The 72,089-nt window shown below is 36.0% G+C and overlaps 3 protein-coding genes and 1 non-coding gene across 4 annotated transcripts; 2 read left to right on the plus strand and 2 right to left on the minus strand.

Annotated features, from left to right (window-relative positions):
• Nucleotides 1–7,618: 7,618 nt before the first annotated feature.
• LOC113350220 lies at nucleotides 7,619–16,348 on the plus strand. The gene is made up of 13 exons (XM_026594332.1): nucleotides 7,619–8,239; nucleotides 8,883–8,955; nucleotides 9,056–9,189; nucleotides 9,340–9,696; nucleotides 9,792–11,095; nucleotides 11,267–11,622; nucleotides 11,714–13,596; nucleotides 13,720–13,880; nucleotides 14,048–14,208; nucleotides 14,301–14,458; nucleotides 14,686–15,517; nucleotides 15,604–15,781; nucleotides 15,914–16,348. Exons 1-11 carry the CDS (start codon nucleotides 8,141–8,143, stop codon nucleotides 14,866–14,868), a joined length of 4,869 nt encoding a protein of 1,622 aa, XP_026450117.1. The 5' UTR covers nucleotides 7,619–8,140; the 3' UTR covers nucleotides 14,869–15,517; nucleotides 15,604–15,781; nucleotides 15,914–16,348.
• A 1,976-nt stretch (nucleotides 16,349–18,324) lies between these two features.
• Nucleotides 18,325–20,015, plus strand: LOC113350221 (protein SRG1-like). Its single transcript, XM_026594333.1, has 4 exons — nucleotides 18,325–18,682; nucleotides 18,772–19,019; nucleotides 19,110–19,437; nucleotides 19,519–20,015. The coding sequence occupies exons 1-4, from the start codon at nucleotides 18,434–18,436 to the stop codon at nucleotides 19,777–19,779; spliced, it is 1,086 nt and encodes a 361-aa protein (XP_026450118.1). The 5' UTR covers nucleotides 18,325–18,433; the 3' UTR covers nucleotides 19,780–20,015.
• A 13,130-nt stretch (nucleotides 20,016–33,145) lies between these two features.
• Nucleotides 33,146–33,228, minus strand: LOC113354800. Its single transcript, XR_003362015.1, has one exon. It is a non-coding gene; the product is annotated as a small nucleolar RNA R11/Z151 (small nucleolar RNA).
• A 3,794-nt stretch (nucleotides 33,229–37,022) lies between these two features.
• LOC113350222 (cullin-1-like) lies at nucleotides 37,023–42,904 on the minus strand. Its single transcript, XM_026594334.1, has 20 exons — nucleotides 42,739–42,904; nucleotides 42,281–42,453; nucleotides 42,082–42,181; nucleotides 41,794–41,979; nucleotides 41,645–41,692; nucleotides 41,350–41,553; nucleotides 41,178–41,255; nucleotides 39,911–40,000; nucleotides 39,746–39,823; nucleotides 39,589–39,651; nucleotides 39,470–39,505; nucleotides 39,295–39,381; nucleotides 39,060–39,209; nucleotides 38,889–38,944; nucleotides 38,673–38,793; nucleotides 38,313–38,474; nucleotides 38,056–38,199; nucleotides 37,722–37,940; nucleotides 37,453–37,620; nucleotides 37,023–37,352 (listed from the first exon to the last, which is right to left on the minus strand). Exons 2-20 carry the CDS (start codon nucleotides 42,418–42,420, stop codon nucleotides 37,251–37,253), a joined length of 2,232 nt encoding a protein of 743 aa, XP_026450119.1. The 5' UTR covers nucleotides 42,421–42,453; nucleotides 42,739–42,904; the 3' UTR covers nucleotides 37,023–37,250.
• Between the last annotated feature and the right edge of the window lie 29,185 nt (nucleotides 42,905–72,089).

The following is a 72,089-nucleotide window of genomic DNA, read 5'->3' on the forward strand; positions in this document are numbered from 1 at the left end:
TATGTTGAAAATATTCGTAATTATTGTCAATACCATCCTTCCATAATAAACACAATCCACCAGTCAAGCCATTAGGATCATAGAAACAAACATTTGCAGTTGTTGTAATCAGAAACACAAAAAATTTCTAGACATTTTTTTGGTCTTTATGAGAAAAATAATGTCTAGATATTTAGATCTTATAAGTTCTCTAAGTGTGTACTGGTAAGTTTATTACCAAAACCACCAACATGAATAGAAAGAGTTTGCATATTAACAGGGTTCAAGTAATAAGGGCATTGCACAAAAAGTCAGAATTGCATGTGAAGTGAAAATAACCATGAAATATATAGAGGAGTGTTTCAAGAGTGGTAACCCGATCCTCCCATCATTATGCTTAGTTTAAGTTGTACTCATACTTAGTTCCTTCTTTGTCAGATTATTCTAATGGTCTACTTCATTAGTTTGAGAAGTACTTGTTGAGTTTATAAAGATAGCACCAAGTTCATCCTAACAGGTTATACGAGAAGAATTTTATATTGGCTTTTCCCTTAACCTTCCTTTATCAATGGACAACTCCTCATCCACATCATTATTGGTATATCAATTTTCTTATCCTTTGATACCATTAATTAAAAAACCATCAAATGGATTTGTTGGTGGGAAGTTTTTAAGACTTTGCATATGTATTTGAGCCACAATTCATCATTGAGGTATTTGATAGATCTGTTGTAAACTTTATGATATCCCTAAAACGTGAAGTTTCTTATGAGCCATTTCCAAGAATTATTTTTTTGATTTTCATTTTTGCCACTTGTGATTGATTACATAACATTAGTACAAATGTTACGAGGTTGTTTCTCATTACAAAAAAAAAAAAAAACTGACCCACCTAGTTAGTCCATGTTGAAACTGCAGTAATCCTTCTTCTCAAATAGTGCTAATATTGATTTTCACACATACTTTGATGGGTTCATCTGATTTATGATAACTATTTGGAGGATCCAGTTCTTAAACTTTTCCCTATTTCTTTCATAAGAACAACATTCGTAAACTCCGACAACATAAGTTTGAGTTACATCTAAATGCACTGATGTTCCCAATCCAGATCCTGGTAAATCATAGCAGAATGATATTCATGAAAAAAAAATCCATATTTTCTTAAAATTCCAGGGCTTCCATCCAAAATGTTATTCAGAGTAATCCCAATTTCCGAATTTGAAAATTATCACATTATAATCTAGCTCATGCACCAATATTTCCTCCTCCTTAATGAATCTCCAAACAATTTTGACCTGTCTTTCCATATTTTTTTTTAGTCAGTCTTCCTTAATAATGACTTTTACAATTAGACAAATCTCTCAATTGATTAAGATTTTCTTCAGTGGATAGTCAGAGTAATATGCAGTCCAATCAGCAGATTCACCAGGTTCTAGTGTTGTCACTTGTATTTTTATAATACTTCACTGACATCATTTGTGTTTTCAGAGGCCATTATATGATGAACTGAAAGTAGATAGTAAAAAAGCGGGGGTATAACAACCACACCCAAATAATTTGTTCGAAAATCTGTATCGATTAAACTCCAATATAATTATGAGAGGACCAACTTAAAAGCGAGCTCAATCAAGAGATATGTCAAAGATCTTTTATCTCTATTTCTCAATGCAATCAGCAAATCAAACAGATAGAAATACGTGATCCTGATTGATACGATAAATAACTTGGACGGCAGCAAAGATCAATGCCCAACTGTCAATCAAGGTCGACTTTATCAACTGATTGAACTACGCACAACCAGTGATATTTCAATTATATAAACAAATATAATGCGGAAAATAAATAACACATACACCAAAAAATTTGTTAACGAGGAAACCGCAAATGCAGAAAAAACCCGGGACCTAGTCCAGCTTTGAACACCACACTGTGTTAAGCCTCTACAGACACTAGCCTACTACAAGTTAACTTCGGACTGGAATGCAGTTGATACCTAACCAAGTATTACAATGATTAAGGTACAATCGCGTTCCTTACGCCTCTAGAACCACGCCGGATTCTGCGAACTTGATTCCCTTAGCTGATCTCACCCACAACTAAGAGTTGCTATGACCCTAAGTCGAATATTTATAAACAAATCCGTCTCTCACATATATGTCCATTCTTTATTCGGTTTTTATTTCGTCTTTTGATAAATCAAGGTGAACATGAACCAATTGATAATCCGGTCTTATACTTCCAAAGAGCAACCTAGAAATATCAATCACCTCACAATAACCCAACTGATTGACAGAAAAGGTTATTGTCGAATCACGCGAGTCTGAGACGAAAAACTGTTGTTATTACTTTTTATATCTTACATATCAGATATAAATCTCGAGTAAAACTCAATACGATAGAACAAGTAAAATCAGAATGCGCAACTACAGAGAAAATAGTTGGATGTGGATTCACGAATCCCAAATTAAGTCTTCAAGTCGTTAACCTATAATGGTTTTGGAAAAACCTAGGTTAAAGGAAAATCGACTCTAGTATGCAACTAGGACACAAGAAAGTGTCGGGATTAGGTTTTCCAGTTGCTAGAGTTCTCCCTTATATAGCCTTTCAAATCAGGGTTGCTTTCAATCAAACCTAAGATAACTTAGTAACAAATCATTTAATATTCACCGTTAAATGAACTCCTGATTTAAGATTCATGCTAAGTCTGCTTAAAAATAAAGAAATCAATCTCCATCGTTAGATGGTCGTAGCTTGTTGCACACGAATGAAATATACCTTCATTTAGATATGGGTAATCGTACCTAAACGTGTATATTGAGTTGACTCAATAACAGTTAACCGAAGTTAGCCACATTAACACTTTTGTCTTAACCATATTCATCTAACACTTCTAGATCAAATATGATGATCAATCAATCATGAAAGATATTCAAATGAATCTAATTGTGTTTCACATAGAGTTGTTCAATTGTTCACTATATTATATAAATATATATGAAAAAAATTGAAACAAAATCGGATTGATTCGTAATCGTACAAAGTACTTATACAGGAATCAATTCATGAACATTAAGCCACGGTTTGCAAAGATTGCATTCCATAATTCATAAATGTTTTAGTTCATGAGTATGAGAATAATAGATTACCAATTTATAACTTAACCACTGTGTTCGCAAACTAGGTACGCGAATATCTGCTTCGGACCTTGGCCTGTCAAGCCGTTTGCAAACCCGGTTCGCAAACAGCCATCCCGGACCCAACTCAGGTGAAACCGGTTCGCAAACAGCCATCGCGAATACTAGGTACACAAACAAGGTTCTCAGACCTTCTCAGGTAAAACAGTTCGCATACTAGGTACACAAACAAGGTTCTCGGACCTGAATCATTACACAACAGTTCGCATACTAGGTATGCATACCATGTTGCATCCAGACATGGGTAATTGTTCTAAACTATCATTTCAATCATTGAAACATCCTTACAAGACGATAATAGTAATCTCACACATACCAACAAATATTTAGTTTCCAACAAATTTTCACATGATCATCTTTTGACTTAATATTTAGTTTCCAGTAAATTAATTGTCTCCAACTAAACTCATCAAGAATATGATGAACATAGTTAAAGGAAAAAGCTTCCATCACATATTTAGAGAAATAGATAAGCTAGATAAACTCAACTCGAAATATCAAATGTGTATAATATAAAAGTCTATATAGCTATATGACTTAGTCTCTTTAGAAGATAGAATAAAATAGACTTTTCTGAGTGATAGATAAGTTTTAGTCTCCACATACCTTTTGTTGATAAGGTCCCGCCAAGCTCCTCATTAGATCTTCGTCTTCAATTGGTAAACGTCGTGAAGTCTAACGCTCAAGTACACATTATATCCTAATCCGAGACATAGCTATAAGTAGACTAGAAATCAAGTATATAGTTTTGATCAACTAAACTTGACAAACAAGCTTGAGATAACAACACTTGCGAGTTCGGCCGAGCAGTGCTCTAAAAGATAGAGTAGACTAGGTATAAGTAGAGAGGACGACTATTAGAGTTTATGGATTGAATATGGTTTATGAGTTAATAAGGGTTTAAAGTAAATGAAAACTTTTCAAGCTTAAAGATGAAAGAAATTTTGGGGAGAGTAATTGAGTTGATGACTAATTTTTGTGCATGTATTTAGGGAAATTCAATGAGATTCAAAGGCAACACGATTGTAACTGTCCTGAGTCGATAAATATGGAACTATTTTTTAAAATTGGCTCGTATGGAGCACACAAATGGGACATTGGGGAAAACAGATTAATGAACCAGACCTTCAAGAACATTGAAGCTTTACCAAGTATAACTATTGTAAATGCCAAAATCTAATATGAAACAATTGGAAAGACATAAGAGAGCAACCACAAACGTAAAATAAGATTTGGAAAAAAAATAGAAAGATTAGTTCGACATAAAATCAAAAGAGACCAAAAAAAAATTTTAAGAAAACTAAAAAGAAAACAAAAGAAATAAAAATGAAGTTTTAAAGGATTATGTTTCTCTATGAAACTTTTGTATCACGTGGTACCAGTTTTCATCAAAAAAAGTAAGGGTACCTGAAAATGTCAAAATTTTACAATTAACTATATGAGAAAAATAATGCAAATAAATGGAAAATAATACGTTAAAACATAACCAAAAGAATAAATATAAATTTAATTAATTAATACAAAACCGGTATGGATTTAATTCACGTTTTCCCTATAAGAATACTATGTTTTGAGCTTGGACGAACGTATAATATTTTCAAAGACAAACGTTACATCCGACAATCTCAGGATCATCTCAGCTAAAGACATCTAACGGATGTAAGCGTTGCTTCTTTTCATTATGAGTATAGTATATTGTTTGGATTCCCTCATAACTGTGATCATAAAGAAAAAACATTAAATGTGAACAATAATAATCAAGATCATCATTTATACCATTTGCAATTAAAAACATCTATAATTAATATTATTATCTATAACAAATTAGCTATCCTTCATCAACAAAACAATATGGGGTTTTGAGCTTGGACGAATATTTTCCAAGACAAACACTGCATCTGACCATCTCAGTCTCATCACGGCTAAAGACATCTGACATATGTAAGAGTTGTAATTTCTTTTCATTATAAATATATATTGTTTGGATTCCCTCGTAATTAGGATCATAATAAAAAAAACGTTAAATTTGAAAAATAATAATTAAGATCATCGTTTATACTTTTTGCAATTACAAACATCTATAATTGATATTATTATCTATAACAAATTAACTATCCTTCATCAACCTACTATATAAAGAAAGAAAGAACATTAGAACCTTTATCAGCATAAGAAAAATAAAAAAAAATCATTTTTTATTTGGGAACCAACTATATATGATAAGATACAATCAACATAAATTTTGAACAATGATGTCCACGTGTGTTAATCAAAATAGACAGGGGGTTAGTCCACGAGTGAGTTGGAGGGAGTTTAATGTATTTTGAATCTTGGGGATTTTTAGGGAGTGTAAGAGAGTATAGGGAGTTTGAGAGAGTTTGGTGTGTTGAGTGTAGGGAGTTTGAGAGACTCTCCCAAAATCTCTACTTTTTTGAGAGATTTGGAGTGAGGCAAAAATACACTATAAACTCCCTAGAACTCCCCAGAACTCCCAAAAAAAAAACAAACTCCCTATCAATCTAATTTTTACCACTAACAGGGAGTTTAAGAGTTTCTTTAAAACTCCCCCATGACTAACGGGGTTTTTTAGGGAGTTTGGGAGACTCTTCTAAACTCTTCCACGACTAACGGGGATTTTGAGAGACTCCCTCGAACTCCCTCACGACTAACGGGAAAAAACACAACTACACCCAACTCCCCCAACTCCCTTGAGGACTAACACCCTGTTAGAGCATCTCCAACAGAAGGTGCAAAAAATCTTACGTGGCTTTTCTATTTAGTCCTTTTATTTATGGGATCTACACACAGAGTAAATATTGGACCTCATATTTAAAAACCCATCTCCAACAGTAGAGAATTTTAATAAAAAATTAGTGAAAAATATGACATGGAGGTGGGGCCGGAGGTGTAGATAACACTTTCTTGAACACCTTCATAATTAGTAATTGGTCCCTCCTAATTTGTAAGACCCTACTGTTGGAAATGGATTCATGCCAAACGGGGGTCTAAAATTCTATGTGTCACTAAAAAAAATGAAGATTCACCCCCTGTTGGAGATGCTCTTATGTTGAACAATGGTATAAACTAACCGTAAATTTGAAAGTAAAGCGCAAAAAAATGAAAAAGAGATGGTTGAGGAAAACAATATCCACCAGGTCAACTCAGTTTTCGCCCGATTTGCAAGGGAAAGAAGTTATTGTACACATGCTCCTGATTCACACACAGTATTTATTATTTCGTATATTCATTTAGTTCGTAAAGCTTTTTTAGGTCGTTTTGAACTTTTTTTTTAAACATGAACTCTTTCCTTCAGAGAAAGTACAAGAAAAAACTCATGAACAAAAAATAAAATAACAATATCATTTTTCCTTAGAGAAAGTATTGATAAGAAAACATGAATAAAAAACAAATTAAAGGAAGTGATATCTAAAATAAGTTTTAAAACCGGCTCTCACATTTTAATTAATGGCCCTCGTTATGCCCTAGGTTAGTAGTCATTTAATGTCTGTCGGTCTTGGCTTTGTTTTAGATCTCGGTATGTTAAGACTTTTTCTTAAAAAGATAACTCCACCTCAGATGAGCATGAGATCCTTTGATATATGTCGTTAGGACTGTCCTTGGTTCGGTTTTATGCCAGACGCAAGAACCAAACCAATGTCTTTTATGAAAAAGCAAAAACCAAATCAGATCATGCGCGGTTTATAATATTGGAAACCAAAACCTTCCCGCCGTTTTTTTTTCTTCCTTCAGTTTTTTTCTGGTTTTTATTATAGTTTAACTTTAAATTAATTAAAAATTTAATTATAAGTTAAAAATTATTATAAGTTTGTTATTAAGCTAAATTTATTATAAGTAAACAAAATCATCGTATTCAAAATAAACTAAAGCAAATTATATCCAGTGATTTTTTCTTAATATTTTTATAATTGAATATCATCTTTGATTTTAATTGGACTCTTTTTTTATAGGTATATTTATTGAAGGTTAGGTATATTATATTACGATGAAGGTTTATTACATGTAATCCTGGTTTTTATTGGTTTTTTTGGTATTGATTCTTAAATTTTCTTTGTTTATTTATTTTTTTCTGGGTTGTTGGCTTTTTTGTAACGTCAAATCAAAACCAACCATCCAGAATGGTCTTGCGGTTTTTGGATTTTCGGTTTCAGGTCTCTAGTTTCTTGGTTTTTTCTGCTGGACCAAATTCAATACGGATTGAAAACCAAAATATGTGCAGCCCTGGCTTTTTTGTTCAGATTTTTCTATTAAAAAAAAATAGGTCATATTTTTCCTCGAGGGAGAGATGACAAGAAAAAAACATGAATATGCTGTCGTCACTTGATTACTATTCTACCCCTCGTATCCATTCAGAGTCCTTACAAGTGTAATTCGTCAAAATAACAAAATTTCCATTTTTAATCACACCCAAGAGTTTTTGACAACACAGAGAATGTGAGAGTGACCCACAAGTCCAAATAAAAACCCTTTTTATTGTATTTCTTGATCAAAAAGGGAATTTTTGAAACACAGAAGAAAACACAATAATCTCTCATTCTCTGAATCTTCTTCGCTCAATCAAAACCAAGAATTGAATCTAGAGTTTGAAAGTGCGGATTTTGATTCCTTCGTTATAGAAAAAAATCCAAGTTGAAAGAACCCAATTTTGTTTGTTTTTGATATTGAGAAAGAGAGAGTTTTTAGAGAGAGAAAGAGAGGGTTTGGGGTTAGTTTTAAGGATGAGTCTTGATCACGGCTAGGTGATATATGTTGATGGTTGTAATGGTTTTGAAAGGATTTTAGTGTGGCTGAATGCTTTTGTTTCTATTTATTTGTTGATCTTGAGTAGTACATGGAAAAGGACCCAACTTCGTTTGGTTTTTAGGGAGGGAGAGGGATTTTTTAGGGTTTTCTTTTTTATGTTAGGGTTTGTAAGAAAGGGTTTTAGGTTTTGATATTGGGATTGAGATATGGAGGAGAATGAGGTGGAAGAAGGGGAAGCCTATAATTATTACCAAGAGGAGAATGATGAATCCAACATTGACCCTGATGTTCATCTTTCCTACATTGTAAGGAATTTAACTTTGATTGCCATGTTTTAAGTTCTGATTTTGTTTCTTGAAACGAACATTAGGTTGTGTCGGTCGTTAGGTTGAACTATAGTGTTTTGATGGATTTATCTGTGAGTTTAGTGCAATAAGTTTCACAATCATCATCATCATCAAACAAAGTAAACCAATAATGAGAGAAAGTCACTCGTAATTGATTGTGCTATCTATGGACTTAAAATAACTTGGAGATATTTGATTGTGTGATTGTAGTATGAAATTGAACTGATTACAGAATCATGTACAACCGGTTTATAGTCTGACCTAGTTACGAGTGTGTTGATAAGTTTTGTATGTACTGTGTATGTGAAGCCACTTTCAGTAACCTATTAATTTTTGACTGTCTAGTTGTATATTATTATCAGGGATGACATAGTAAAGCTAATTAAGTCGAATATTTGGTGGGAACTAATCTGTGAACTTTAGTTTGAACTCCCGGTGAAAGAAATGATAGCCCAATCTGAACTTAGAGTTGTGCAAACTCTTATATTTAGTTTTTAATTTTGCGGTTCTCGTTCCCTGTGACATCTGATAAATTGTTGCTGGGCAACAACTTAATATATTAAATTCTTCTGTGATATTAACAAAATCCATTTCTGTGAAGGATGAGAAGATTGAAGATTGTTTGGGACATCATAAGGAAGCTTTTGAAAGGGGCATTTCTGCTGATAATTTGGGTAAGTGAGCCTTAGCGGAAACTGTGGATCTTCTTGCTCCCCAACAGAGCCATCACTGATTTTCTTGTATTACGAAAATGATGGTTTTACATTTTCCCAGGACCAAAATTTGGTGGGTATGGTTCATTCTTACCATCCTACCAAAACTCTCCTATTGTCTTATCTCATCCGAGGACTCCACAGAAAATTCAGAACTACAATGCACCAAAGTCGCCTAACAACTTGCAGTCAGAGGTAAAAAATTGGTCAGACTAGACAGTCAATTTACACCCACATAATCTTTCTTCAATCTGTAAAAAGCGGCTTGTTTTGAAAAATAGGTTCCACACGGAAGTACTTAATCACTGACTTGTTTATGTGTTATGGGGTTCTGTTACCATATAGGATGCTCTCGAGAATGCCAAAGTTGCATCAAGTGTGACCCACGTCATGGGGCTTGGACCAGACCGTTCTACAATTTCTGCAGAGCAGCATCCTGTTTATAGAGCTCCAGCATTTGTCGGGGATTTTACTTCGGCACACAAACCAGTGTCGATTAATCCAAATGAGAAGAAAACGCTGAAGGTCCGAATCAAAGTGGGCCCTGGTAGTATGCCGGCTCGGACAAATGCTGAAATTTACAGTGGTCTTGGCCTTGATATCTCTCCTTCCTCATCGTTTGATGACAGTGCCACTGAGAGTGGAGGGTTGTCTCTCGAATCTCATGACGCACCTGATGAATCTCCGACGAGCATGATTCGGGTAAACCTTTCATCTTTATCTGTTTTTAATTTTTTGCCCGATGGATGGATAGTGAGTGACTTAGTATACTTTTGTTTATCTATCCAATGGAACAGATTATGACTTCTTTTCCAGTTCCTGGTGGTGTTCTGTTATCACCTCTGTCGGACAGTCTCTTGCTCCTAATGAAGAAAGAAAAGCTTATGGGTGACAATAAATGTGGCTTATCCTACAAAAGTAGCCAGGAAAGTTCTGCACCTTGTGTAGATGAATCTAGTTTAAGGGGTGATAGAAAAGTTTATGCTGAGAAAAGGAAACTGGTGGATAAAAAGTCAGTCGACGTGAATAACAAAAATGTTAGTGATGCAGGTAAAGGTAGTTCTTTCTTGAAGAAGAAAATAGATGCCGTTAATTCAGTACCTTGTAATGTTAAAGTTTCCCCTATATCTAAGTTGAAAGGTGTAACTGATGACCTATTTCAAAATTTTGGTCGGGAATCTGGGGGATTGAGTATACGTGCCGTAAAAGAAGAGTTTGTGTCTGGCATTTCGAAGAAGGAAATGTTTGAGCCAATTGTTGGGCACAGCGTGGATAGCTCTGGGAAGCAAAATTTAAAGATTAACATGCCCTTTAAGTGTTCGAAAGGTGGAAATGCGACTCTTCTTAAGGGCGATCTGATTGAACCAAGAAATTTCCGGAGGAGGAAAGATGGCGAAATCCAGGACCTATCTATGAATAAGATTGATGCATCTAAGGGAAGGGAACTTCTGGATGTTGGTGGACTTGTTGATCCTTCAACACGTAAAACATCCGCTGCTAAACATGGAATAAAAGTGACTCTCGCGAGGAGAAAATCATCAGATGGGGGAAATTTGAAACTTAATGGGATTGTAGGGAAAGATGTTCCAGCCAAAGAGTTTCCTAAAAGAATCTCAAAGGTTGCTTCTTCTTCATCTGGGAAAGAAAAAACGAATAAAACAGGTGAGTTCCCTTTAACGAGTAAAACTGGGAATAAGAGATCACACAAGGATTCTGGTAAACCCAGAGAAAGGGGTACTGATCTTTGTGGGGACGCAAAAGTCGAGCTGCCAGAGAATAGAATGGATTTGCTGGAAACTCCTAGATATAAGGCAATCGACTCAGTGCTCCATGTAGAGGAGAAAGAAAATCCCAACATTACTGACAAAGCAAAGGAAAGATCAAATGTCACCAGAAAGGTTGAGAACCTGCTGTCTTCTGAAGCATATACAAAGTTGAATCCCATTGTTACCCCGTTAACAGGAAGTGAGCCTGTTTCCGATGTTCCTGCTGTGGATCAATGGGTTGGCTGTGACAAGTGCTCCAAGTGGCGTCTTATACCATATGGTATGGATCCCGAAAGCTTTCCCAAAACGTGGCACTGTGGCATGCTTGACTGGCTGTAAGTTTCTTACTGGAGCATCTCTAGGTTCTATAATTAATGATATTCAATGCACAGTAGCACTTAAAAAGCATTATCTCTTGGGTACTAGGTTCTGATAAAGAACATGCTGATTCAGATGTTTTTCTTTTTCTTTTTATAATAAGGTTGAATGTTTATCGATGTTACTAGGCCCGGAATGAACCGATGTGATTTCAGCCAGGATGATACAACAACAGCTTTCTACGCACTGCACCAACTCCCTCCTGTACCTGTGAATCAAAATGTGAACAATCTTCCTCACGGGGCTGTTGCACCAGGAGTAACTTTGGCTGGTCAAGATATGAATTTAACTCACAGTGGTGATGATTCGCATGGTGGATTTAATGTTGGAAAGAAGAAACTACAAAAAGGAGCACCGAAGGCATACCAAAAAGACATATCTAACTCCACAGAGAACAGTTTAAAGGCTTCTTTGAAGAGCAGAAACTTACATGATGTGGTCCAATCGCCAATGGAATCTGATCCCTCGAACTTTCTGCGGTCAAGTAAGTCTAATGATATAGCTATGTAAACACATTTTTCATGAGCATTAATAAGCAATGTTTAATTTATTCCTGCTGATTTATATTTGTGTAGATGATGTAAAGCACCCTAGAGTAAATAGGAAAAGGGGGGAAGATCAAGATGAGCTTAAAGTCTCAAAGAAAAGGAAGTCATTAGATTGTGGTAATGAGCACTGGATGAATGACCATAGCCAGGAGGCTGCAAAAAGCGGTCCCAATTCCATGAATGTTATTGCAAAGAACATGATTATTAAGGATGTCAAATGTGGTTCCAAGGACAGAACAATAGTTTCCATAAAAAATTCCAAGGGACAAGTTGCGGTTCCTGTGAAAGATGGAGGTATTGCTGGGAAGAAGAGGAAGGTTAAGGAGTGGCAGAAGAGTGAAATTTATCCACCAGAGAGCCACCCGAGTACTGTTCCTCATTTCAGTGACAGCAGTTTTTTTGTGAAGGAAGAAACCAATGAGAGTGAGCAAGGAAAGGAAAAGAAGGCGAGGGTATCTAAACCGGAGGTCAAGGAGTTAAGTTTAAGCAAGGGGGGTGATAAAACTGCCAAACGAGGTAGGGGAACTCGAATTCTTATATCCAATAGTAAAAGTACATTACCTCTTGAAACAAAAGAAAGCAATGGCGGATATCTTGACAAGGAACAGCAACTGGGGCAATATGTAGGAGAAAGTACAGCCTCTCCACGGTCTTTGGATGGTATGGAAATCCTTAAAAAGGATATTGGAGATATACAGAATACTGTTGCTCCTTCTTCAAGCTCTTCCAAAGTATCAGGCTCTTCCAAAACAAGATATGACATTCAGGAGGTTAAAGGCTCACCAGTAGCGTCAGTTTCTTCATCCCCTTTGAGGAACTCCAACCCAGTGAAGATTATACGGGAAAGAAGGAAACCTTGGGAGAAGGATAAGTTCTCTGCCGGGGGTGGCAGTTCTCTACGATGCCCTGGTAATGAACCGGATGGTGGGAATTTTGAGACTGAAAGGATGGAGGGAGTTATTCCTCGAAGCTCCCGGGTATCATCTGGGGTCCATCATCAGGATAGAGATGCTATTCACCCTTTAAATGGTGAATCTAAAGCACAAGCTATATCTTCTGCGTCCAATGCTGATGATCATAATTTGGTGAATAGTAACTGCTACAACTCTACTGGGTCTAAGGTTAAGAAATCCAAGGAGTCCTTACAATCAAATGATAAAATTAGAAGTTCAAAATCTGCTCATGGTGAATGTGATGCAAAGGTCTTCAGTCCATACCCTGAGCAGGAGCAGTATCAAAAAAAGAACTTGAGATTTCAGATGGGGATGGGATCACAGAATACTTCATATAATGAAGAACCAAGGATTGAAAAGAGCAGCTTTGTGGAGAAGTGTGCTGTTGAGACCAGTAAGGTTGAGAAGAATAGGTCTAGCAAGAAACATCCCATCGGAATTCCTCCAACTGAAGGTAAAATAGATGATCGGCCTAAATTTGGCGGAAATGAAGATTCTTCAGAAGTAAAATTGAATGGTGCTAACAGTAAGGCTGGAAAATGCAGACCAAAGCAAACCTCACTGCAGTTCCATGAAACTGAGGAGGCTCCAAGCAAGTTCGCCTCCGAGATATTAACAAATCATCTGGGGATAGCAACTGAAAAAGAGAAACTTCTGTCGTGTTCTGGGGATAAAGAAGAGTTATTAGCACACTTATATCAACCAGTAGCTGGGAAGATCAGCATCAGTGGATCAGATACAGTGGTTGACACCCGTGGTACTTTGAAGATATCTGAAGGTCCAACGAAGCTTGAGAACTACAGTAAGACTCACTCAAGACAATCTACTACCTGCGGGTATCCGGCCAAGGATCTGAATGCCACCCAGATTCCTGTTAAAAAGGATCCTTCGAGTCAGGCTGCTGCAAATGCTATTAAAGAAGCCAAGGATCTTAAACACACGGCTGATCGACTTATGGTATCCTCTACTCAACTACTCAAACTATATTGTCTATCTCTTAAGCTTCATATGAACGTTTAATGGATGTTCTCAGTTTGACTTTTTTTTTTTTTTTTTTTAATGATTGGTCATCATTTATAGAAACTTGGTCAAGAGCTTGAAAGTGCTGAAATATACTTCCAGGCGTGTTTGAAATTTCTTCATGGTTCCTCACTTTTAGAACGCTGCAACACTGAGAGTACCAAACGCGGAGATATGAATTACATGATAGAAATGTATAGCAGTACCGCGAAACTCTGGGAGTAAGTACTTGACACTTCAATTGTAGTTTAAATGTAATGGCTCCACTACCTTGCCATTCATGCATTCGTGCTTAATTTATGTATACAGTGAACTAGAGCTTATCTTCTAAAAACTCTTTTCAGCTAATTATGCTGATAGTACTTTCTGGGATTTTGAAAATTTGTAGTTATGTTGCCCATGCATATGAAAAACTCAACGTAATGGCTGCAGCTGCTCTAGCTTACAAATGCACCGAAGTAGCATACATGAAGGTTATTTATTCTAAAAATTTGATTGTAAACAAGGATCGACATGAATTGCAAGAAGCTCTTAAAATGGCACCTCCAGGTAAATTAGAAGTTCAATATGGCACTCATTGTTTGAATGATTTGCTTAAGCTAGATTTATACTCATATTCCCAGATGGTGCTACTGCTTTAGGTGAGTCTCCGTCGTCATCTTCCTCGGGTGTTGATAACTTAAACAATCAAGTCACGCTGGATAAGGTTGCATTAGCCAAAGCTGACGGTTCTCAAATTACTGGGAGCCATGAAATTGTTGCTCGAAACCACCCCAAATTTGTGCGGTTACTCAACTTTGTAAGTCTAACTGGCGTAGTACAATGTTTTCATGCTTGTAAGTCTAACTGGCGTAGGACAATTTCTCATGCGTAAAGCAGTAAAACCTTGCATTATTTCCTTAGATATAGAGGAACTGATGAGATTTTATGTGTCATTTAAGTATACAAATGATACATTTCTGTCCATAAGTATCTATGTTCATGTACGAAATGCACTTAGTTAAAGTCATTTTGATGTTTTTGTAGGCAGAGAATGTTAATAATGCAATGGAGGCTAGCAGAAAATCTCAAAACGCACTCGCACTTGCAGCTGCTAATGCAGGTGCAGACGTTATGTCTTCTGTTAAGAGTGTCATTGATTTCACATTCCATGACATAGATGGATTACTTCGTCTTGTACGGCTTGCAATGGAAACCATTAGCCGTTGAGATCACAATGGGCAGGAAAAAATGTGAACCCTGTAAATTCATCTAGTTCCCATGGTTTACTTCTGAGTATGCTGGCCATTTGGAGGAGCCGATGAAAAAAAGAAGCTTGTTGTATCTCTTCTCAGCACTCAAGAGTACTGGTGAAAAATTCAGAAATGTTATCCTTTCTCTTTTGTAACATGTGTATGAAATGAGATCCAGCAACTTCGCGATGTTTTGGTTTTGATATGGATATTGAGCAAAAGCATCCCAACCCACGAGTTCTAATGGTAGTTAAGGGGAAGAAAGGGTTTCTTTGTACAGGTGACAGTCAGTCCAATGAGGGTTTGGGGGTTATACTGAACTGTGCATATATGGCCATTTGAAGATGAAGATAGAGATAATGATGATAAATGTGTTAAGTAGGCTTAGAACTTTACATTCTGATTGATCCCGTCTTTCTGGCATTTCTGCAGAAGGTCCCAAGTTTTGATCTCTTTTTTTTTTACCCATTAAAATAGATAACATAGTTAGTTATGAGGAGTTTAAAAAGATATACATACATACAGCAAATATTCTATTGAATCTAGTCTCAAGTTCAGTTTTCATGGTGCTTTTGGTTGCTCTTGTACAAACTTGCTTTGAAGCCAATCGCAGTAGAAATCCTCAGGTATTATCTAATTTGCGGTCCACCATTTATTTCAATTTAGACATGTCTTTTCATCTCATATCTTAAGTTTTCTTTTTGTGTTGTAGGTTGTGTTATTCATGGCCTCTTCCGACTTCCAACAATCCAATATGACATCATTCTTTTCTGAATGGAGAAACAATCAGAAATTAGTTAGATAACAGAATAAGCAAAGAAATTATTTTAGGTTGCGAGTTTGCATTGTAGGAGTTCTATCTGTACTGTCTCTGAGTTTCTCCCTACAAGGTATTTAAGACTCCTTAAGTTTTAAAATCAATGGAAAGCTGGTTATTTCACGGTTAAGTTTTAAAATCAATGAAAGCTGGTTATATCTCAGTTACTCAGTTTATTATTTTTTGTCTTTTCTGTGGGTGACAGGTTATTCATGTCTTTCTGTATGCCTAATAAACTCGTTTAAGATTTGTGGTGGTGCAAGTATTTATTTTGGGGATACATGGAAAGAGGGAGATCTAATTGGTAAGGCCACTCTTCACTTGCTATCCTTGTTATAGAACCATCTTAACATATTAGTGTTTAAAACCACAGATTATTTATCTGGTTAGTTATCTTGATGTTCCCGTCATAGCATCGGGGGGTGAGTCTTAGCAATCTCATCATGGTAATTGTTTATCTGGTTGGTTAATGAATCTTAGCAATCTCTTCATATTAATCTTTTATCCGATTCATTATCTTGATTTTCCTGATATAGCATAGAAGTATGAGCCTGAGTAAGCTCTTCATGTTAACTGTGTAATTCATAGATCAATCATTCTATACGCTCATCAATATTTTACACAATCTGAGTTTTCCTAATGTACATTCTTCATTTGCTGTTTGGATTGTTTGCCAACCTAAATCTTACAGGTCACTTGCATTAGAATAGTAAGGCCACTAACAATATCAGAGATGTATCCAGTGAGGTAGATGTGTATATATTGACAAAGGTTTCTTGGTATTCAACAAAATGAACAAGTTTATGATTTTTTTGGTATTGACAATGCACAACTTGCACCATATTTATCTTTTAACATCCGAGGCATCACCATTGACCACCGTGCCATTGTAAAATAACAAATTAGAAGAGTTTACTTGACTTGATATGAATTATACAGGATTTACTACCCATTGTTGCATTTAGAAGAGTTTACTTTTTATTTTTTTTTGTCGTGGTGCTTCGGAAACTAAAACACGTGTCTAGTTTGACGTTATTGAGACCTGAAATTAGGCCAGAAGCACTAAACAAAGGCTAAAGCTGCCCGACTATCAACCACAGGATTGTATAAATGTGAATGTACTGATGTACTAGGAAAGTCATGAATTCTGAAAAAGAACACTTCCACCCTCACATGAAGGCTGAAGAAGAGGCAATGGTGGGTGGCCCTCCTCTAATTCACTTTCCTAAGGTGTTTTTAGGTCTGTGTTTAGAGTGCAGTCAAAAAGACTGGTAGGATTCTGTAAAATATGGTCTATGGTGTCTGTCTGTATCGACTTAACGTGTCGTGAGAGGGTTCAGTGCAAAATACATCAGCATACACCCCTACCCTCATGAAATTCTACAGAGTGTACCTTTCTTTTGCTTTTTTTTCTTCTTTTTCTTTTGTTTCTTTTGTCTTTTTAGGGTTTTGATTCCTTTAGGTCGCACAGTAGCAATTTCCAGTTCATCAAATGCTTTATCTTGCCTTTTTTACTTCTTCGGTAGCAAAATAAGTTTGCTTTTTTTATTTCAAGGAGACGGGATATTCTTTTCTGTTTTTGATGGCTAATATGGGATACTAGTTAATTTATAGATTTCTTGTGCTCATGATGGCTTCATCAGGGTATTTCTGTATTAGTTGACGGTCAAGAAATTTGCACTAAAAGTCCGACCGTTTCTTAATCGTTCGTTAATCATACAAAGCAAGAATCATCCCAAATATGGAACTTTATTCAGTCAAAAGGAGAGATAAAGAGAGATGCAAAAATAATGGAACATATCAGAATGCTCGACTGATATGATTCTTCTACAAATGCCTTATTTGTACCTCAAATCAAAAGGAGAGGACGAAAAATACTCTAACATGTGCCTGTAGGCTGTAGTGCATACTAGTGTTTTTCATAGAACTGAGTTTTGGCCTGTAGCCTGTAGGCTCTCGTACCATTCAGAAAAAAGCCTTGGCCGGAACATCCATTGAATGCGCATATTCAGATAAATGCTACTCACTAATGCTGTGAGTAGAGGTAATCAACAGAAACCTGAAATGGAAGACGAATGAAATTGGTCTTGGCAATTTTGAGTTGGGTAGTAACGTGCTTCTTTAACCTCTCCACTTTCCCCACGAGATCTCCACATGACAAGAGTCTAAAACCGTCGTGAAAGTGATTTTCATGACATGCACAATTCGAATTAGTCATACTTGTTGCAACAGTAAAAGAGATTCTTCTTTCCTCCCAACTTAATGCATTGCATCTTATGACATGATTTTGTTAAGATTCCTTTCGAGTTCCAGTGACATCATTCACTCAGTGTTTCAACATTGTCAATAATTTGAGTACCAAAACCAACACCAACCATGGTGGCGCACACCAAGTTAAGTTTCTTACGTTGTGGGGCATAGATGCTGATGCAAAAGAGCAAGCCAAGTGTCATGTCAATAGAGAGGAAACGCACTTCCCACTTTGATGGTCACAGCTTAATTGGTTCTCATAGCTAGGCTGCCCACAGAATTGAATAAAGAACAAAAAAAGAAAAAAAGAAGTGGAAAGTTATGACCCACATCACTAAAAATTCACCCTAAACATCAGTGTCTGAAATGTCTATAAATAGAGTCTCTCACTCTCAAGGTATGGTCCAACCAAGGAGAGAAGAGTTGAGTAAGTCTCAGTTTGTTTCAACTTAGATACCCTTTTGCTTTTATTTCAATGGCTCCAGTACCAATTTCTTCAATCAATGTTGGTCACATTCAAGATGTTCAAGAGCTGAGAAAGTTTCAACCAAAAACGATTCCTAAACGGTATGTTCGTGATGTCGCCGAAAGGCCAACACTTGCGAATACCCCCACCTCTGTACCTATGCAAATACCCGTTATCGATCTTTCTAAGCTGGACGAAAACAACACAGAAGAGCTACCAAAACTTGCTGCCTCTTGTGAAGAATGGGGTTTCTTTCAGGTATAATGCAACTTCCTTATAAACTCTGCCTCTTGTTTGTTCGTCAAGCTAATATTAAGCTTACTAAAAAAACGATGGTGTAATGACAGGTAGTAAACCATGGGATTGACACAGATTTGTTAAGGGCTATAGAGGAAGTGGCTATGGAGTTCTTCATGTTACCTTTGGAGGAAAAAAATAAGTATCCGATGTTGCCTGGGACTGTTCAAGGGTACGGGCACGCATTCGTCTTCTCTGAAGATCAGAATCTTGATTGGTGCAATATGTTGGCTCTAGGAGTTGAGCCATTCTGGATAAGAAACCCAAAACTCTGGCCTACAAATCCGGCTAAATTCAGGTATGCTCAGTTCACCAAATTTATATGCTGCCCTTCATAGTTAGACTGTTGGAGGTTATATTAACAAATCTGTACTTGTCTGTGATGCAGTGAAGCTTTAGAGAAGTACTCAACAAATGTAAGGAAACTATGTAAGAAACTATTGAGATTCATAGCCTTGACTCTCGGCTTGAACCAAGATACATTCAATGACATGTTCGGTGAAGCGGTTCAAGCTGCGAGAATGAACTATTACCCACCGTGCCCGAGGCCTGATCTAGTGTTGGGTCTCAGTCCACACTCAGACGGAAGTGCTCTGACAGTGTTGCAGCAGGGCACCGGTAGTTCTGTCGGCCTTCAAGTCCTTAAGGACGATAAATGGGTTCCAGTCCAACCTATAGAGAATGCCCTTGTCATCAACATTGGTGACACTCTCGAAGTAAGTTTCCTCGACTTAAAAGATCTCAATTTCTCTGCCGTGCTTTATTATTTGATTCTCACTCGATTTTTACTCTTGCAGGTTCTTACCAATGGGAAATACAAAAGCGTCGAACACCGAGCAGTGACGAACAAAACCAAAGACCGGCTTTCAATTGTCACATTTTATGCTCCAAGTTATGAGATCGAGCTTGGCCCATTGCCTGAATTTATCGACATGACTCGGCCTTGCATGTATAGAAGATACAACCATGGGGAGTACAGTAAACACTACGTCACCAACAAGCTAGAAGGAAAGAAAACACTAGATTTTGCTAAGATTCAAACCAAACAGTCATCCTAAGATTCTTCACCACCCGCCACTAGTGTTATTCTCCAACTTGGATACAAAAATATGTAAAAAGTGCTAATTATTTTTCGGTTTTCAGTTCCTCGGATCTTGTGAATAGAATAAAAGGAAAACAAGTTGTTTGGTGTACTTTAAAATTAATGGTTGTCTCTATGGCCTTTAGCTGTTCATCTTTGTATAAACAACTGATTAATGGATGCTTTGTGGCCTTGTGGGTTGATCTCAACAAATGAAATTGCAAGAAAAAAGAGAATCAAACAGACAAGGAACGAACTTTTACTGTTTAGTTTGTCTTTGATGAGATTCCTTAACGTTGTTGAATGAAGCATATATTCATGGAGGAAAACCCATAACCAAATTTACAAAACTAGATTTGACCCAATAATGATTTCTTTTTTTAAGTTTAGATTTTCTCAGTGGAGGGAAAGAAAGGGTCCTACAAATCATGCACGAATGTTGATTACTTTTACTGGTGAACATTGAAGAGAAGCACTGAAAAATCTCACTAGCAAAGCAACTTGAGTTGATGATTCTCAATGTGAAATCATGCAACAAGTTGAGCTTATAAATAACAAAAATATCTCATGTATGATTAAAAAACTTATTACGACTAGACTTTTACTATTGGAAAAGGGCACTCATTACGACTAGACTTTTACTAAGGGAATGACCATGCTACATGGAATCAATGAACAAATTATTGGAAAAGGGCACTCATTACGACTAGACTTTTACTAAGGGATGATACCATTTTACATGGGACAAAATGATCCTAAATAATCCTGATCGTCGGATAGGTTAAACGGTATCGCCCTCAGTGATATTGGTACCGGCCCATATAAATCATGGTTGCGATTTGTTATCGTGTTGTGCCGGCACACTTCTTCAATTTTATGAGTTGGACTATGAATAGTTTACATGGAGATTTTATGTGAATAGAATGCATGGAGATTTTAACAATGTTCGGAATTAGGTGTTTTGAACTAAAGAGAGGTGTAAAAACTAAAATGAGTGGTGAGAAACGAAGAGCATATATGAAAAGATTCAAGACATCAATTACTCCATAGGATATCAGTTCGTTATTGATCGCCCAATTCTTCAGTTTCACAGTTGTAGTCCAACCTCGTGGGAAAGTCTACTTTTCAAAAGTAAACTATAATCAAATGATGATGAAGAAAAAAAAATGATGATGAAGAAGAAGAACGATCAGTAAATGCTTTGGAATTAGCTGGGAGACATGTTTTGTTTTCCCATGCCGAACATAGTGTTTTTAGATGATTATCAACATTGCATGTTCCCTTTTTGAGGGTTTCTGTCTAGGGTTGGGATCAAATTTTGGAACAGATTAACCCTCAGAAGGTTTTGGCTACTCCGTAGGACATATATACAACTAAATCAGTGGTTATCCAATGACATGGTTATATTGACATAATCATGATATGATTTGGCCGTTTTTTCTATAAAATTCAAGCGACAACGAGTTTGAAACTAATTTTCTGGTGACATCTTCCACTTATGTAGCTCTACAATCCTGCCAAAAATGAGAGTATTCCGATATACGAAACTTCACCATCCACAAAATTTAATTTCAACCATTAATCTTCAACAGTTGATATTAAAAATGGTAGATGGTAGTCTTATACGTCTCGGAGTGCTCTCATTTTTGGTAGGAACATATAGCCTATATGTATTTGAGCCAAGCACTATATATATATGTATATTGTGGTGCTTTTGGCTCGGATATAGCCACACTCTAGCGAAAGCCAGACGCTGTGGGGGCATCGCTCAGCTCAAATGTGATGAAAACACTTGGCTTGGCTAGTGAGAGGAACATATCAGTTCCTTACTATAGATAAGTAATACTTAACAGAAATTCAGTTTTCGTAAAAAAATTCTTTTAGATAAACTTAGTTTTTTATGGTTCTTGATGGAAACTGAGTATCATATTCAAAGTTAAGTTTTTCACACATTTTTATTCCTTGACATCTTTTATTTACTCTATTTCTCTATATATCTATAGTTTTATCTCTTAAATATTATTTAATTTATATCAAATATTTATTAAGATCCAACACAATATAATTTGGATTAACTTTTTTTTAACGGAAACCCAGTTGTCGTATTCCAGTGTTCGTGTCCATGTATATAATTTAAGAAATTCATCCCTCCCATAATGGGGTTAATTTTACAAGTTTTTGGTTGCGCTGTATTAAAGTTATAGCCAAGCAAAATGGGTAACCATAGTGCTTGGCCTTGGCCGCATAAAAATGCTCCCACATTTATGCAGAAGCCAATTAGCCTCCTTAATTTGAGGTTGTTAGGCATTGATGTAGTTTTCACAGTGGTAAGAAAAGTGGTTCGTTTAAGACCTGTGAAAGTTGATTTTAGATTTAACTTTTAATGATAAAACAAAGAAAACTCAATTAAAAGTTCATTTCAAGATTGTAAAGAAATTGAGACAAAGGATTCCACCATTAACCAATTTTAGTGATTCAATCTAATCAATAATTATGCAACTCAAGACATTCAATTTGATTTTAAAGTATTTCCTAGACAAGTAGATTTTCAAAAGAATAGTTGTTAATCGTAATTATGGGACATCAAAAACCCTTGGCTAAGCATGCACCATCAAGAGAGAACACAACTAATTAAGCAAAATCATATTATGAATTTCTGTTCAATACAAAAATCATAAAAGAATTGCAATAACTAATTTAAATAGGAATTACTACATAATAATTGGAAAATGGATTCCTCCGTCGCCTCAGCTAAGGGGTTTAGCTCCTCATATTAATCACTTGTTCAAAATATTGGTTCATAGCTCAAAAGTTAATTAAAAGGTGTAAAGCGGCTAATTTGAAAGAGAAATAAACGTTGCAGAATCATTGTTACAGAAGAACCCTAAACAGGTGTTGCAGATTTCTCCAAAAACACTTACAAAGACATAAAATACCATAATAAGTACAAAAATAAGAACTAATAATATATAAAATTGAGATCATAAATGCGTCTATCAGGCATTGCTCGATTGAACCCGCCAAGCGTTGGTATGTCAAGTTTGGTTGTCATATATTAGTTCCGAAATCCAACGTCGCATGATTAGATTAACAGAGTCAACTTTGTTAGGTTAGACTAGGAAGTCTAGAAATGTTGAGAGATACAAGTATTAATTTGAAGAACCTAAAGACGTATCATCCTTCTGTTTAAAGTTAGTAATACAAAACTTGTCTTGTTTCAATTTCTATCTACGTTATATTCAAGTCGTTTAAATTGAAAATATAACATGCAAAGATAAATATATGAAACTCTAGTATTAGAGACTTGATCATTTTATTATAATCAAAGTTTCAAGGAAGAATATACAAGTTGTATCACAACTTTGGTATATTGAATTACGAAGTATAATGTTTATCTTTTGAACTTCGTAATTGTGACATATGTAAATTGTTACTAGATTGTGTAATGAACTTAGGATTGACTCCATACCTAGAAAACTATGTTTAACTACATGAGTTTAAGTAAATAGACTTGCGAAACTTGTTTCGTAGTTGAACGGACTCAATGGGATTGGCGGTCAGATTCCTATTTGGGACCTATAGCATGACCGATCTCTATTGGGGATCTCTTGCTGGACCGGTCCCAATAGAAATAGTGTGTTTCCAATTTTACATATACTTTAGGATTTTGTGAATATCAGAATACGAGTTGCTATTAATGAAACTTCAAGATGGCGACAATGAGTAATTTGAACATGTGCAAAAATCTTATTCATTTATTGTTCAAAGATATTCCTTGATACTCAAGGTGAGATCCCAAAACGAAATGTTTGAGAATCTTTTTATTAGGATTTTCTAATTTTACGTTTTATTCTCCCAGTAAGTAAAACAGATCTCTGGAAGATGTATTAGTAAAACATACTTGTATACTAATATTAAGTAGTCATCCATGAGGGATTTCAATATATTAATTGGATATTAGATGAAATTAGACAAAATCGAAAACTGGTGTTTATTGCATATCTACAGATATTTTTGGTTATGAAATTTTTTTAGTTTCCAATCTACTTTTGTCTGTAAATGGTGAAGTTTGTGCTTCTTACAAAGTCATCCTGATACAAACAATTTTGTAGTCAATGTGATAGCCGACCAATAATATTACTTTTAATATTATGTTGGAGAGAAGAGTAACATAATTAGGCGAAATCTCTTTCATCCGCTAGCTTAAAGACTTCTTTGGGATCAAGAAACGTCTAGATAGCACCGTTGGTGGGAAACTAGAATTTGGATTGTTTTTAGTTTTCGATTATTGATTTTATTTACTAATGGTGGTTAAACGTTGATTGCACGTAGTTTGATTATTCTTCAGATCCTTCTCTCCTGATATAAGGTCACTCAAACTAGATCAAGGATTAACGGTTGTTCAGATTTGTCTTTAGATTTGACGATAGATTTGTGATCGTTCATTGTTAACAGACTCCGTTTGTGCATGCTCGATCACAAGGGAGTCAATTTTTTGTGTGCAGTTACATTGATGACATTAAAGATTTGAAGATAAGAAGATTTATTATTGGTTTATGATCTTTGTGATTTACTTTGTGCACACACTTGATTTTTTGGGATCCGACTTATCTTTCTTTTAATAATTTTACATACATCTTATTGCTAGTCGTATAGATCGAAAATCTATCATTTGGTGGTCTTCTTTAGGATCCGAATCGAATAGGTTGTAAACCTAGATCTGGTTATCCTGATAATCTAGATTTTGGTTGATCTAACTGAATAAAGGAGTCTATATTATTTAAACGGAAGAACCTTTGTTTGAATCAACACAAATCTCTAATTTGCTTCTTGAGATTGATAGAGAGGTTACCGAATACAGATTAGTCATTTATTGTTTCAGAATACTATCCAAAGGATTTGAGTGCTAGAAGTCTTCACACGTGATGAAACAATTTTTGATAGTGAATTTTATCTTAGGATTCGCGTGTGTTGGCCGAATTGGTTATAGGCGCAGGGATACTGAAGGAACTAGGTAACTAGGGTTAGTTTATTTGGTCTCAACTATACGAAATTGGTAGTAGTCTTTGTATAACGGCTTAATTCTAAGAGTATTCAAAATTGGACTAGCTCCCATGGTTTTTCTGCATCTGCGGTTTGCTCGTTAACAAAATCCTGTTGTGTGCTTTTACTTTACTTTCCACATTATATTTATTTTTTTAGTGATAATAAAGTAATTGCGGTTGTATGTTAATCAAAATACTTGGGTTTGATCCCTATAATTAGGTTCGGTTTCGATACCTATATATACCTAGTGTATACCTTATGGTGTCATCTTCTTCACAGTCTCTATTTATATTAGATCACGCAAGGTATTTGTCATATAGGTTGATATCAAAAAATATTGTGATGTATTTGGCACCCTCGTCATTTTAGAGGCTTATCAAATTCTGTTCGCATCGTAAAACTAGGATATGAGGTGTCTAAATTGAACAAAAATACCAAAGTACCATGTACTTAATCCTAACGTTAATTGCATATAAATAAAAAATCCTTTATAATTTTATTAGTTTCTCTAAACAAAACAAAAAAATCTAAATCCCAAACAACAACAAAAAACTTTCCATTTCCATCAAGTCTTTCCAAATCCTAAAAACCCTAATCTCATCTTTTTTTCCCAACTTCAACTGCCGTCCTTCTTAAGGTAATTCTCTACCAACCCTATCTATCAAATTGTTTCATTAATCCACACATCCAAATTTGGATTTTTGCAAATCAAAATTTCTGAAAACCACCCAGAATCAGTGTATGTAGATCCATCGTATCCACTAATTTTGGTTATTTTTTTTGTGTTCATGAAGAACATGTTGTAAAATTGGTACACAGGATACGTCTCTATCGATGTTCTTCATGTCTAAATAAGATAACAATAATCGGTTTATAAGATGCTTTAACATCGATGGGTTATGTTGTATTAATAAGTTTTTGGATTTTTTTTTGTGACAATTGGTTCATATATATGCGTCTTATCCACCGATTGTTTTCATTAGTATTTTGAGTTTCGTTCATTATAATCGGTGTATTCTTATCCATCGATTACGTGGGTTTTATTTTGAACATTTTCTTCTTCAGTCATACTTATATCTTTGTATTTTGATTTTACTTTTTGTATATATGGATTTCAGTCACTTAAGCTTCTACAATCGAGATATCCAAGAAAATGATGTTCAAAGTAACGCACAAGTAATCAAAAGGAGCCAATACAAGTTTGTGTTTGGCAGAGAGACCAATCTAGCTAGAGAACGCATTAGAACTGGATGATCAACTTTCCTATGAAGAAATGCATGAGCTTATCAGATTTTAAAGAAAGAGAAGAAAAAAAAAACTCAATTCGTAGGGCACATGATGAGAAGATAGGGGAGCTTTATAACATTTGCACAGTTGCAATAGAAGAACTTGTTGTTGATGTTGGTTCCAATGCTGATGCTGATGGTGGTGATGGTGTTGCTGCTATTCCTTAATACTTTATTATGTTAATTAAGAAGTTATAAGTTTAAGGTTCTAAGACTTTGTAATTATCGAGACTTGTACGGATGATGGTTTTTAATCATGGTAAGATGTGTTTGTGCATGAACGAACTCGTGGTTTTTAGTTATGGTTGTAATGGGTCGATAGGGCCTTATATATCAACTGATTATGGGATGGACATAATTGCTTGCTATAGATATTTATGTATACCAATTTCGGAAGCCAGAAAAATGTATGTTTTCAGTTGCTTATGTAGACCAAAATCGGTCAACGTGTACAAACCATATCAACTGATTCTGGTTGGTGGAATCTTCAATTTTTATGTTGCTACAGTCGGTCAATATGGATAACCATATAGACCCAGTTTCTATCAAGCCATAATCATTCTTATGGATATTCACATATTGTACCCAATTGTTTCACCAATTTTTTGATATTTATTTTATTGTAACCAGCCGTTGGGTCTTCCTTTGTATAAGAAGGACCCCTTCCCCAGACCCTATTTGGCATAAACTTACATCTTTTATTAACTCCCACTTTATCCACTACTCAAACAACACATACTTAGTTTCATATACTCTAGAAATTTTATTTTATCATTTGCTCTTTCTAATTCACTTTGTACATCTAAATACAAGCATGTCATCATTTGACTCAGCCGGAGATTTGTCCATAATCATTTGCCATTATTTGATAGGTACAAACTTTATCCAAAAAGGGATAGTTAATTATGTATCCATACAACAAGGGATTTATCGCCGTAGCAATTTAGACTTGTCGATCCGACTATTTCTAATTTATTTTTTTTTATTTTTTTTCTTATTCAATTTCTAAATATTTCTAAATACATTTCGAGTTTATTTTACATAAAAAAAGTAAGTTTGGTTGTGTTATTTTTTAACAATACTAACAAAGTAAGTTTGGTTTTCTTTTGTTTTTGTTTGTGTAGGAGGGACTCACAAAAATATATTACTTGGAAGAAAAATGAGAAGAATTCAAATTCGAAGAAAGCTATCAATTTATGAAGTCCAAAATTTCATAATATACCCCAGGAAACATTCAATGATGTGAATGAAGGTTTCTCCAATGAAAACCGAGTCTTACATGATTTTTTTGACTAGATTTTGTAGGTAGATCTCTATGTAAACCCTCACGAGACTATAACTCGTCCATTAGGGTCACCAGGGAGTTAAAAGGTTTGTTACACATGCTAATTGCAACTGTGATGCCTATGAAAGTGAGTTAGGCTGATTTGAAATGAATTAAATTTCTTAAAAGTATGAACGCAATTTTTCTTGTAGTATTTGTGAAATAATCTGTTTATATGAGAGCTCACATCAGCCAATTGTTAGATGAAAATCGATTTCTACATAAATAAATATCAACTGGTTCTTTGTATTCTTGGAGGATGGAGAACACCAACCCAAAATCATTTTACGTGAGCCACTTTATCCACCAATTATGGGTTGGTGTTCCCAAAAAAAATATTTTTTTATTTGTTTTATGTTTTGAAGGTTGATAAACATTAGTTAATTTTACATCTAAGACGGTTAATTAACAACTAGAATGATTAACTGACACTAACAATCAGGGGTAATTAAAAAAAATAATCGGTTAATAGACTTTTGATTTTACTTCAAAATGACTAGTTTTTGTATGTTAGTGGTATGCCTCAAAATAACGGGGTAGGCCTCCAACTAGACAGCTAATTAGACCATTTCTAGTACAAGGTGCAAATTCCATTTTTCCATGATATATAGGATTTAGACCACTGTTTAAAATAAATTCATCTCCGATAATAGATCTTACAAAGTAGGAGGGTCAGATACTAAATAATGAAAGCTTTAATTGGACTTCCAGAATCACCTCCATGTCAAAATCTTTCATTATTAATTTTTTTTAATAATTATTTAAATTAAAATTAAACGGTTCAGATATTATCACATAAGATAATCTAAGGGTAAAATCTTATTATTGGAGATAGTTTATTAGTTGTGGGGTCAAATATTTCCAACATGTGTAACTTTCCTAAATAATGGTCTTAATAAGACTTCCACGTAAGATTTTTTTACGGTCAATCTATACAGAGCTGAGTGTCTAGTCTTAGCACGTCATAGCTATGACCTATTTAAAATAATAGTAGTTCACAACTTTATCATTTTCTATGAGAGATCAAATATGTCACATTGGGAGGTTTTCATTGGGGTATTATTCTGGCGGTTTACGACAACACACCCATGCTTAGAAAGGAATAAGTAATGGGAAAGGTTAAGAGTAGTTGAGTGAATAAGGGAGCAGTGTTGATACATAACTGATGGTCTTGCTTGATATAGTGGACACGACTTCCCCACTACCTCCACTATGCACCTCTTCACACCTTCACAGCTTCCACTACTTACAAGGAATCAGCGTGTGCTCACAAAAATTATAAGTAGATAATTCAAAAGATATAAGAGACTTATATTCACAAGTCTAGCCTTTACATAGTAGTTCAATAACTCCGTACTGCAAACATATCACACAGTGATTTCTCAACCCCCCCCCCCCCCCCCCCCCCCCCCCCCCCCCCCCCCCACCCCACACACACACACACACCAGAAAGATTAACACATCTCCTCTTTGCAGCCAAAGCAAGACGTGAACGTCCGTTTTTTTTTGTTCAGGGTCGTCTTATGCAATTTTGATTTGTCAAACCTAAGTACTTTTATAATATATATGTTTTTAACCTAAACACCTAGTGCAGTTTCGATACTGTCATAATTAAGCCGCTATACTCTTTCCTACAATGCAACCTCGTGCAGTTGAGACAGAATAATCTAACCCCTGGTTAATTTTTCTCCTCAGTATCCCTGCGCCTACAACCAATCTAGCTTACGCATGTGAATACAACAAAAAAATATTGCTGATAAGAGTTGTTCCACAGTCCGTTGCTAAATAATGGCATAAGGTCTTTCACAAAAATCAAAGATGGATTATATAGAAGCACATTCCTTGTATTTTATACAACTACTTTTTTAGTATTTGATTAAGTATGGTATTTCTTAAAGGACTCAACATGTATCTAATGGATATTATTGTGCATTTTTATGTAAAACAAGATAAAAATATATGCATGAAAAATCCTTGAAATATTTCAATTATCAGCAAAAAGAACATGTCACGTGTATTCACTAAAGCTTAATCGATACCCGTGTGGTTTGAAATGATCCAAACGAAAATGTGGTATGATCGCCTAAGTGAATTAATTAACGTTGGGATATGTCAACAATCTTATATACCGATGAGCTATCACTAGAAAGCATAACTTTGATTTCGTAGACTTGACGTATATTAGGAAAATCCTAAAAATCTCTTCATAAAAGGAAAATTCCTAAACCAGGAGTTATAAATAGAATATCTAGGGGAAATAAGGTCTTTATTTGTTGATTGAACATGTAGATAGCAACCTATTAGTTCCATCAACCATACAGAATCAAACATATTTGACAAACAAGCTAGCGCAATTGCAGTTATATGATCTCTTACTTCAAAATTGATCGGTTTACAGAGGGAATGTATCTTTGTAGTCTATACTACACCAAAGATGCGTAAATGGTATAGTAGCTGAAATATGTTGTACATATCTGATACTGATTAGAAGAAAGTTTATCATCTTTGTGGTATCGTTGAGCTTAATCTTTGTGTAGAAGATCAATTTTGTTTTTGACTCCACAATCAATATCCTTAATATTCCCATATAATATCAACATCACATAAACCAATCAATTATTTTCAGTTATTACAAATTCTAATGTTTTAAGATTGTTGGGTGCAATAATAAAAAGTAACGAAAAATCAAAATAACAAAAGTTGTTGATACTTAGCTCTTTTATAATGGAAGTGATCGATTTGGCAATACGAATTAGCCCCCAGATCTCCGCAACAACAACACGGAAAAAAATTGGAAAACAGAATGAGTCACGTGTTCAACATGATGTCCTTATGACATTAGCGTTCGGCTACATCCGAAAGTGATGCTATAACCTCCATGAAACAGATGCCTATAGGATAAAACACCATACCACCGACATATGTAGTAGATACTCAACTTGAGCTTGGTAACTCCGAAAAAAACCCTCGAGGAAAATTGTGAAAGCTTTAGAAAACAACAAAGAAAATATTGTTCTTTGGGTCTCTCTAAAAATATAGAGAAATCTTTTTCCTTGGAATCATCAAAAGCATGAGAAAAGCTTGTTTATATAACCGACTAATACAACTTAAGCAGTGGAACTCCCCATGTGGGACTAAAAAGCTTATATAGTCTCTTAAAACAACTTATATAACACCCCGTGTTTTTAGCATGGCACGTGCTCAAAGATGCGCCATGCCCTGAGATGAAGCTTCATCTCAAGCTTTTGTAGTGTTAAGAGGAACATTGGAATAAAGCCAATATAGCGCCAAGTATGGCGCAATTCAAAGGCATATTGGCCAAGGGCCAATATTGCACCAAGCATGGTGTATTACATGATTTATATTGGCCAAGAGCCAATGCCGCATCATCGTGATGCATAAAGCCAGTTGGAAGGATATCCTTGAGCAAAGCAACGCTAACATAACACATTACACGGGTCATTGGCATATGGCCAACATCGCATCATGACAGAGTAGGCTGGCCGAGGAAATGTACAACTATCATGGCTATAAATATTGGAATTGGCCTAAGGTCATTATCGCAGCACAATAGTACATCAGGCTAGAACAGGCTGGACGAGGCAATGTCTATCCATCATGTGAGTTGGCCTATGGGTCGAAGTTGGAAATACAACCATCATAACACTTCACAGCACTTGGCTTTGGCAACCTTAGCCCACTGTTATCATAGTTCAAAATGTTGGATGTCTTTTCTTTATTGGTTTTTATCCTTTGCGTACATCTCTTTAGAAGGCAGTAATCGTATAATCCTAAGGTACTCTTCGGTTTAGGTTTTTCCCGCAAAAGATTTTATCGAGACCACACACAACCCGATAATGCTAGGTTTTACCGGCGTGAGAAATACATGCACTCACAGCCACCTAGGACCCACATGTGGGTAAACAACACTCCCCTATAAAACCTCGAGATGGCCTCCAGGGCTGTGCGACTCAGGAAATCCCAAGGGATTTTTCCCGGTCAACGTAGAGACCTCCAAAAATTGGTTGTCCCAACTGGGTTTCTTGACAAGGGAAAATTAGGCTAAGGCCCCACCCATGGATAACCCATAATATTAGGCCCTTAATTAAAAGAAGTTTAAATCTAGGCCCGAAGTTATTAAAAGACATCCATACCCTTTTATATATTGTCAAGCCCATAATTAAATAAAATTTAAATTTAAGCCCAAAATTATTAAAATATAGTCAATCACCTCCGACCACCACAGCCACCAGCAACCACCTCCGACCACCAGTGCCACGAACCACCTCCGACCACCACCGTCAAATCACCTCTGACCACCACCATAAACCACCTCCGACCACCACCACCACCCGCCGCCACCAACCTCCGCCACCACCACCAACCGCCGCCGGCGGCGGCGGCCACCACCACCGATACTATATGGATGTGTAATCTGAAGTTACACATGCAACAACCACGTGTATCCAGAAGTTACACATAGGTATGGCATGAAAAGGTTTCACATGCGTACGACACGTGTAAGCAAAAGTTACACATGCATTTGACATGTGTAAGCAGAGGTTACACATCCATATGGCATGTGTAATGAGAAGTTACACATAAAAATATAGACATCATAAAAAAATTACATGTATTACTTTAAGATTTGTTTACAATAATTTCTTAGCACGTGTAACTTTTGTTTACAATAAAACATAAAAATCAACAGTACATATAACAATGTATAGTTTCACATGAATCTGACTAGTGTAGCTAGCAGTTACACATGCAAATGACTAGTGTCTAATGAAATGTCGTGTCTGGATTAGCATATGCACCATTGCAACAATATTGATCTTCATGAAATGATTCAGACGCACTTTTACAAGCTACATTTGGCGTTGATGAATCTGATAGAGCATCTTTTGTTCAGTTGGATACATTCTGTTGACATCAACAAGGCATCGAGTAGTATTGCAATTACCAGTACCAACATACCCACCTTTAGAAACCACCAACATCTGAAGGTTGTAACCATTACAATAAACATACCTATACCACCTTCCCAGTCTCTTCAATTAATTAGTGTAACTAGGAGTTACATATGCGTCTGACGGGTACAAATGAGAGTTATATATGCGTCTGACTGGTACAAATGAGAGTTACACGTTCCTAACCTTTATATCCCATCAATTAGCATGTGTAACTAGAAACTACACATCTCATTAGCATGTGTAACTGGTAGCTACACATCTAATTATCATGTGTAATTACTAGTTACACATGCATCTAACTTGTGTAATTAAGAGTTACACATGTACAAATGGGTGAAATACCAATGGAGGAAATCTGAATAATACAATTGGGAATTGTTAGTTGTTACCTATTGAGATCATAATCAACGCCTGCAATATCCGCTCCATCGAAGCTCAATCCGTTGGGTCCATAAACTGTAGCTTCAGCTCTCTCTGAATCTGTTGGGTCCATAAACTATAGCTTCAGCTATCTCTGAATCTGCTAGGTACATAACCTGCAGCTTTAGCTATAGAAAATTTCACATATAGGAAAACTCTATTACAAAGCACACAAAACAACACAAACAATAGTCAATAAGATATAGAGTAAACTCTATTCAAAGCCACTAAATATTTGGGAGGAGATCATTTTTAAAGTAACTTAAAGAAATAGCCAGTAAGAACATATTTAGGCTTCAGTGTATGTAATAATCAGATCATTGATAAATCTTACTGAAATCCGCTAAGATATAGAGTTTTATCATCATTAGCCAGTTTAATATGATTTATTGACATAGCGCATACTAATGAGAAATGATGACAGAGTTAATCCATAAGTACAGGTCTAGCTAAGGTTTCAGTGCACGCTGGAGGCAAATACACAATATGAATACTGAAAAGCAAAAAACTGTGAATTATTATGCATAACGTACCATATCCAGAGTGAAAACCCCTCAATATGGCATTTGTCATTCTTCGTGCATGAGATCGAGAGTGAATTTGGTTTGGTTTGCAGCTGATGAATTCATCTTTAACCAACTTCCTAATTTGTTTCTCTGCACAAGACAACACAAAACTAGTAAATTCAACCAAAAATAAGCATAACGTAGATACAAACCAGTAGATCCAGCATGTGCAACTAGCAGTTACACATTCTATTAGCATATACACATGCTAACTTGCATATACACATGCTAATTGAATGTGTAACTTATAGTTACACATGCATCTGATTGTGTAACTAGGAGTTACACATTCATCATATACCAAAATGATGTTCAACTATTATCCATTTAGCAAAGCTTGCAATTCATTCTACGCGGCTATACCTCGTTTATAATAATGAACCTATATAAGTAATCTTGGGGAAAAAATTGGTTACCATCAAAAAGTTCAGGTACCAGGGCAGAAGATCATCGAATCCATCTGAGATGAAGACACATATGACGTATAACTTCAAGTTGGAATTGTTAGCATTGTAGTAACTCCCATACAGATCATGAGGAGCCTTTAGAGGAACAAAAAGAACAACCTTGAACTCAACATCACCTTCAGCTGTGAAATGACTCCAATACATCGTCGTGTCCTCACTAAATTAACATGTGTCACTGGAAGTTACACATCTAAACAGGAGTTACACATTCATATTGGTATGTGTACCCAATAGTTACACATACATATTTGCATCTAAAAGATGAAACATACAGTGGCTTATTCATTTGTACATACATAAAGAAAAAAACTAAATCAAAAGACAAATAAGATCTAAACTATGACACTCATAACAAGAACAACATGTAAAAAAAATATGTAAAATGACAACAATGTTTGCAACACAAAAAAAGAGAGAGCAAAAGTATTTAACCGCCACCAGAAGTCTCAACAAACCAAAACCTGATAGTATGCATGATCAGACCACAAATCATTTCAATTCAATCACTAAAACCAGAAAATACACATTCAATCAGTATGTGTAAGTAAAAGGTACACATCTAATTAGCATGTGTAAAATTACACATCTGTTTAGCTTGTGTAACTAGAAGTTACACATCTAATTATCCATTAGATGATCTGGTAGTTTCCTAAATGTATGATCCATTAGACAAACATCACTGGTGTCAACCTCCATGAATCCAATTAAAGTATTTTTTTACTTTTCAATGAAAATTAAGAATCAAAACAAGAAATTGCAAGGAACAATCACTGTGAAACTCATAAAACAAACACGACGATGAAGACAAATTGTAAGAGAAATCAATACCCAAAAGATTTCTCCTCTTTACCTAACTGCAATCATTAATTAAAAAACTCAGCTGCATCTTTCTTATCTTTACCTGCAACATTGCTTCCAATCTACAATAGCACCACCACGTCTCCATCTATAACTCACACAAACATAGGCATTCACATCCAATGCTAGCCTTCATTTACACCTCAGTCACCAACACATTTCCACTCTTTTCTTCTGCGAATTCCATCAACATTACACCTCCTTGTTTCATCTCCAACAATTTAGTTCAAAAATAACCCTGCAATGTCAGTTCCAAAACCATATAATTAGCATATGTAACTAGTTCAGGCATATATGCAACTAATAGACTGAATTACATATTCATTTCAGATTTACTCAAACTTTTACACATATAATTAGCATATGTAACTAGCATTTATACATTCAATTAGCATGTGTAACTCGCAGTTACACATCCAATTAGCATGTGTAACTCGCAGTTACATATGCAATTAGCTTGAGCAATCACATAACTACTTCTTACCATGACCAGAACCATATACAACATCGAAATTGTACATACAGTAGTTCATAAAAACAATAACCACAACGAAATAACACAGATCACATTCCATATAACCTGTTTCAATTTCAAATTAAATTGTTAACTTCTCCATTACCTCCGGTCACTGTTCTGCACAAATAAATAAATAAAATCGAACTATCAAAACCTAAAAATCAATTCAGAAATTAGAACAAAGAAAAGAAAGAATCGGACCGGATATTCTCCATTAACTATCAAAATTGAAAGTTCCAATCAAAGGAACAACTGATGGAAAAAATTTAGGAGTTCAAACCATATCAAATTTTGATGTATAAGAAAGTAAAATCTACGGGTAACGGAGATTAAGATGCTTTGAGTTCAAAAATAAACTTGGATTTTCAACCGGAAATACAGATTAAAAGATAGATCTTTCAAACCGAAACCCTAGAAAATTTATTGATGAAATTTTTCAAAAATTTCAATCTCGAAAGAGAGATCAAGATGAAATACTTACAGATCTATGTTCTAATCATGTTTTGAATAAGGATTTCTAGATGAAATCATATTGATTAGGTTTTCAAAACACACCGGAAATACTTTCTATGAAATTAATCGATTTGGAAATCAACAAATCAACAGTTTTAATCAAATGAAACGATTAGGAACATTAAACTTATCTTTCTGATCGTGATTTGATGATTAAATCCTCATTTCCAGTCGTTGATAGAGGTTTTCATAAGGTTTTCTTCATCGATGCAGTGAAGCATCAAGAACAAGTGACGTTGTTGTTTTGTTTAGGAATTCTCCGATACTCAGATCGATTCTCTTCTTCAGAAACTAAAAATCAGTCTCTAAAATTATTTTCGCGAAGCCTAGAGAGAAGAGATATTGGAGAAGAGAGAGAAAGAGAATGTAGAAATGAAAATATATTCTGTTTTTACTCTTGTATATATACAAAAGGATAGTTTTGTCAATAGCAAAAAAAGAAGAAAAAAAATTATGGGCCAAATCTGAAGAAAAATTGATCTTTTGGACCTAGCAATATCATTTTCTGAAAGTATGGAGTTGAGAATGTATGATCCATTTAGTGGGACTTCTATATATTGAACCTATATAGTAGGGGGTTCTAGTATTTTTCACTCTTGACAGAGGTTCAATGAACAAGCAAGTTCGTGTCAGCAAGCATCACCGGAAACTCCGTAGTCCGTATGTTGTACTCTTGTCTCTCGTACAGTTTTCTTGCCAGCTTCGAGGCAACGTTTTCAGATGGTGAACACCCAGGGGAAAGTGTTATAGTGTAACTGGGTGCATAGGTGAAGTGCCATGTGGGATATGACACACTAATGCATGTGCGCATTGTCAAACTATGGTAATCTTTATCCTGTGAGAGGTTCCAGCGAATGAATTGATGAACTTGTCAAATATCGATGTAGCCGAGTATATTTTTACCATGATGAATAAAGTTATAAATTAGAATTTTTTGTCTGGCTTATCAAGCTAGTTATTGAACAAAAAATCCTCACAAACATCTTTGTCCTACAACTTAATAAATGAACCTGTCCATCTGTTACAGTTGCAAGGTAGAATGGTTTGCCGATGACTTTCTAAGCCAGTAATGTGGAATTAAGAGCAAAAGCTATTAGATATTTGAAAATTTTCATAATTACAAAATGTTTTCGTAGAAAAAATTCCAGACGATATGCATATGCAGCTCCAGAGTAATAAATACTGGGTTGAATAGCATGAAGTCTGGATATTTTCCATGCCCTACAACACATGTATCACGCCAGTAGTGGAAGTAGAAAAGTGATTCATTAAAGGTAAAAACAGTTTTTTTTAAGTTAATATAGGTTCTCAATATGAAATGACAAAACTAAATGCTGAGGGGAAAAAAATCTTAAGATAGATTACAATTCAAAAAGACGAGGCAGAGAAAAATAAAATGTACAAGAACGGCAACTCTATGTTCTGGTCAACGATTTTTACCTCTAATAAAATACCTGCTTGATTGGACAACTGAATCAGGCAAGGTACCTGAACATGTTTGGATTGTCCTTGTCTCTCTCCAAATAATCCCGAGTGATAAGATCTTCTATTCGCTTCTTAATTGCCTTGAAATCGGGCTGCAGATTCATAGTTTTATTATTTTTCGTTTGCAATATTAACAGCGAAAAAAGTGTTTCGCCAAACAATTACACAAAATGCAACATGCATGAAATTTACCTTAAACATGCGGCCTAACTGCTCAACACATTCCATCACCAAGTTTTGATGTCCCAAAACCTTTCGGCTCTTCATGATCCGTACAATCGAGGCATCAATGGCGTACCGTCTATCTTTATCGACATCCTCAATCACTTTCTTCTTCTCATCCACGGGTGGAAGAGGAATCTGCAGATGTAACAGTGTTATCTCATCTCTAATCTAGAGTAAAGATTTCGGAATGAAATATTAGAAGCTTGAAACAAAAAGAAACTTCATACAAATCCCACCTTGATTCTCCTCATTTTGTCAGTAAAATTGGAATTGAACTCGAAGACATCAGTTGAAGAGATGGATTTGGTGCTTGGTTCCTTGGTAAGAATCTTATATTTTGCACAGGAGAGGGAATGAAGCAGTCTAACGATGTCATCATCAGTCAAGTTCAACTGAGTCATGATTTCTGAATAACTTAACTTATCTGATGAGTTGAATAGCAGCAACGCGGAGGCCTGCAAACATGAAAGAAGGCTCAAACTTCTGTATCCAGTCTCTAATATCAGAAACAGATAATAATATATACTTTACATTTTCTTAATATGATAACAAATCACACTATCGACTAACCTGGTAAGTTGTGACAATCAGCTCCATAGTTTTTGGATCAAATTTTCCATTAAGGTTACAGGTACCGAGTGAGTATATCCAAGTAAGTTTTCTGTGTTTAGTTTTTGTTTGATAGAACTCCTTAAAGACCTCAACACACTTTACCTGGAAAGAAAAAAACCCGAATTTGGTACTTGTAGCCAAATGTGCCTTCTTCACCGGAAAACAAATGTACACAGAAAACCCTTTTAGTTATGAAAAGGTAATTATATAGTTACCATCTCTGCAGGTAGATTTAAATCGAAAGATTTATAGCTCGGCCAGAATCCAGTAGTTAGGACAGTTACTGTCAAGTCAATCCCAGGATTTGCATGTGCATTGCCACTGAGGTACTCCTCAAAGTTGGTCTGGTTCTCCCTAGCTAATGTCAAATCAGTGACCTGAGAGAGGAAAAGATAACATGTAAATCCAAGCTTGAAAGCATTCCTAATATCTGTAGGTAACCAAATAATATTTACTTCAATCCAAATGTGTCTTCTTGCAAGATCAATACAAAATAAATACAAAAACGCTTATGCTCAAAATGCTTTTTATAAAAATAAAATAAAATGCAGATATAGGTATAAGAAACAACTGACCATCCCTTCCATCTTCGATGTGAACTGTCCACCGCACTGCTGCTTCAGTTTTGTCAAAATGCTCCTTTCATGGTCGTCATTTGCGCTCTTGTCAAATAGAAGTCTACGAGCAAGTTTTTTCCTGCAAATAAACAACCAACCATGCAAGTATGACATGCTGGCAAGTGTCTCCATGGATTCATCCAAACAAATTCATTCTAAACACAAAAGACCTACCTATAGAACTCTGCAAAAAGATCTTTATCACTAATATAGGCAAGCAGCTTCACTACCTGTAAATTATTCCACAATTCAGGTTAAAGAAAAAAAAAACTAAGAAAAACAAGAGACCTTCCAAACAGTGGATTGTGAGCAGTAAAACAAAATCAACAACAACAAACAGAATACCTTCTCTAGTGTTTCTTCAATGGCTTCATCACTCAATTTCTCACTTCCTCCCTTTTTAAGAATGTTATCACAGAAAGTAGCTAGAAGCTCTGCACTAGAGCTACCAGCAACACCCTTATTGCAGAAGACCTCAAAAGCTTCTTTCAGTGCCTAAGGTACCAAATGGAATGTCAGAAAAAATATAAATGTACCGGAAGAGTCTAAACTCTGAACAACCAAGAGGGCAAGAAAGAACCTTGTGAAAAAGAGAGTGACCGCTAAAGCAGCTGCCCACGTATGTCATGTATTTGTCATGCAGCTCGATAACTTTTCTAACAAAAACCTGAAGACCAAAAGGTCAAAAAATTATTTCAGTTTCCATCCTTATCGAATTCTATAACAGATTAAGACTGCACACTTCTGAAACACACCTGTTCTTGCAAACCAACTACGTCTCTTTTCTCAGCCTGTGATAAATATATAATTGTCAGTTCAATCCAATTTAGTATTATCTAAATATGTTAAATTGTATTGAGTTTAAAAGACCAACCTTCTTGCTGCTTGCTGCATCTTCTGCTTGCTTGACCAAGGCTGTGCCTTCGGCAGTAACATGCTGCATAAGAAAAATAGTCAAATTTGCCAAACACACAGATAACATGTACAAGGCATGCTTTATCATGTAAATAAAAATGTGAAAAGCTTCTAACCTGTTTAAATATATTAGATACTGGTTCTAGACGAGGGATTCTAGAAAATAGCCTAAACATCCTTGTGAGATCGTCCACCTACACAACATCAACTGATTAGCTAATCACAATAAAATAATGGTCAAGCTAATCATAAAAATGGCACTGTGATTTCTTTGTAAATACCTTATCATCTCTTAGCAAAGCATGACATCCGGAGTGTTCCTTTTCAAGTAGCTGGCTTGCATATACAGACAACAACTCATGTTGCACTTTCTACACAAAGGGACATTTGTAAATTGATAAGCAACTAGGAAAAGCGTATATTCTTCGCAGAAGCCTGGAAGTCCACATAAATCATCAAAAATAATTCCCTATCCTCTGTGATGCACCTTGACTGGATATATCTATTACAAATCACTTCTTCAGTTTTTCATAGTTTTACAGCATTGTTACCAAGGTTTTCAAACTGTAAAGTGACTCGTTCTTTATTGTTGAGTATCATAAACATTTAGATCGTCCATACAATAGTTTCATGCACAAAGTATGTACATGCATAGGTAATAGTATAAGTAGGTCTTGGAGTGGAAGAATATGTAAACCTTTCAAGTAAGCTGGGTTAGCTAAGCTTAACGATGCCATTCAAGTAAACTGACAATACATAGCTTACTATCATACTTCAGTATATAAAAGACTAGGTAATAGGCATCCAGAAGGAATTGAAATAATAAAATATAAAAGACTAGGATTTCTTTGCTAGAGGGCACGTGTGGTTCATGATGAAGAGTTCTTTTTGATAAAAGACTGGATGAAAGACAAAAAATTATACTTCAGTATATAAAAGACTAGGTAATAGGCATCCAGAAGAAATTGAAATAATAAAATATAAAAGACTAGGATTTCTTTGCTAGAGGGCACGTGTGGTTCATGATGAAGAGTTCTTTTTGATTAAAGACTGGATAAAAGACAAAAAACAATTTTTCCACCAAAAACAGCTAATTATCTCTCCCTCATCTTTTCTGCAACTACAGATCATCAAGATAGATTTTATGTTCCTTGTTATCCATGACAAATGTATTTAGAGAGATTGAGTCTAATGTTACTGAGGATATAATTGTTGAGTAAACACTAAACAGGACAATACATGGTGTTTGTATTTGTCTTACGGCCTTCACAATTTCTAAACGAGATTGATGTCTTAAAGGTTTCATTTTGATTTGGGTTGTTGTTTATTAGAATTCTGATTTGAATAACTTGAGGTTGTGGAACGAATAGTACAACTCAAAATTTCATTGCAATTCATGGTCAAAATGATTTGAAGTTACAGTTCTTATGGTTTTAGGAAATTTATGACTCGACTTGTGTGATCCGACTCGTGAATTGTACGATGCTAAAAACCATGATTCTTGCTAAACAATAGGCAACAGCATACAAGATAAAGTAACAGACAAACCTCCAATAATTTCTGCTCACTGCTTGAGTGCAGGTAATGAGCAACTCTGTCCTTCTCCCTTCTTAAGCACTCCTCAGCCTATATTCCATTGAACAACAATCCATCAACTCAGCCATCAATTGAAAACACAATTCATGTATCTGTCAACCAAGTGAAGATTACAAAAAAATACCTTTAACATGTAATCTGGACATGAATCTTCTAGAATCCAGTTAGAAGCTTTTCGAGAATAATAAGCAGCGGTATCTTTTAGCATTGCTGACTCGAAATCGTTTTCATAAGAATCCATGCTTCCCATTCCGATTTCGACAAAGATATCTAAAACATTCTTCAGCAATGCTCGATCAATCTGCTCTCCTTCTCTTTCTTGATCAATCTGATGCATACTGAGGAATTAAAACCACCACTAGCAAACTACTAGGCTACTACTTAATCAAAAGACTCTTTGATTCATTGACTCAACGCACCAGTGATATTACAGCATCTCTAACTTTACCATTGATCTCCCGATACACCTGGAATTAGGAAGATTTTAGCAATGTTAAACAGGAAAGGGGTAATGAGAGCTATCTAGACTCGAGATAAGTAAGTATTCAAAGTTCACATTTCTACATACCAAGTCGCGGAAGCAAGTGAGCCCAACTTCATTAAGTGCAGGAAGAGACCTCCGAGCTATGAAATAACGATCAAGATAATGGAAAAACCTAGAAAGCCACCTGACCATAACTTTATGATTTGCCCATCTCTTGACGAGCTCCCTTAACATAAACTCATCGTGCTTCTCTCTTAATGATGGCAGAACCTGCGTCAGGAGCACAACAAGAATAAATGCCAACAAAATAGAACAGTAAGCTAATCATTATCAATAGCAGGAATACAAAAGATCAGTAGAGATCTTCCTTACAGTAGAATTAATGTATTCTTCAAAAGACTCTTTGTACTTCTCGTATAACTGTTGGGAGTAATCATGAGGGGGTTTTTGAGTGCACATATTGTAAATAGTCCTGTTTACAAATGCAAACCAATCATTCAGTATAGGATCGTACCAAATCGCAATAGATAGTAAGAATTTAAATAAAAAGAACTAGATTAAGACATCATACGTGTAAAGCATCATGTAATCCTCAGAATTAAATTGTGGTTCAGGATGCCCTTCAAGGATATTCTTCAATTTGGAAATACCCTTTTGCATAAAATCCCATCCTTGATCTAAATCAATCGTCTTTCTTTCATTCATCGCCATTTTGACACCACACCGCCCTTCCAAATACTTCTTCTACACAATTAAAAAACTCCACTTTACTTACTAAATCAATCAAAAGGGTATCAAATAGAGATTAGAAATAAATTCACAAAACCCAAACCCTAGATTCTCATCAAAACACACACAAAAATCAAACCAATCAGCTCAATTGAAAAAAAAAAATTCAATTTTGCAATGAATTATTCATCAAATCAATCATATAATACAATAACCCCAACAGAAAGAATGAACTCACTCAAATTTGACAAACTTTAGAGATAAATTCACTAAAAAAGAAGGGACAGAGATTGGCCTTACCAGATAAATGAAACTAGAAAAACCCTAGAAATCGAGTAAAGCAGATAAACTTGATAACATCCCTAAATTATTGGAATTTTAAAACCCATGGAAATTTAATCAGATGAGATTAGAATCGAAGAAAGGCTTTTTTGAAGGAAAATGAATAATGAAGTTATTATTATTATTATGAAACGAAAGAAGGTCATCTCTTTCTCTCTCTCCGCCCGACAACGCGCACTTGATTGAGATCTCCTTTTTACTGTTAAAGGATACATCAAACCTTTGATGTTATTTGGAAGATTGTGGAACGTTCTTTTGAAATTAACCGTTGGATATCTTTTAAGACCTCCCTAAGGGTCAAATTTTCGACTAAACCGTGCTTGGAATATCGGATAACTTGCTGCTAGTAGCTCGATGCATGTTATGATGTACCCATCCTCTTGTAGGTATTGACGTGCCCTTGGGTTGCACTGACGCAGATGCCGTAAGAGCATCCACAGTGGGCGAGTATAACCAAAAATTTGGGATGAGATCGTGACGCAGTGGGACGGAGTAAAGATCAAATCCCAGCCAAAGATCAAATTCCAGACCATATTTGGTCGCGACCAAATACCAAATCCTAATATAGTCGGGCGTAAATTTAAAGTACGCTTGTTGCTGGGCGTAAATTTAAAGTACGCGCGTTAACGGGCGGAGATTTAAATTACGCCCGATGAAAATTCAAATTAAAAAAAAAAAAAAAAAATGAGGCGTAAACTTAAAGTACGCCTGTTGACAGGCGTAAATTTAAAGTACGCCTGGTGATTGATTGGGCGGACATTTGAGATACGCCCGATGAAATTTTTTTGGAGCGGAGATTTAAATTACGCGCGACCAAATTTTAATCGGGACCGTTACGTGACAACACGGACTAAACCCAAAATTTGATCTTTTTTTTGATCTTTGATCTTTGGTTTTGATCACACCACTGCAGTTGCTCTAACGAACAAATTCTAAACAAATTAGGACGCGGATACTTTGTGAAATCAATAGTGTCAGAGCCGGTCCTGAGTTTACAGGGTCCTTGTACGAAAAAAAAATTCAGGGTCTTTCATAAGGTCAATTTCTTTTTTACTGATGCGAATGGTAATTTTTTTTTTTAATGTCCACCTACAAGAAGAAGAATGCCAGAAAGAAACTCAAAATATATAGCCATAGGTTACATATAAACAGTGGCGAATCTAGAACAAAAATTCACAGGGGACACAAATTATTTTCGAAGATCATAGACAACTAAATATATAATCGGAAGTATGCAATGTAATGTTCTACGCTTATGAACTATTCAAACTTTAAGCCTCTTGTATATCTATCATTGTACTCCCATAATAGAGTAAATTACATACTAATTTAAGCATGTCATGGGTATATCTCAGTCCATATGATGTATCGTAAATTGTGGCCTTATCCCTTCTAGTTTTCTTTGAAGTGCTAAGGGATATATTCAAAATGCAAACACTTACATGAAGGGCTACATCACTTGCCTCACACAACCACAAAAACAGACAACGCTCATTGCACTTCAACTTATGTATAAACCAATTGGAACATTAAAACCCTTGCCAAAATAAAGTTCAAAGAGAAGCTACAGACTCACACCAAGGTTAATTATTGACCTTGAATTTCTGATGCAGCGCAAAGGCTATTGCATTTACGTAGGGTATTGCTCAGGTCGACTGTCAACAGTTTTGCGTTGTAGTTATGGTAGGGTGTTTGTATCTTTTTTGGGTGTTTGGTCAACATATCTTAACTCTAAGACTAAAACTAGGAATCATATTTTGCGTCGGTAAAGTAAGGATTTAGAAATCCTTAATCTTGGGGAAGTTTCATGTATCGTGGAGTGGAAAAGGCCAGTGATAGTTTCTAACCGGTATTTTTTCGAAAATATTATGGGGCCACGAAGTAATTTCAATGAAAGTTATATGGGGATTTTTATTTGTCACAAAATTAGTGGGGCCAGTGACTCAGTGACCCCACTGTGGATTCGCCCCCCGTATACAAATATTTATGCAGATCTAGCGATGGGCAGGTGCTTGTGGTAATAAAATGACAAAGATTCAAAATCTAGACGTAACTTGTCAATTTGGATTAGTGGTTTGCTGAACTACCTTATATAACGGAGGCTACTTGTTCGAACCTCTCCAGCTCCTTATTTTCTTTATTTTTTCTTCATAAACGAAAAGGCCTTAGGTCAGAATCGGGCATGGTGCGTCGCACCCTCAGGACCGGCTCTGAATAGTGTTTCCAACTAAAACATATATATTATCAATGTATGTTTTTAACAATGCTAATAAATTATTGATACACAACAAACTTGTATAAGAACAAGCATATATACTCATAATACAATATGTTAAAGGTTCAGGAATTTTTAGCATACAATTATATTAAGATACTGTGTGACATATGTATGTCATGTCACCGATATAGTCTGTCCTAGAGAGGTGCGCGTCTAAGTTCCGACGCAGTCCAACGCGGACACGTGACCATTTTAGTGTGTGCGTGCTACCCAAATGCCCACTATCTACACGCTTTAGATATAATTTGTTAAGATGAATGATATTAACGAAACACTAAGGACTCATATGTCCAAATTTCAACCATTTCACATTTACAGTTTGGATTGTATGTCAACTAATCATAAAATCGATGTTCTTCTGCGGACGCGTATACAACCATTTTTTTAGTAGACAAACTTAACAACATATGTGATTTGACACATTTCAATAATGCATGTACAATCAATAAAAAGTTCACACACTAATACCAAAACCCATTCAATGGCATTATCATCTTCCTCATCTATTATAAGAAGTATAAACTTAGAGAATATGAATCGCATTTCGATAGTCTCCTATGAACACTATTTGTGGTCTCTTCAAGAGCATTAGATATCATAAAAGGTGATTGGCTTCCTCTATAAAAGGAATATATGGGTCAGTCGTTTACGCTTTGAGTACATCTTAATTAACGACTTCATCACTGCGAGATGCGCGACTTGTCGTGGTGAGACAACTTTACATATCAACATTCTCAAGCAAGAGTAAAATGATATTTGTAAATGGTTAATGTAGCTATGTGTCTTAATCACGAGTACGTAATTTCCAACATCTCAATTTTAAATGTCATGGGTGTGAGAAAACAAATTCAGATAGTTTCACGCCAAATTTCTAGTGGCGACCTTACTCTCTCGGATGAAGATGAGAGATGTAACTAGATAAGCTACTTAGTTGTCGACATTGCTCATCAGACCAACCTTTTAGTGGTGTTTGTCTTCTCTCTGATTTTATGAGAGAACCTTTTAGCCCATTGACATAACTTGTGATGTCCTCTAGTATAGGTTTTCCTCCCCTAATTTAGGCGGGAAAACCTTTTTAAATTATCTACATAATTCGCGCACCTACCATTTGCGTTATTTTTCTCCCCCTGATTAAACCGAGACAAACTCACAGGTAATCAACCTTACTTACGATAACTTATGGTGGTATTATCATCTCATAAATAAAGATTGTGGTTTCGTTCTTTTATCTGCTTCTCAAAGATGAATTTATTTATGATAGTTTTTGGTTTTCAACAAAATTATCATATAACACTCTTATGAATAGCTGCAGGCTCGACACGAGATGATAGATTTTAAGTCGTTCTTGTAACGACTGATGCCCACCCCTAAGTACGCAAGTCGGGCTAAAAAGTAAGACACTACTTTTTCAAGGTTTCAAATGCCTTACTATGAACGGTGAGTCAAAACCAACATATATACTTGGGCGACACCATGAAATAAACACGTAAATGTAAGGTTACTTCCCAAAAACAATATTGATGATAAGGTTGAACAATTAACTGAAAATGCTTTATAAAAACTATGTGTACTATACTGAGTATACACATGTGCTACATAAAGTCTAATGTAATATTAATTGAAGGAAATGCATCAAAAGGTTTAAATGTAAATTTACCATCAAGATAAATAGACGTAATATGAAAGTTCGTAAAATGGGTATACAACCAAAAGACCATCTAGTGAGTGCTTATATCAATAACATAATGTACTAAAAAATGTCTACAGGGTCAATAAGCCATACAAATGTACCTCTGAACATACAATGCTTGAGTCAAATTTCGAGATGTTTAACAAGACAAGCTTGACTCGAAATTTCTTTTTTGTAATAAATCTACTAGAAGTTAATCTCATAAGATAAAATGGTAAAATAGTGAGTAAAATACAATAGTTGAGTCTTCACATAACTTGTTGATGAAGTCCTACAAATGTCTTCGTCGATCTTCAGTCTTCGAGGGTGATGTCTAATACTCAACTACTAAATTTTAACCTAGTCTGAGACTTGACTTTGTAAACTAGAAATCAAGATACAGTTTTATTCAACTGACATTGACAACAAGCTTGAGATAGCAAAACTTGTGGGTTCAACCGGGCATTGTCTAACAATCTCCCCACTTGTCAATTTTAGTGATAAAACTATTCAATACTTATGGATTCAAAATAAAATAATCTTTCGGGTTAAAATTCACTATGCTTGATTTTCTTGGTTCTTCAACCTTGAATTCTTCGTACTTCAAGTGCTTCTATTATTCTGCATGTGTTTGTTCGGCACCTTTGTTGTAGCAATAACAACTTATGAGAATACTCAAAAAGAGCTTTGTTATAATGAAAAAATCACTCTCCTCAATGGTTGTTATACACAAACATAATATTATTACCTTCTCCAAAGTTCAGTTGCACCTCAGCTTTGAAGCAATACTACAGTGATATGTTCTCCCCCTTAGTCAGTACATACATATTTTGCACAATACGTTAAATCTATAAATCATAATCCACTTCCCCTTACATAATCCCGCGGAAAGCCATATGTTCTAGTAGAATTCTAGTTAACAATTCTCCGCATTTTTGTCAATAAAATTGGCAAAGGAGAAAAACAGATATCGTAAATTAAACAAAAGAGAGTCAAGACTTGAGAACACGTGCCAGCTTATAGTTCAGACGATTTCATCAAGGAAATATATAGGTACAAGCATCTCCTAAAATTTCACATTTGCACTCTCCACAAAGATATGACAATTCAGCACGAGTTCAAAAGAACTTTCCCCTATTCGGTGTCATTCCCGAAAAAACAACATGAGCAAACAAATAAGTTAAAAATAGTGATCTTAATGTAAGGGTCAGAATTCTTATTTTGATGTTTTTGACCCCTTATGGTCTGAATTAACTTTGGGTTCCTCTGCAAAGTTGTAGGGTTTTTCAAGAGCTTTCCAACGAAACCCAATTTGACCATATTCGGATAAGGAGATGTCGTTTTATGTCAATAATACTAAATACCAAGTTATAGAACCTGAAAAGACGAGGGTACTCAAATGCACCACAATATTTTTGTTTCAACCTAGAAGTCCTCTACCGAATGTGATCACTTATGGACAGATTCGAGACAGTACGAAAATTCGGTTCGTACTTCGTGTGATTGTCTATGGATACGAGAACGAGACAATACAACAAGATAACTTGTGTGATTGACTATGGATACATGATCGACCAAATACTACAACAAAGTGTATTACTTGATAATAGGTTTGGTAATAACCAAACTCTATAGGATCACTATCAATTAATGCGGAGTTAACGTATATGTGTATTTTACTTTATTACAATAAACAATTATAATGCGGAAATCAAAGTAAAAGACACAACAAGATTTTTTTAATGAGGAAACCACAAATGCAGAAAAACCCCGGGACCTAGTCCAGTTTTGAATACTCTCAGAATTAATCCGTTATACAAAATCTAATACCAACTTCGTATAGTTGATACCAAGAAGACTACCCCTAGGTACTTAGTTCGCTCAGTATCCCTGCACCTTCGACTTCTAGATCCACGCACGTGAATAGCAAGTCCTTTGGATCGTATTCCAAACAGCAAATGAAGAATCTGTTTGGTAACCACTCTAATCAATCTTGCTAAAAGATTTAGATGAGTCGTTGACAAAGGATCTTATGTTTAGTATAATAAACACCTTTGTCTGGTTAGATCAATCTAACTTTAACTACCGAAATAGTCAAGTATAGATTCACAGTCAATCAATATAGATCTCAAAGAGAAATATAGAGAATGCTGATCCCACACAACTAATCAGTCGAATAAATCCGATTCTAGTTGGATCCCAGCTGATCAAGGTTTGTTCACACAATTCACAAGATAGAAAAACTAATAAGAAATCTTCTTCGTCTTCAAATCTTGTTTTATCTTCAATAACTTGCACAACACCACTTGAATCTCTTGCGATCAATCACTTCACAGAACGGAGTCTGTTAACAATGTATTATCACAAGATGTTTTTGAATCTAACAACGGTTCTAAAGATCCCGTCGATACTTCGATCTAGTTTGACTGAATCTTATATCAGAAGAGAAGATTCTCAAGCATAAACAAACCAGGTGCAATCAAAGTTTCAACAACCGTTAGTCAATCAAATCAATCTAAAACTAATAACACTGCAAGTATCTAGTTTCCCACCAACGGTACTCGTAGAGCTTCTTGATCCCATAGAAGTCTTTAAACGAGTGTTCGTAAGAGATTTTACCTAATTAGGATACTTTTCTCTCCGATAGACAACTATGAAAAACCGGAGGTCTAACAACCACACCGAATATTTCGTTTAGGAAATTGATGTAATTTTGTGGTGGTAAGTAAAGTGTTCGTTTCTCGGACTTGTTGAGACTGATTTCAGATTTAAAAATAGAAAACAATAAAAATGAAGAAAATATATATACAAGATTTGTCACAATGTCGAGAGATTACTGAGACTCAGGATTCCACCAAACCTAATATCATGTGGTTCAAAATCAATTCTTAGACAATTATAGCTCTTGTTTATTGACTCTAATTCTTTGACAGTGTAGATTCTAAAAAGATTAACTGTAAATCACTAGCATGATGCATCAAAAGCACTTAGACCAAGCATACATCATCATACGACTTCACAACTAATTACGAAAAATCATAAAACGATTAAATTAATGCAAAAAGTCATAAAAATAATTAAATATAATTACCACACGCATGAAATATGGCTTTCTCCATCATCCCAGTGTTGGGGTTTAACTCCTCATATTATTCACGTTCTCAAAATAGGTGTTTATAGCTCAAAAGTGTGAGAAACAAGAGAAAACTAGTAAAGCAGACAGTTTGCAACGCTAGAAAGGCGTTACAAACAGACTGTTACAATGGGTTTTGAACTGTTACAGAGAAAAGATGACAAGCTTGTGATATATGAGATCTGTTGAACAGCGATACTTATGTTGTGTTGTTTGAATAAGACTGCCTCTGCGACTGTCCTCCTATGTCCAATGTTCTTCAGCTTCTCTTCTTCACCAGCAGCAGGTGAATATTCCTGCAACTTCACATGCGCTTCTCTGCTCCGAGTCTATCGACCCCCAAACTACTCGATGGATCCTTCACTGAGTCCCAACACCTCTTATATACATCACAGCTGCCGAATATTCCCAAATATAATTTTTCTTTTCTTCGACCAAAAGATTTGGGATTTCCTTCGTTTTTATCTCTCGTAACTTCCAGATTTAGCAGCACCTACCGGATAAAATATCACTTCCCTGTTTTACAGAAGATTTCATACCTTCTTTTTGATTCCAATACGTCACTCATCCCTGCCTTGTCGCAACAGACTCAAACCGATCGGTATGCACCTTTATTCTCTTTCCTCATAAACCCGATATCTATTGTCCCCTGTTTTGTCGAGATTCTGTAGAAATCTTCTCTTTTTTCGAACCCAATCCAATTACCAATCCTGTTTGGATTAAACAGGCCCAAACCAATCCTTTCCAGCGAGAAAAATCCGACAACAACTCATCAACTCGATCCAGAAAATTCATGCAGTATGCAGACGCGACACAGACGAGTATAAAATCTTCCCGCCAAATTCGATTTGAGTTAGTGAATAAAGGGTGTCCCCTTATCCAGCACTGGACTCCATTTAGACACTGGGTGTAAATAACACATATGGGGTGCAAATAACAGTGGAGTGCCTCTTAACAGTTGTGTGCCCATTATCCAAATTGGGGTGCCTTTAGTGATTTTCTCCCACGAGAACAAATACCACTTTTCGAGCCAATTTCACCGCAAATGCTTATTCCTTCAAAAACACCTACAAAAACATAAAAAACCATAATAAATACAAAATTGAGCATTAAAAATACATAGAATTGAGATCATATCAAACACGAAAATGTGTCTATCAAATACCCCCAAACTTATTATTTGTTCGTCCTCGAGTAAATCAAAAATAAAATCCTAACTCACTGTCGCGGGCATCGTCTATTGCATTTAGCGTATTCAATAAGCCTTTAAACCCCTAGGTGGCCCTAGTGGCCGAGTTATAGTCTCGGGAGGGCTTACAAGAGATATACCCACAAAACCTTTATACTCCAAACCCTAGCTATCTACACAGAACCTTGGAAGGCACCAAAGAATCTCCTTGGTTGGCATACTTATTGACTACAAGAGGAAGTACCCTGATGCGAAATTCCAATTGTTGTACACGAGTTCGCACTCAAGCATACTAAAATTCATATAAAGTGACAGAGCTCTACTCAGATAGTCGCACTATGGACATCAATATCCGGAGTCAAAACTAATCACATGGATAGATCAAGAAGATGGATATAGAGAAAAACATAGATGGTTTTGATGTTTACTAGGTGAATGGTTTTTTTTTTTGTATCTCAATCACTCTAATTCACCCTAGCATTGGTAACAACTTGAATTGTGAGCCCCACCTAATCACTTAGAGAAACATAGTTTAAAAACAAAACAAAATAAAAAAAGAAGTGAAAAGGACTCAACGAGATATGGTGAAAATATCATGTTATTTCTAACACCTGAGCTCTGTGCTTTTATGAATAGACTCTTTAGATGTTGCCATCTAGTCAGATTGGTTCCTCAACTCCTACAACCAAAATGCTTCCATCCACTTAGATTGGTTAGTGCCATCCTTAATAGGCATAAATTTCTAGGCTCTGGAGTTTATTTATTGCAACTAAAAAGTTTCTCCCATACCCCCAAACTTAAATCTAACATTGTCCTCAATGTTCCAAAGATGAAATTAAAATCATGAACAATGAGAACTGTTACCATTTGAAGCAAAAGAGATAAGGAGATATATTACCGTGTCGCATGAATATTGGGTTACCTCCCAAGAAGTGCTAAGTTTAATGTCTTCAGCCAGACTAAGAAAGGATTAGTCACCTTATAAAATCATAAAGTAATAGCCGAAATATTTGTGGGTCATTAAAACCAAATAAAGCTATCACGAGTAAAAGGAATCTGCAACCTGTCAAGAAAATAAACAAATAAAGCACACCCTTGTCTAGTTTCATGTTTAAGACAACTACATCTAGCTGTGGTTCAGGTTCGGGTTCTATAACTGGGTCCAAATAAAATATTTTCATGGGTTGCATTTCCTCATAGGTTAGATCCAAATTTTCAGGTTCTAGAGTCTGGAAAAACTCAAATAATAACTTAGAAGCACATAATAATAACCTGAATAATTGAGGATCCTCTAACTCAATCAGATTTGACTTACACACCTGACCACAATGAGAGTGGTGATCTTCCTTAAACAAGTATGTCGACCTTAATCTCCTAAAGTAATTAGGTTTAGTCTCAAAACTTAATATTCGACACATTTGAAAATCAAACATTCCCACATTTGGAAGAAAAATATTTGGTGGGAAAACAAAGTCAATCTGGGTATCATAGCCTGGGTAAACACATCAACCAGAGGATTGGTTTCTAATAACTGAAATTTCTTGTGGACATCACTAGGTTCAGGAAAACGTGTATGAAGATAATCTTGTAAAATGGTTGAAGCACATATGTCAAGTCCCAAGTGAGGGACCTTTCTAAGAGTTAAATCACATGGAGAATGATAATCACCCCCAAACTTAGAGTTTTCAGTGTCTCTAGAAAGACTAGTCACAACTTCCCTAATTTCAAGGTCATCTAATTCATGAAAATGGTCAATTGATTCTTCTAAGTCAGGTACATCCTCACTCATCTCGACGAGTTCATTTTGTTTTTCTAAGTCTATTGTTTCTAAATCGCTAGACTCAAAATATACTCGTTCCTCTAAACCATTATTAGCTTCGTAATCAAAAGGAAATACTACATCGTCTAAAACGGGGGTATCTCTAGTCAAATCCTCGTCCTTTTGAATAGGTGAATAATTATTAAAATTATTTGGATTTGAACTAGAAATAATATTATTATTAAGCTCAGTTGGAGTAGCAAATTCCTGATCACTATGCCTATTTATTTCAAATTCTTCATCAACACCATCCTCATCATAATCATTATAATAACATGAAAATGGTTGAACCTCATCTAAACAAGTAGTGTAACCAATTTTATCCTCGTCATCCTGTTTATGCAAATAACTATCCTCATTTTCAAGGGTATTATTGGAGACACTATATTGAAAATTAAGATTATTTTGCGCAATTCTTTCATCGTCTTAGCTATCAGCTTGAGGGATTCCTCTATAGAAAGTTTTCTTTCGTCATTAACTAAGTTATTCATCTCAGCTATCCTACGTGTCGACTCTTCTAATTTCCTGAGAGACTCTTCTAAAGGAAAAATATAAGAATTTTGCTCATATGACCGATACGTATGTAGATAGTAATTGGCCTCACCATGGTGTGGACCATAATCTTCAAAAGGCTGATGTTCCCAACCACTATTCAAACTATAGTCAAAGTAGTAACGTCCATTTTCAAACTCAGTCGGATATTCGTTGTATTGGCTATTGTAATACCAGTTCGACATTCTACTGCAGGGGTGTGAGTTGTCACACAAAATAAAACCCATTGACAGGGGATTCGTGGGTGGATAGAGTCTTACCTCCCGTACCAGATGGGCGCTGAACCGTTGAAGTCGACTCAGGCCACCGACTCCAATGTCAGTGTACGAACCCGAGGGGCCGAGACAGTATCGTAACTGTCGTCCTTCCCTGCAAACAATTTATATTTAATTTTTAACCCTTCCTTAGGGTTTCAAAATAATAATAATGTCCAGTCCAAAAATAAAAATGTCCAAAAAGAAAAAGAAAAATTACAAAAATAAAATCCTATTTAAAGTTTCTAAAAATAAACAAAATAACTATATATAAAATCTTCTTCTTCACTCCTTTCGGATTCCTCTTTCTGTCCTTCTTTGGCGATGCTTTCCTTTTATAGCAATTTTTCTTTCCTTGTAGCTTCGCTCCAAATCTGAAAATAATCGAAAAATACCAAAACGCGTAAAAAAGAACAAAAAATAATAAAAATAAAAATAAACCTAAAAAAAATCTAAATACAAATCCGCGTCGGCGGCGCCAAGAATTGATGTAATTTTGTAGTGGTAAGTAAAGTGTTCGTTTCTCGGACTTGTTGAGACTGATTTCAGAGTTAAAAATAGAAAACAATAAAAATGAAGAAAATATATATACAAGGTTTGTCATAATGTCGAGAGATTCCTGAGACTCATGATTCCACCAAACCTCATATCATGTGGTTCAAAAATCAATTCTTAGACAATTATAGCTCTTGTTTATTGACTCTAATTCTTTGCCAGGGTAGATTCTAAAAAGATTAACTGTAAATCACTAGCATGATGCATCAAAATCACTTAGACCAAGCATACATTATCATACGACTTCACAACTAATTAAGAAAAATCATAAAACGATTAAATTAATGCAAAAAGTCATAAAAATAATTAAATATAATTACCACACGCATGAAATATGGCTTTCTCCGTCATCCCAGTGTTGGGGTTTAGCTCCTCATATTATTCACGTTTTCAAAATAAGTGTTTATAGCTCAAAAGTGTGAAAAACAAGAGAAAACTAATAAAGCAGACAGTTTGCAACGCTAGAAAGGCGTTACAAACAGACTGTTACAATGGGTTTTGAACTGTTACAGAGAAAAGATGACAAGCTTGTGATATATGAGATCTGTTGAACAGGGATACTTCTGTTGTGTTTTTTGAATAAGACTGCCTCTGCGACTGTCCTCCTCTGTCCAATGTTCTTCAGCTTCTCTTCTTCACCAGCAGCAGGTGAATATTCCTGCAACTTCACCTGCGCTTCTCTGCTCCGAGTCTATCGACCCCAAAACTACTCGATGGATCCTTCACTGAGTCCCAGCACCTCTTATATACATCACAGCTACCGAATATTCCCAAATATAATTTTTCTTTTCTTCGACCAAAAGACTTGGGATTTCCTTCCTTTTTATCTCTCGTAACTTCCAGATTTAGCAGCACCTACCGGATAAAATATCACTTCCCTGTTTTACAGAAGATTTCATACCTTCTTTTTGATTCCAATACGTCACTCATCCCTGCCTTGTCGCAACAGACTCAAACCGATCGGTATGCACCTTTATTCTCTTTCCTCATAAACCCGATATCTATTTTCCCCTGTTTTGTCGAGATTCTGTAGAAATCTTCTCTTTTTTCGAACCCAATCCAATTACCAATCCTGTTTGGATTAAACAGGCCCAAACCAATCCTTTCCAGCGAGAAAAATCCGACAACAACTCATCAACTCGATCCAGAAAATTCATGTAGTATGCAGACGCGACACAGACGAGTATAAAATCTTCCCGCCAAATTCGATTTGAGTTAGTGAAGAAAGGGTGTCCCCTTATCCAGCACTGAACTCCATTTAGCCACTGGGTGTAAATAGCACATCTGGGGTGCAAATAACAGTGGAGTGCCTCTTAACAGTTGTGTGCCCCTTATCCAAATTTGGGTGCCTTTAGTGATTTTCTCCCACGAGCACAAATACCACTTTTCGAGCCAATTTCACTGCAAATGCTTATTCCTTCAAAAACACCTACAAAAACATAAAAAACCATAATAAATACAAAATTGAGCATTAAAAATACATAGAATTGAGATCATATCAGACACGAAAATGTGTCTATCAAATACCCCCAAACTTATTATCTGTTCGTCCTCGAGTAAATCAAAAATAAAATCCTAACTCACTTTCGCGGGCATCGTCTATTGCATTTAGCGCATGCAATAAGCCTTTAAACCCCTAGGTGGCCCTAGTGGCCGAGTTATAGTCTCGGGAGGGCTTACAAGAGATATACCCACAAAACCTTTATACTCCAAACCCTAGCTATCTACACAGAACCTTGGAAGGCACTAAATAATCTCCTTGGTTGGCATACTTATTGACTACAAGAGGAAGTACCCTGATGCGAAATTCCAATTGTTGTACACGAGTTCGCACTCAAGCATACTAAAATTCATATAAAGTGACATAACTCTACTCAGATAGTCGCAATATGGACATCAATATCCGGAGTCAAAACTAATCACATGGATAGATCAAGAAGATGGATATAGAGAAAAACATAGATGGTTTTGATGTTTACTAGGTGAACGGTGTTTCTCATATCTGTCTGAAGGCCTCCGCCAAAATGAACCTATCTTAATGGACTGAGATACTAGTCTGACTAATATCAACACACTGGCATATACAAGGGTACCAGTGGTCGATAATCCTAACTCTAGGTCAACACAACTGGCATATACAAGGGTTCCAGTGGTCGACTTTATTGAATTTATTCCAGTTAGTCTGATGGTCTGGTCTCAGTTTCTTTTTTTTTTTGTATCTCAATCACTCTAATTCACCCTAGCATTGGTAACAACTTTAATTGTGAGCCCCACCTAATCACTTAGAGAAACATAGTTTAAAAACAAAACAAAATAAAAACAGAAGTGAAAAGGACTCAACGAGATATGGTGAAACTATCATGTTATTTCTAACACCTGAGCTCTGTGCTTTTATGAATAGACTCTTTAGATGTTGCCATCTAGTCAGATTGGTTCCTCAACTCCTCAACCAAAATGCTTCCATCCACTTAGATTGGTTAGTGCCATCCTTAATAGGCATAAATTTCTAGGCTCTGGAGTTTATTTATTGCAACTAAAAAGTTTCTCCCATACCCCCAAACTTAAAACTAACATTGTCCTCAATGTTCCAAAGATGAAATTAAAAGCATGAACAATGAGAAACTGTTACCATTTGAAGCAAAAGAGATAAGGAAAGATATTACCGTGTCGCATGAATATTGGCTTACCTCCCAAGAAGTGTTAAGTTTAATGTCTTCAGCCAGACTAAGAAAGGATTAGTCACCTTATAAAATCATAAATTAATAGCCGAAATATTTGTGGGTCATTAAAACCAAATAGAGCTATCACAAGTAAAAGGAATCTGCAACCTGTCAAGAAAATAAACAAATAAAGCACACCCTTGTCTAGTTTCGTGTTTAAAACAACTACATCAAGATGTGGTGCAAGTTCGGGTTCTATAACTGGGTCCAAATAAAATATTTTCATGGGTTGCATTTCCTCATAGATTAGATCCAAATTTTCAGGTTCTAGAGTCTGGAAAAACTCAAATAAAAACTTAGAAGCACATAATAATAACCTGAATAATTGAGGATCCTCTAAGTCAATCAGATTTGACTTACACACCTGACCACAATAAGAGTGGTGATCTTCCTTAAACAAGTATGTCGACCTTAATCTCCTAAAGTAATTAGGTTTAGTCTCAAAACTTAATATTCGACACATTTGAAAATCAAACATTCCCACATTTGGAAGAAAAATATTTGGTGGGAAAACAAAGTCAATCTGGGTATCATAGCCTGGGTAAACACATCAACCAGAGGATTGGTTTCTAATAACTGAAATTTCTTGTGGACATCACTAGGTTCAGGAAAACGTGTATGAAGATAATCTTGTAAAATGGTTGAAGCACATATGTCAAGTCCCAAGTGAGGGACCTTTCTAAGAGTTAAATCACATGGAGAATGATAATCACCCCCAAACTTAGAGTTTTCAGTGTCTCTAGAAAGACTAGTCACAACTTCCCTAATTTCAAGGTCATCTAATTCATGAAAATGGTTAATTGATTCTTCTAAGTCAGGTACATCCTCACTCATCTCGACGAGTTCATTTTGTTTTTCTAAGTCTATTGTTTCTAAATCGCTAGACTCAAAATATACTCGTTCCTCTAAACCATTATTAGCTTCGTAATCAAAAATACTACATCGTCTAAAACAGGGGTATCTCTAGTCAAATCCTCGTCATTTTGAATAGGTGAATAATTATTAAAATTATTTGGATTTGAACTATAAATAATATTATTATTAAGCTCAGGTGGAGTAGCAAATTCCTGATCACTATGCCTATTTATTTCAAATTCTTCATCAACACCATCCTCATCATAATCATTATAATAACATGAAAATGGTTGAACCTCATCTAAACAAGTAGTGTAACCAATTTTATCCTCGTCATCCTGTTTATGCAAATAACTATCCTCATTTTCAAGGGTATTATTGGAGACACTATATTGAAAATTAAGATTATTTTGCGCAATTCTTTCGTTCGTCTTAGCTATCAGCTTGAGGGATTCTATAGAAAGTTTTCTTTCGTCATAAACTAAGTTATTCATCTCAGCTATCCTACGTGTCGACTCTTATAATTTCATGAGAGACTCTTCTAAAGGAGAAATATAAGAATTTTGCTCATATGACCGGTGCGTATGTGGATAGTAATTGGGCTCACCATGGTGTGGACCATAATCTTCAAAAGGCTGATGTTCCCAACCACTATTCACACTATGGTCAAAGTAGTAACGTCCATTTTGAAACTCAGTCGGATATTCGTTGTATTGGCTATTGTAATACCAGTTCAACATTCTACTGCAGGGGTGTGAATTGTCACACAAAATAAAACCCACTGACAGGGGATTCGTGGGTGGATAGAGTCTTACCTCCCGTACCAGATGGACGCTGAACCGTTGAAGTCGACTCAGGCCACCGACTTCAATGTCAGTGTACGAACCCGAGGGGCCGAGACAGTATCGTAACTGTCGTCCTTCCCTGCAAACAGTTTATATTTAATTTTTAACCCTTCCTTAGGGTTTCAAAATAATAATAATGTCAAGTCCAAAAATAAAAATTTCCAAAAAGGAAAAGAAAAATTACAAAAATAAAATCCTATTCACAGTTTCTAAAAATAAACAAAATAACTATATACAAAATCTTCTTTTTCACTCCTTTCGGATTCCTCTTTCTTTCCTTATTTGGCGAAGCTTTCCGTTTATAGCAATTTTTCTTTCCTTGTAGCTTCGCTCCAAATCTGAAAAGAATCGAAAAATACCAAAACGCGTAAAAAAGAACAAAAAATAATAAAAATAAAAATAAACCTAAAACAAATCTAAATACAAATCCGCGTCGGCGGCGCCAAAAATTGATGTAATTTTGCAGTGGTAAGTAAAGTGTTCGTTTCTCGGACTTGTTGAGACTGATTTCAGATTTAAAAATAGAAAACAATAAAAATGAAGAAAATATATATACAAGGTTTTTCACAATGTCGAGAGATTACTGAGACTCAGGATTCCACCAAACCTCATATCATGTGGTTCAAAAATCAATTCTTAGACAATTATAGCTCTTGTTTATTGACTCTAATTCCTTGCCAGGGTAGATTCTAAAAAGAGTAACTGTAAATCACTAGCATGATGCATCAAAATCACTTAGACCAAGCATACATCATCATACGACTTCACAACTAATTAAGAAAAATCATAAAACGATTAAATTAATGCAAAAAGTCATAAAAATAATTAAATATAATTACCACACGCATGAAATATAGCTTTCTCCGTAATCCCAGTGTTGGGGTTTAGCTCCTCATATTATTCACGTTCTCAAAATAGGTGTTTATATCTCAAAAGTGTGAAAAACAAGAGAAAACTAATAAAGCAGACAGTTTGCAACGCTAGAAAGGCGTTACAAACAGACTGTTACAATGGGTTTTGAACTGTTACAGAGAAAAGATGACAAGCTTGTGATATATGAGATCTGTTGAACCGCGATACTTCTGTTGTGTTGCTTGAATAAGACTGCCTCTGCGACTGTCCTCCTCTGTCCAATGTTTTTCAGCTTCTCTTCTTCACCAGCAGCAGGTGAATATTCCTGCAACTTCACCTGCGCTTCTCTGCTCCGAGTCTATCGGCCCCCAAACTACTCGATGGATCCTTCACTGAGTCCCAACACCTCTTATATACATCACAGCTGCCAAATATTCCCAAATATAATTTTTTCTTTTTTTCGACCAAAAGACTTGGGATTTCCTTCCTTTTTATCTCTCGTAACTTCCAGATTTAGCAGCACCTACCGGATAAAATATCACTTCCATGTTTTACAGAAGATTTCATACCTTCTTTTTGATTCCAATACGTGACTCATCCCTGCCTTGTCGCAACAGACTCAAACCGATCGGTATGCACCTTTATTCTCTTTCCTCATAAACCCGATATCTATTGTCCCCTGTTTTGTCGAGATTCTGTAGAAATCTTCTCTTTTTTCGAACCCAATCCAATTACCAATCCTGTTTGGATTAAACAGGCCCAAAACAATCCTTTCCAGCGAGAAAAATCCGACAACAACTCATCAACTCGATCCAGAAAATTCATGTAGTATGCAGACGCGACACAGACGAGTATAAAATCTTCCCGCCAAATTCGATTTGAGTTAGTGAAGAAAGGGTGTCCCCTTATCCAGCACTGGACTCCATTTAGCCACTGGGTGTAAATAGCACATCTGGGGTGCAAATAACAGTGGAGTGCCTCTTAACAGTTGTGTGCCCCTTATCCAAATTTGGGTGCCTTTAGTGATTTTCTCCCACGAGCACAAATACCACTTTTCGAGCCAATTTCACCGCAAATGCTTATTCCTTCAAAAACACCTACAAAAACATAAAAAACCATAATAAATACAAAATTGAGCATTAAAAATACATAGAATTGAGATCATATCAAACACGAAAATGTGTCTATCAAATACCCCCAAACTTATTATTTGTTCGTCCTCGAGTAAATCAAAAATAAAATCCTAACTCACTGTCGCGGGCATCGTCTATTGCATTTAGCTTATGCAATAAGCCTTTAAACCCCTAGGTGGCCCTAGTGGCCGAGTTATAGTCTCGGGAGGGCTTACAAGAGATATACCCACAAAACCTTTATACTCCAAACCCTAGCTATCTACACAGAACCTTGGAAGGCACTAAAGAATCTCCTTGGTTGGCATACTTATTGACTACAGGAGGAAGTACCCTGATGCGAAATTCCAATTGTTGTACACGAGTTCGCACTCAAGCATACTAAAATTCATATAAAGTGACGGAGCTCTACTCAGATAGTCGCACTATGGACATCAATATCCGGAGTCAAAACTAATCACATGGATAGATCAAGAAGATGGATATAGAGAAAAACATAGATGGTTTTGATGTTTACTAGGTGAACGGTGTTTCTCATATCTGTCTGAAGGCCTCCGCCAAAATGAACCTATCCTAATAGACTGAGATACTAGTCTGACTAATATCAACACACTGGTATATACAAGGGTATCAGTGGTCGATAATCCTAACTCTAGGTCAACACAACTGGCATATACAAGGGTTCCTGTGGTCGACTTTATTGAATTTATTCCAGTTAGTCTGATGGTCTGGTCTCAGTTTCTTTTTTTTTTGTATCTCAATCACTCTAATTCACCCTAGCATTGGTAACAACTTGAATTGTGAGCCCCACCTAATCACTTAGAGAAACATAGTTTAAAAACAAAACAAAATAAAAACAGAAGTGAAAAGGACTCAACGAGATATGGTGAAACTATCATGTTATTTCTAACACCTGAGCTCTGTGCTTTTATGAATAGACTCTTTAGATATTGCCATCTAGTCAGATTGGTTCCTCAACTCCTACAACCAAAATGCTTCCATCCACTTAGATTGGTTAGTGCCATCCTTAATAGGCATAAATTTCTAGGCTCTGGAGTTTATTTATTGCAACTAAAAAGTTTCTCCCATACCCCCAAACTTAAATCTAACATTGTCCTCAATGTTCCAAAGATGAAATTAAAATCATGAACAATGAGAAACTGTTACCATTTGAAGCAAAAGAGATAAGGAAAGATATTACCGTGTCGCATGAATATTGGGTTACCTACCAAGAAGTGCTAAGTATAATGTCTTCAGCCAGACTAAGAAAGGATTAGTCACCTTATAAAATCATAAAGTAATAGCCGAAATATTTGTGGGTCATTAAAACCAAATAGAGCTATCACAAGTAAAAGGAATCTGCAACCTGTCAAGAAAATAAACAAATAAAGCACACCCTTGTCTAGTTTCCTGTTTAAGACAACTACATCTAGATGTGGTTCAGGTTTGGGTTCTATAACTGGGTCCAAATAAAATATTTTCATGGGTTGCATTTCCTCATCGGTTAGATCCAAATTTTCAGGTTCTAGAGTCTGGAAAAACTCAAATAATAACTTAGAAGCACATAATAATAACCTGAATAATTGAGGATCCTCTAACTCAATCAGATTTGACTTACACACCTGACCACAATGAGAGTGGTGATCTTTCTTAAACAAGTATGTCGACCTTAATCTCCTAAAGTAATTAGGTTTAGTCTCAAAACTTAATATTCGACACATTTGAAAATCAAACATTCCCACATTTGGAAGAAAAATATTTGGTGGGAAAACAAAGTCAATCTGGGTATCATAGCCTGGGTAAACACATCAACCAGAGGATTGGTTTCTAATAACTGAAATTTCTTGTGGACATCACTAGGTTCAGGAAAACGTGTATGAAGATAATCTTGTAAAATGGTTGAAGCACATATGTCAAGTCCCAAATGAGGGACCTTTCTAAGAGTTAAATCACATGGAGAATTATAATCACCCCCAAACTTAGAGTTTTCAGTGTCTCTAGAAAGACTAGTCACAACTTCCCTAATTTCAAGGTCATCTAATTCATGAAAATGGTCAATTGATTCTTCTAAGTCAGGTACATCCTCACTCATCTCGACGAGTTCATTTTGTTTTTCTAAGTCTATTGTTTCTAAATCGCTAGACTCAAAATATACTCGTTCCTCTAAACCATTATTAGCTTCGTAATCAAAAGGAAATACTACATCGTCTAAAACAGGGGTATCTCTAGTCAAATCCTCGTCCTTTTGAATAGGTGAATAATTATTAAAATTATTTGGATTTGAACTAGAAATAATATTATTATTAAGCTCAGTTGGAGTAGAAAATTCCTGATCACTATGCCAATTTATTTCAAATTCTCCATCAACACTATCCTCATCATAATCATTATAATAACATGAAAATGGTTGAACCTCATCTAAACAAGTAGTGTAACCAATTTTATCCTCGTCATCCTGTTTATGCAAATAACTATCCTCATTTTCAAGGGTATTATTGGAGACACTATATTGAAAATTAAGATTATTTTGCGCAATTCTTTCGTTCGTCTTAGCCATCAGCTTGAGGGATTCCTCTATAGAAAGTTTTCTTTCGTCATAAACTAAGTTATTCATCTCAGCTATCCTACGTGTCGACTCTTCTAATTTCCTGAGAGACTCTTCTAAAGGAGAAATATAAGAATTTTGCTCATAAGACCGGTGCGTATGTGGATAGTAATTGGGCTCACCATGGTGTGGACCATAATCTTCAAAAGGCTAATGTTCCCAACCACTATTCACACTATGGTCAAAGTAGTAACGTCCATTTTGAAACTCAGTCGGATATTCGTTGTATTGGCTATTGTAATACCAGTTCAACATTCTACTGCAGGGGTGTGAGTTGTCACACAAAATAAAACCCACTGACAGGGGATTCGTGGGTGGATAGAGTCTTACCTTCCGTACCAGATGGGCGCTGAACCGTTGAAGTCGACTCAGGCCACCGACTCCAATGTCAGTGTACGAACCCGAGGGGCCGAGACAGTATCGTAACTGTCGTCCTTCCCTGCAAACAGTTTATATTTAATTTTCAACCCTTCCTTAGGGTTTCAAAATAATAATAATGTCAAGTCCAAAAATAAAGTCCAAAAATAAAAATGTCCAAAAAGGAAAAGAAAAATTACAAAAATAAAATCATATTTACAGTTTCTAAAAATAAACAAAATAACTATATACAAAATCTTCTTCTTCACTCCTTTCGGATTCCTCTTTCTTTCCTTCTTTGGCGATGATTTCCTTTTATAGCAATTTTTCTTTCCTTGTAGCTTCGCTCCAAATCTGAAAAGAATCGAAAAATACCAAAACGCGTAAAAAAGAACAAAAAATAATAAAAATAAAAATAAACCTAAAACAAATCTAAATACAAATCCGCGTTGGCGGCGCCAAAAATTGATGTAATTTTGTAGTGGTAAGTAAAGTGTTCGTTTCTCGGACTTGTTGAGACTGATTTCAGATTTAAAAATAGAAAACAATAAAAATGAAGAAAATATATATACAAGGTTTGTCACAATGTCGAGAGATTACTGAGACTCAGGATTCCACCAAACCTCATATCATGTGGTTCAAAAATCAATTCTTAGACAATTATAGCTCTTGTTTATTGACTCTAATTCTTTGCCAGGGTAGATTTTAAAAAGATTAACTGTAAATCACTAGCATGATGCATCAAAAGCACTTAGACCAAGCATACATCATCATACGACTTCACAACTAATTAAGAAAAATCATAAAACGATTAAATTAATGCAAAAAGTCATAAAAAGTATTAAATATAATTACCACACGCATGAAATATGGCTTTCTCCGTCATCCCAGTGTTGGGGTTTAGCTCCTCATATTATTCACGTTCTCAAAATAGGTGTTTATAGCTCAAAAGTGTGAAAAACAAGAGAAAACTAATAAAACAGATAATTTGCAACGCTAGAAAGGCGTTACAAACAGACTGTTACAATGGGTTTTGAACTGTTACAGAGAAAAGATGATAAGCTTGTGATATATGAGATATGTTGAACAACGATATTTCTGTTGTGTTATTTGAATAAGACTGCCTCTGCGACTGTCCTCCTCTGTCCAATGTTCTTCAGCTTCTCTTCTTCACCAGCAGCAGGTGAATATTTCTGCAACTTCACCTGCGCTTCTCTGCTCCGATTCTATCGACCCCCAAACTACTCGATGGATCCTTCACTGAGTCCCAGCACCTCTTATATACATCACAGCTGCCGAATATTCCCAAATATAATTTTTCTTTTCTTCGACCAAAAGACTTGGGATTTCCTTCCTTTTTATCTCTCGTAACTTCCAGATTTAGCAGCACCTACCGGATAAAATATCACTTCTCTGTTTTACAGAAGATTTCATACCTTCTTTTTGATTCCAATACGTCACTCATCCCTGCCTTGTCGCAACAAACTCAAACCGATCGGTATGCACCTTTATTCTCTTTCCTCATAAACCCGATATCTATTGTCCCCTGTTTTGTCGAGATTATGTAGAAATCTTCTCTTTTTTCGAACCCAATCCAATTACCAATCCTGTTTGGATTAAACAGGCCCAAACCAATCCTTTCCAGCGAGAAAAATCCGACAACAACTCATCAACTCGATCCAGAAAATTCATGCAGTATGCAGACGCGACACAGACGAGTATAAAATCTTCCCGCCAAATTCGATTTGAGTTGGTGAAGAAAGGTTGTCCCCTTATCCAGCGCTGGACTCCATTTATCCACTGGGTATAAATAGCACATCTGGGGTGCAAATAACAGTGGAGTGCCCCTTAACAGTTGTGTGCCCCTTATCCAAATTGGGGTGCCTTTAGTGATTTTCTCCCACGAGCGCAAATACCATTTTTCGAGCCAATTTCACCCCAAATGCTTATTCCTTCAAAAACACCTACAAAGACATAAAAAAACCATAATAAATACAAAATTGAGCATTAAAAATACATAGAATTGAGATCATATCAGACACGAAAATGTGTCTATCAGAAATCTGTATTGACTAACTCCAATATATTTCGATGAGAATCAACTAATAGTCAGACTCAATCAAGGAAAATACATCCAAGAGTTGTATCTCAATTTCTCAAATCAATCTGCAATCGAACAGATAGAAATCTGTGAGCCGTATTAATATGAGAAATAACTTGGACAGTACCAAAGACCAATATCCAAGTGTCAATGAATTTATATCAACACGGTTGGATTATCTAATTGATTGAACTACGCACAACCTGTGATATTTTAATTATAAAAATATAACGCAGAAATGAAATAACACATACACCAGAAATTTTGTTAACGAGGAAACCGCAAATGAAGAAAAACCTCGGGACCTAGTCCAGATTTGAACACCACACTATATTAAGCCGCTACAGACTCTAGCATACTACAAGTTAACTTTAGACTGAAATGTAGTTTATCCCTAACCAATCTCACACTGAAAGGTACAGTCGCGTTCCTTACGCCTCTTGAACCACGCAAGATTCTACGCACTTGATTCCCTTAGCTGATCTCACCCGCAACTAAGAGTTTCTACGACCCAAAGTCGAAGACTTGATAAACAAATCTATCTCAAACAAAAAAGTCTATTGAATAGATAAATTTGCCTCCCACGGAAATACCTATGAACTTTGTTCCGTATTTTGATATATCAAGGTGAAAAGTAACCAATTGATACACCAGACTTATATTCCCGAAGAACAACCTAGTAATATCAATCACCTCACAATAATCTTAATCATATGGAAGCGAAACAAGATATTGTGGAATCACAAACGATAAGACGAAGATGTTTGTGACTACTTTTTATCTTACCTATCAGAGATTAAATCTCGAGCAAATCTTAGAGAAGATAATACTCAACACGATAGAACAAAGTAAGATTAGAACACACAACTATAAAGAAAATAGTTGGGTTTGGCTTCAGAATCCCAATGAAGTCTTTAAGTCGTTAACCTATAACGGTTTTAGGAAAATACTAGTTTAATGGAGAATCGACTCTAGTCGCAACTAGTATCACACAGGAGGTGTGGGGATTAGGTTTCCTAGTTGCTAGAATTCTCCCTTGTGTAGTCTTCAAATCAGGGTTTGCAATCAATGTTACCTTCGTAACAAAGCATTCAATATTCACCGTTAGATGAAAACCCGATTAGAGTCAAGATAATATCTCTCAACCATTAGATCGAACTTAGCTTGTTATACACAAATGAAATGTGACTTCATTTATGTATGAGTAACCGTACCCAAACGTGTGCACACAGTTGGCTCAACAATAGTTAACCGAAGTTAGCCATATGAACACTTTCATATCAACCTTGTTTATCTTAATCACAAATAGTTCAAATGACTCGAATGAAACTAGTTATGGAGTTGTTCAATTGTTTATATTCTCATATAAGTATACAAGACACAATTGAAGCAAAATCGATTTTGATTCACTTGAATCAATTCATGAACATTATAGCCACGGTTTGCAAAAGATTGCATTCCTTAATATATAAATGTATTGGTTCATGAACAAACCGATTTTAGAACTTAACCCATTCAAGTATGCAAACGGGTACACATAGTACTTAGAATTCCAGACTTGGCCTGGGTTCGCCAGTATGTGAACGGGTACGAATACTGTCGTACGTGACCAAACTCAGTTGAATTTCCGGATTTGAACTTCTCAGCCGGTACGCATACGGGTATGCATACTAACTTCCTGGACTTCAACCTCCAAACCAGTAGGCATACGGGTATGTATACAATGGTTCCCGGACTTTGAATAACTTGCAACAGTTAGCATACAAGTACGCATACTGTGTTATATTCAATTAATGGTTATTCGTTCTAAACTCCATCTTAATCATTCAAACATTCTTGGAAGACGGGAATAGCTGTCTCACACAAACTATTAGCTTCAAAGCAATTTTCAAGTGATCAATTTATCAATACAAAATATTCCGAGTCTACATCAAACAAATCATGTAAGATGTTACCAGGCGATTTTCACATGATCATCTTTTGACTTTTGTCAAGAATAAATATGAACTTGGTTAAAGCGAAAGCTTACCAACACATATTTTGAGAAATATGTAAGCGAGTTAAACTCAGCTCTAAATATCAAATGTGTACAAATTAAAGTCTATATATCTGTACGACTTTTGTCTCAATAGAAGATAAAATAGAAATAAACTTTTGAATGATAGATGAGTTCAAGTCTCCACATACCTTTATTGATGAAGTTCCACAAGCTCCCCTTAGTAGTTCTTCGTCTTCAATCGATGAATGCCGTGAAGTCTAAAGCTTAACTACACATTTTATCCTAATCCAAGACATAGCTATAAGTAGACTAGAAATCAAGACTTACAGTTTTGGCAACTAAACTTGACAACAAGCTTGAGATAGAAACACTTGCGAGTTCGACCGAGCAGTGCTCTAACTGGCTCCATCAAAAACAACAAGAAATGAAGTTTGTCTGGCTCTTAGCTATGATAGTTTTTTAGAAATGCAAACTTAGGTATTTATAGACCAGGGATGTTTGGACAACAAGGAATTTCCAAAACTGAAAGTATTCTCAGATATGCAATGAATGGCAAAATTCGGCTTTCCTAATTCCAATAAATGCTTGTCTAATATTTCCGAAATATCTCAATAAAAAATATCCAATTGGTAAATGCACATTACTAATTTTTATTCTCTAGACGTATGCATTCATTGCGAGTAATTAAAGCTTATAAAACCATAAAGCTTAATTAAAAGATTCTTAATTTATTTCGGCACAAGATAACCTTGAGTAATAAGGAATATCTTTGAACAATAAATGATAAGAGTTACTGCTCGTTTTCAAAGTATGTTCATATTTACATGGATTTGCATTATTGGAATCGGTTATACCACACTTACAAACAAGTTTAAAATTGGTTCGTCTGTTTTCCAAAACTACTATGTGATTGATCAAATTCCAAATCACATACATGGGTTCCATGGGTTCTATTGGTTCTACCAATCACTAGGATCGGTTATACCTATATATGGAAACACTTGTGATCGGTCACACCAGTCACTAGGATCGGTTACATCAGTTACAAGGATTTGTTCCATCTACACATGGTATTACTTGTGATCGGTCACATTACTTACCAGGATCGATCATACCATCACATGATAATTACTTAGGATCGGTTACACCAGTTAACAAAAAAATGGTCATACCAAATCATAAGTCAGGCATTGTGATTAGTTATACCAAGATCCATAACCTAAGTTAAGATCGGTTCTACCATCTCACATATATTGGACATCCAAATATTTGCAATGAATAGCCGGACCATTAAGCCTAATGATTTCCCTTTCGATTCACGAAACAAATTCATGAATGTGCTTCCTTTAAACAAATGTAAAACATTGTTTCCTGGGATGAAATCTTCACCATAACCCATTTACATAATCATAACAATATAAACAAGATTATGTCGATGTCATATCTACGAAGTTCAAAAGATAAGTGTTATACTTTGTAGTCTAATTCCTTAATAGTATGATCATACTATTATGATCATGTCACATCACTAGAGTAATATACAATACGTACATCATATATATATACAGCTTCGCAGTTATGTTTTCAATATGGCACAGCTTGAAAGATACGTTAGGAATGAAACAGTTCAAGTCAATATTACTGAATTCAAGTGGAAGGATGATGTCGTCCTTGTAGTTCGTTATTTATTCACATTCTTCAGGTCTTCGGAATAATACTTGTATGTCTCAACATTCCTAGACTTTCTAGTCTAATCTAAACGAAGTTGACTCTAGTATTTAATCAAGCGACTCTAGATGAGTTTTGATACTAAAATATGACAACCAAACTTGACATACCAACGCTTGGTGAGTTCAACCGAGCTATGCTCTAACAGAACTGTTGATAAAGCTTAAACCATTAGTTATTTCACTTAGCCTATTTGCTGAATTCTTAGAGTGCTTGTGTGCTTAGCAATTAGTCTTTATTAACAACGATCGACTCTAAGGGTGATCTAGTGGATCACATATCTCGAGGTAGGCATGGATTGTCATCAAAAGAGGTGGGAATCGATAACGAACTCTCTTGTATTCATTATTGTGAGTTTTCCATGGTTATTTGCTTGTATGTTGGTGGTCCTCAATATTACGAGTGTACACGACCCGATATATAGGGTTATATGATACGGGGACTTCCTCGTGTTTGCCAGAATGGAATGGTGCCCAGGCTCGGGTTTTCCTGGTAGTATTTATTAGTTTTATTATCTAGAGGAACTTTTAACATGTAAAATGCGTTTTCCGAGTTTTCATCTGATATGCATTATGGTTTTGATGAATGAAAGTTTGTTATGTATTTCTTCTGAGCACCCTTTTAGGGATGATGTGCTCGTTCGTTTCCCGCTCTAGTTTCAGATAACATGTTCTGTAGCACTCGCGAAGATGATCAAGATTGGATGATTCTAATATATTTGTTTATTTGTGTACAAATTGTTTGATAATCAAACATTATTATATATGTATCGTTGGAGAGGTAATTTATATTTTTCAAAGTGGGTTTGATCTTGGGTTAATCTTATTTTAGAACTTCTTATTATTTCTTAAATAGACATTTTAGATCCTAATGTCTCATAATGTAGAATGTTAACGTAGATTTCTAAGTAGCCATATTTTGGGGCGCTATACTAATCACCTGAATTTGATAGCAAATAACAAATCTTATAAAATAAGCAATACATATATACAATCCATGAAGATTAGGTATTGCGAGTCATCTTCCAAAATAAAGTTTAATTAAATAAACTTTAAACATGCTAGACGGTAGTATTTCGAATAGTTAATGTCATACATAAAAACTACTCCAAAAGCTAGTATTACTCCTTAAACAATAAGAATAAAATTCCCGCAAGGAGTTAACTAGTAAAAATAAAGAAAAGAAACACCATCGGTTTTGAGACCTTTGAGCTTGTCTTCAACATCCACGGACTCTACAGGGAAAATCTATTTATTGAGAAGGTCATTGACATAGGATTCCATGAGAACAAGGTCAGATGAAACTTTTTTCAACTCAGTTATTAACATGTCTTGACTTTTCAAGGCTTCAACAAGTTGAATCTTTACTTCAATTGAAAATGATAGGGTACCAAGTACACCACCAACTTTTTTGTTTCGACAACCTGTATGGACAAAACCTAATACAAACGCAAGTAGACCAACTTAATGATCCTTGACAATATTTATATAGAGTTTTGTTGATGGTGGTTTTTAGCTTAGGGTTAAAATCGTAAAACCGCACATCTGACATGACGTCACTATGACCATTAGCACATTTATTGAATCGATCAGCATGCCTACGTAATAATTACCAGGGTACCTTTTTTTTAAGTGTCATGTTCCACGACAAAAGCCTTAACATTGACCGACATCATCTATGCCAAACCCTAATTCTCATGTTACCGCGCCAAGGCATGCCAACCATGTTAGCCGCACCACTGTGCCAATAGCATGCCATGCAGGCCACGTGTACCGCGCCAAGGAATTCCAACCATGTCATCTGCACCACCGTGCCAATGGCATGCCATGCCAGCCACGTCTACCGCGCCAAGGCATGCCAGCCGCACCACTGTGCCAATGGCATGCCATGCCAGCCACGTCTACCGCGCCAAGGCATGCCAACCATGCCAGCCGCACCACTGTGTCAATGGAATGCCATGCCAACCACGTCTACCGCGCCAAGGCATGCCATCCATGTCAGCCGCACCACTGTGCCAATGGCATGCCATGCAAGCCACGTCTACCGCTCCAAGGCATGCCAACCATGGGAGCCGCACCAATGTGCCAATGGCATGCCATGCCAGCCACGTCTACCGCGCCAAGGCATGCCAACCATGTCAGCCGCACCACGGTGCCAATGGCATGCCATGCCAGCCACGTCTACCGTGCTAAGTCATGGCAACCATGTCAGCCGCACCACTGTGCCAATGACATGCCATGCCAGCCACGTCTACCGCGCCAAGGAATGCCAACCATGCCAGCCGCACCACTGTGCCAATGGAATGCCATACCAGCCACGTCTACCGCGCCAAGGCATGCCAACCATTCCAGCCGCACCACTGTGCCAATGGCATGCCATGCCAGCCACGTCTACCGCGCCAAGGCATGCCAACCATGTCAGCCGCACCACTGTGCCAATGACATGCCATGCCAGCCACGCCGCACCATACCATGTCGGTCTTCCCTATGCGGTTACCAAAACGAAGGCGTGCGACGATCAACGACCACCCTTCCACCTTAGATGCAAATCTTAGCCGTCCAAGTTCGCCAACCAACGCATGGTAACCTTTGTCTCAAAACCCTAGTTTTGGCCACGCCAAACCGCGCCAAGGCATGCCATGCCACATGTGCCAATGGCATGCCAACCA

Source organism: Papaver somniferum, chromosome 2 (assembly GCF_003573695.1).
Source record: "Papaver somniferum cultivar HN1 chromosome 2, ASM357369v1, whole genome shotgun sequence".
NCBI lineage: Eukaryota > Viridiplantae > Streptophyta > Magnoliopsida > Ranunculales > Papaveraceae > Papaver > Papaver somniferum.

Excerpts from the sequence above, each read along its gene's own strand:
- LOC113350220 (XM_026594332.1), top strand. The coding sequence starts at position 8,141 with ATGGAGGAGAATGAGGTGGAAGAAGGGGAAGCCTATAATTATTACCAA. Across the intron at positions 11,623-11,713 it reads CTCGAACTTTCTGCGGTCAA|ATGATGTAAAGCACCCTAGA; the intron begins GTAAGTCTAATG and ends ATATTTGTGTAG. Across the intron at positions 14,459-14,685 it reads TTGTGCGGTTACTCAACTTT|GCAGAGAATGTTAATAATGC; the intron begins GTAAGTCTAACT and ends ATGTTTTTGTAG.
- LOC113350221 (XM_026594333.1), top strand. The coding sequence starts at position 18,434 with ATGGCTCCAGTACCAATTTCTTCAATCAATGTTGGTCACATTCAAGAT. Across the intron at positions 18,683-18,771 it reads AAGAATGGGGTTTCTTTCAG|GTAGTAAACCATGGGATTGA; the intron begins GTATAATGCAAC and ends GTGTAATGACAG. Across the intron at positions 19,020-19,109 it reads ACAAATCCGGCTAAATTCAG|TGAAGCTTTAGAGAAGTACT; the intron begins GTATGCTCAGTT and ends TCTGTGATGCAG.
- LOC113350222 (XM_026594334.1), bottom strand. The coding sequence starts at position 42,420 with ATGGCGATGAATGAAAGAAAGACGATTGATTTAGATCAAGGATGGGAT. Across the intron at positions 42,182-42,280 it reads GATTACATGATGCTTTACAC|GACTATTTACAATATGTGCA; the intron begins GTATGATGTCTT and ends ATTTGTAAACAG. Across the intron at positions 40,001-41,177 it reads GTGAGCAGAAATTATTGGAG|AAAGTGCAACATGAGTTGTT; the intron begins GTTTGTCTGTTA and ends CCCTTTGTGTAG.